Source organism: Megascapheus bottae, chromosome Y, assembly GCF_031878675.1.
Source record: "Megascapheus bottae isolate mThoBot1 chromosome Y, mThoBot2.hap1, whole genome shotgun sequence".
NCBI lineage: Eukaryota > Metazoa > Chordata > Mammalia > Rodentia > Geomyidae > Megascapheus > Megascapheus bottae.
In genome coordinates this window covers 9,924,599-9,996,293 of record NC_143548.1, presented here as the reverse complement: position 1 = coordinate 9,996,293, position 71,695 = coordinate 9,924,599, and the positions used below count along the sequence as shown (strand labels likewise).

The 71,695-nt window shown below is 42.9% G+C and overlaps 1 protein-coding gene and 3 pseudogenes across 1 annotated transcript; all 4 read right to left on the bottom strand.

Annotated features, from left to right (window-relative positions):
* Positions 1 to 15,865: 15,865 nt before the first annotated feature.
* LOC150040325 (zinc finger Y-chromosomal protein-like) lies at positions 15,866 to 22,719 on the bottom strand (annotated as a pseudogene).
* A 17,265-nt stretch (positions 22,720 to 39,984) lies between these two features.
* Positions 39,985 to 40,991, bottom strand: LOC150040324 (microtubule-associated protein RP/EB family member 1 pseudogene; annotated as a pseudogene).
* A 217-nt stretch (positions 40,992 to 41,208) lies between these two features.
* Positions 41,209 to 41,863, bottom strand: LOC150040323 (ubiquitin-conjugating enzyme E2 T pseudogene; annotated as a pseudogene).
* A 19,848-nt stretch (positions 41,864 to 61,711) lies between these two features.
* On the bottom strand, positions 61,712 to 68,565 carry LOC150040322 (zinc finger Y-chromosomal protein-like). The gene is made up of 6 exons (XM_090327324.1): positions 68,505 to 68,565; positions 68,092 to 68,241; positions 67,789 to 67,932; positions 66,539 to 66,694; positions 65,957 to 66,097; positions 61,712 to 64,516 (listed from the first exon to the last, which is right to left on the bottom strand). Exons 1-6 carry the CDS (start codon positions 68,563 to 68,565, stop codon positions 63,945 to 63,947), a joined length of 1,224 nt encoding a protein of 407 aa, XP_090183450.1. The 3' UTR covers positions 61,712 to 63,944.
* Positions 68,566 to 71,695: the final 3,130 nt, after the last annotated feature.

The window sequence follows — 71,695 nt, the reverse complement described above, 5'->3', positions numbered from 1 at the left end:
TATCTATGGCTCTTTTTTTGAAAATAAGTTGGTGATAGGTATGTGGTTTCATTTCTGGATCTTCTATTCTGTTCCAGTGATCTTCTGGTCTATTTTTTTTTGCCAGTCCTGGGCTTGAGCTCAGGGCCTGAGCACTATTCTTGGACTTTCTCAAGGCTAGCGCTCTACCACTTGAACCTTAGCACCACTTCTGGCTTTTTTTCTATATGTGGTACTGAGGAATCGAACCTGGGTCTTCATGCATGCTAGGCAAGCACTTTAACCACTAGGCCAAACTCCCGGCCCCTGGTCTATTTTTTTTTTAATGTGTGTGTGTGCCAATACCATGTTCGTTCTTTATTTATGGCTCTATAATAGAGTTTGAGTCTGGTATTGTATTACCACCTGCATTGCTCTTTTTGCCTAGAATTGATTTTGGCTATCCTAGGCCTCTTGTTGTTCCACATGAACCTTTGGACGACACCTGCTATTTCAGTAAAGAATGTCTTTGGGATTTTGATGGGAATTGCATGGAATTTGTAGATCAATTTTGGCAGTATGCCCATTTTCACTATATTGGTTCTCCCTTCCCATGAGCATGGGATGTCTTGGTACCCACTTTAATTACTTTCCTTAGGCTTTTTTTAGTTTTCATTAAATTATTCCTTTACATGTTTGGTTACGTTAATTCCTAAACATTTTACTCCTTGAGGACTATTGCAAATGGGATCATCTCCTTCTGGTTGTGTATTGTTGGCATACAGAAAAGGCTACTGACTTTTGCAGGTTGATTTTGTATCCTGCCACTTTGCTAAAGTGATTGATTAGATCTAGGACTTTGGGAGTGGAGTTTTAGAGTCGCTCAGGTATAGGATCGTGTCATGTGCAAATAGGGATAGTTTGATTTCTTTCTTTCCCTATGTTGATCCCTTTGATGTACTTCTCTTGCTTTATTGCTCTGGCTAAGGATTCCAGCACTATATTGAAGAGAAGTAGACAGAGAGGGCATCCCTGACTAACTCCTGACTTTAAGGTAAATGGTTCTAATCTTTTTCCATGTATTTAGTATGATGCTGGCTATAGGATTTTGTTGCATATGGCTTTAATTATTTTAAGGGATGCACCTCCTATGCCTACTTTTTCCATTGCTTGGAACATGAATGGACATTGTGTTATGTCAAATGCTTTCTAAGCATCCTGAGAAATTATCCTACAGTTCTTAACCTCACCTCTCTTGATATGATGTATTACATTAATTGATTTGCTACTGCTAGGCCAGCCTTGCATCTGTGGGATAAAGCCTACTTGATCATAGTGTATAATTTTTAAAATTTGTTTCTGGATCCTGTTGGCTAGTATGTTATTGAGGAGCTTTGCATCTGTGTTCATTAGAGAGATTGATCTGTAGTTCTCTCTTTTGTTGTTGTTGTGTCTTTCCCTGGTTTGGGGATAAGTGTGAAATTAGCTTCATAAAATGATCTTGGTATGGCTCTTTCTGCTTCTGTTTCTCAGAAGAGTTTCAGGAGTGTAGGTATTAATTCTTCCTGAAAAGTCTTGTAGAATTCCGTAGCAAAACCTTGCTTCCGCTATCTCATTGTATGAAACTGGTCTGTTCAGTCGGCTTATCTCTTCTTGGTTCGATGTGGGTAGACTAGATTTGGTTTAGAAACTATCCATTTCTGCTAAATTTTTCTGTTTCTTTGAATATAGGCCCTGGAAGTACTTACTCAGAATGGACTGAATTTCTTGAGTGTCAGTCGTGATTGTTCCCTTAGGGTCTCTAATCCTGTTTATTTGAGTCTCTGCTCTCCTTTTCTTGATTAATCTTGCCAGAGGTCTGTCAATTTTGTTGTCTCTTTCAAAGAAACAACTTTTTGATTTATTAATTTTATGTATAGGAGACTTCATTTCAATTTCTGATATTTCCGATATTTCTGTCCTCTAGTTGTTTCAGAATTAACTCTTTCTTGCTCCTCTTGGCGCGCCAATTTCTCCTTTAGGGTTGTTTACATGAGCTTCTTCTGTCTTTTTGATGTGGGCTCCTACTGCGTTTCGGGGCCTGCCTGCTTGCTTGCTTGCTTTCTGTTTTTTTTGTTGTTCTTTTCTTTTTGCCAGTCAGACCTGAGCACTGGCCCTGGACTTTCTCAAGGCTAGAGCTCTACCACTTGATCCTTAGCACCACCTCTGACTTTTTTTTCCCCATGTATGTTGTACCGAGAAACCGAACCTGCGTCTTTGTGCATGCTGGACACTGTACCAGTAGGCCAGACTCCCAGCTGGGCCTTGTTTCTTATGCCAATCTGATGTTCTGTGTCTTTTTTTTTTCAGTTTGATATAGAGATTTTATTTTCTTTGAATCCAAACCCAAGTGGTATAGCAGGATCATAGTTCTATTTTTACATTGTCATTTTTTTAAAATTAAAGAATTTATTAACATTGATTTTTACAGCTTATTACAAATGACATGTTTAACAAACAGGTATCGAAGATGGGAATCTCTATGATACAATCACTGGCACTTAGATTTTAGAACATAATCAAAATTAGTCTAAGGGTTTATATATCAGAGATACATATTAATTTATGTCATAAAACATTATGTCTATGGACTCATAGGTTTTTATGTCTAGGTAGTTGTGTTTATATTTCCAATACCATGGCCATAGCATTGGGTATGCAAATATTGAGTCCTCACTCTTGTACTCTTTGGATCTAATAGCCACATATTAAGGATACCATGCGCCTTTTGTTCCTTTGGTTTTGACTTGTCTCACTCAACATGATTCGCTCTAGATTCATCCACTTCCCTGCAAATGCCATTATTTTATCTTGTCAGTTGGCTATGTAGAATTCCATTGTGTACATATCTATATCTATATCTATATCTATATCTACTACATTTTCTGTATCCATTCATCTGCAGTAGGGCATCTGGATGTTTCCATCGCCTGGCTATTGTGAATAGTGCAGAGATGAACATAGCTGAGCAGGTGTCCTTATCATATCTTGGGTTATGATGTTCAGGGTAGACACCCAGAAGTGGTATGGCGGGATCATAGGGAAGATCAATTTTCAGTTCTTCAGGAAACCTCTACACTGCTTTCCAGAGTAGCTGAACTAGTTTACATTCCCACCAGCAGTGCAGTAGGGTTCCTTTTTCTCCACAACCCGCCAGCAACTGTCATTGTCTGACTTCAAAATCTTGCCATTCTTGTTGGGGTAAGGTGGTATCCTAGGCTTGTTTTCATTTGCATTTCCTTTATGACCATGGTGATGAACATTTTCTCATATGTTTTTCTGCCGTTTCAATCTCTTCTTCTGATAAGTCTCTCTTTAGTTCCCTTGCCCATTTAGTGAATGGTTTGTTGGGTTTGTGGGGGGGGGGATTAGTTTCTTGAGTTCCCTGTAGATACTGGATATTAAGCATTTGTCAGATGTATTATTGGTGAATATCTTTTCCCAGTTGGTTGCCTGTCTCTCTACTTTTGTGACTATGCTTTTATCTGTGCAGAAACTTTTTATTTTCAGGTGGTCCCATTTATCGAGTCTCTCTCCAATCTGCTGTGACCCTGGGATTCTGTTCAGGAATCTGTTGCCTGTGCCTACGAGTTCCAGTGTCTCTCCTACGCTATCATGTAACAATTTCACGGTTTCCAGTCTGAAGTTGAGGTCTTTGATTCACTTTGAGTTAATGCTTGTGCATGGCGAAAGGCTAGGGTCATATTTTAGTTTTCTGCATGTGGCTGCCCAGTTTTGCCAGCACCAATAATTGGTATATCTTTGGCTCCTTTGTCAAATACAAGTTGACTATAGGTATGTGGTTCTGTTTCTAGACCTTCTATTCTGTTCCACTGATCTGGTCTGTTTTTTGCAAATACCATAGCTCTATAGTAGAGTTTGAAGTCTGGCATTGTAATACCACCAGCATTGCTCTTTTTGCCTAGAATTGTTTTGGCTATTGTAGGTCTTTTCTTGTTCCATATGAATCTTTGGATTATATCTTCTATTTCAGTAAAGAATGTCTTTGGGATTTTGATGGGGAATGCATTGAATTTGTATATCAATTTTGGCAGTATGGCCATTATCACTATGTTGGTTCTCCCTAGCCATGAGCATGGGATGTCTTTCCATTTCCTAGTGTCCTCTTTAATTTCTTTCATTAGGCTTTTATAGTTTTCATTAAATAATTCCTTTACATCCTTGGTTAAGTTTATTCCTAAGTATTTTATTCTTTTGGGGGCTACTGAGAGTGAGATCATTTTCTTGATTTGGCCTTCTGTTTGTGTATTGTTGGTGTACAAGAAGGCTACTGAGTTCTGAAGGTTAATTTTGTATCCTGCCACTTTGATAAAGTAGTTTACAAATTCTAGGAGCTTGGGAGTGGAGTTTGTTGCGTCACTCGAGTAGAGGATCATCATGTCATCTGCGAATAGGGATAGTTTAATTTCTTCTTTCCCTATGTGGATCCCTTTGGTGTCCTTTTCTTGCCTTATTGCTCTGGCTAAGGGTTCCAGCACTATCTTGAAGAGAAGTGGAGAGAGTGCGCATCCCTGTCTACTTCCTGATTTTAAGGTAAATGGTTCCAGTCTTTCACCATTTAGTATAATACTGGCTGTAGGTTTGTCACCCATGGCTTTAATTATTTTAAGGAATGTACCTCTTATTCCTATTTTTTTCTAGTGCTTTCAACATGAATGGATGTTGTATTTTGTCAAATGCCTTCTCCGCGTCCAGAGAAATTATCATATGATTCTTATCTTTAGCTTTATTGATGTGATGTATTACATTCATTGCTTTGTGAATGTTAAACCAGCCTTGCATCTGTGGGATGAAGCCTACTTGATCATTGAGCATACTTTTTAAAATTTGTTTCTCAATTTCTTAAAAATAATTTTATTGCGATTAATAGAAGGATCACATTATATTCATCAGATAGAAGATGCATAACTTTCCAAACATTGATACCCTTTTTCATGACATGGTCCCCATTTCCCTCCCACCCTCCCCCCACTTATCTTGAACTCTCCCCTTCTCTATCCAATTTCAAATAACCAATTAGGCATATATGAAATATATCAGATTTGTTTCTGGATTCTATTGGCTAGTATTTTATTAAGGAATTTTGCGTCTGCGTTCATTAGAGAGATAGGTCTGTAGTTTTCTTTTTCTTTTTTTTCATTGTGTCTTTCCTTGGTTTGGGGATGAGTGTAATATTAGCTTCATAAAATGAGTTTGGTATTGCTCTTTCTGCTTCTATTTCCCGGAAGAGTTTCAAGGGTATAGGTGTTAGTTTGGTATTGCTCTTTCTGCTTCTATTTCCCGGAAGAGTTTCAAGGGTATAGGTGTTAGTTTGGTATTGCTCTTTCTGCTTCTATTTCCCGGAAGAGTTTCAAGGGTGTAGGTGTTACTTCATCTTTAAACATCTTGTAGAATTCCGCAGTGAAAATATCTGGACCTGGACTCTTTTTCGTTGGCATTTCTCTGATTGCTTCCACAATTTCATTGTAAGAGATTGGTTGGTTCAATTTGTTTAACCTCTTCATTGTTCAATGTGGGTAGCCTATATTTATTTAAGAAAGCATCCATTTCTACTAGATTTTCTTGTTTCCTTGAATATAGGCCCGGTAGTATTTATTCATAATGGACTGAATTTCTTGGATATCAGTTGTAATTGTTCCCGTGAGGTCTGTCATCTTGTTTATTTGAGTCTCCCCTCTCCTTTTTTTTGATTCATCTTGTCAGGGGTCTGTCTATTTTGTGACTCTTTTGAAGAACCAACTTTTTGATTTATTAATTTTGCATATAGTAGATCTTATTTCAATCTCTGATATTTCTGATTTTATTTTTGCTATTTCTGTCCTGCCAGTTGCTTTAGAATTAACCTTTTCTTGCTCCTCTAGGTGTTTCAGTTTCTTTTTTAGGTTATTTACATGTTCTTCTTCTGTCTTTTTAATGTGTGCTCCTAGTGCGATAAATTTGCCTCTTAGAACTGCCTTCGCTATGTCGCATAAGTTCCTTTGTGATGTCTCTTGATTGTCATTACATTCAAGGCAGTTTTTAATTTCTTCTCTGATCTGATCTGTAACCCAGGAGTTATTCAGAAGTACATTGTACACCTTCCAAGTGTTTGAATGTTTTTTTGACTTTGACTGCATTGTTCAGAACTAGTCTGACTCCACAGTGGTCAGATAGAATGCATGGGATTCTATCAGTCCTCTTGTATCTGCTTAAGTTTTCTGTATGAACTATTATATGATCTATTTTGGAGTGTGTTCCAGGTGCTTCTGAGAATGGTGTAAAAAGTTTTGCTCTTGGGTGGAAGACTCTGTGTATATCTGTTAAGCCCAGCTGGGCTATGGTGTCATTTAAGTCGAGGGTGTCTTTGCTTAACTTTTGTTGAGTTGACCTGTTGTTCGTTGAGAGTGGTGTACTGGGGTCTCCCACTATGCTTGCGTTTGAGTCTATCATGTTCTGTAATTTTAAGAGAGTTTGTTTGACGTATTTGGGTGCTCCTGTGTTGGGGGAGTAAATGTTTATAACTGTAATATTGTGGGTATGGATTGTATCCTTTACTAATATGTAGTGGCAGTCTACATCTTTATGTACTAATTTTACTGAGAAGTTAATTTTGTTGGAGATTAAGATTGCTACTCCTGCTTTTTTGCATGGTAAATTGGAGTGGAAAATTCGTTTCCATCCTTTCACTTGGAATTTGTTTCTGTCTTTGGCAGTGAGGTGGGTCTCTTGGAGGCAACATATGGATGGGTGGTGTTTCTCAATCCAGTCTGCTGCTCTGTGTCTTTTGATTGGATTGTTCAGCCCGTTCACATTTAGGGGAATTATGGAGAAGTGGTCAGTGTCCATTGTCATCAATCATTTTTACTTCTAAGTTTCTTTCTCTCTCTTTTTTCCCCTTTTGCATTTAATGATTTATAGGTAATTGCTTCTTGATGGGGGTTCATGATGTTCTGCAATTTGTTCTCGATTAATTAATATTTTTTTGTAATGCTGGTTTAGTGTGCACGTATTCATACAGCTTCTCTTTGTAGTGAAATATTCTTGATTCTCCCTCAAATGTAAATGCTAGTGTTGCTGGGTATATCACTCTGGGTTGGCCGTTGTTGGTCTTCAGGACATGAATGATGTTTTTCCAAGCTTTTCTTGTGTTTAGGGTTTGCGTGGAGAGGTCTTCAGTTATTCTATTTGTTTCCCATTGTAGTATAGCTCTTTCTTTGTTTTTGCAGCATTTAAGATCAGCTTCTTGCTATTCGGGTCCAGTGTCTTTACTACGATGTGTCTAGATGAATTCCTTCTAGGATCTTGCCTGTTTGGAGTCCTGAAACCTTCAATAATCAGAGTATTTTCCCTTTTAAGGTTGGGGAAGTTCTCTGCTAGGATTTTGGTGAATAAGGGTTGCATTCCTTTGCCCTGGTAATCGGTCCCCTCATCATTCCTCTCATCATCATTTCTTAGCTGCGTCTGCCAGGTCCTGGAGTTCTCTTTGGTGGATTCTGACTGCTTTTTCCAGACTGATGATTTGCTGTTCCTGCTCTTGCGTTCTATCTCCCATTCCTGATGTCCTATTCTCCATCTTAATGCATCCATTTTTGCTTGAATTGTGGACACTGAGATGCTCTAGTCTGCTGAGAGGGTATTAATCTTTGCTTCCATTTCTCTTTTGAATTCGAGGAACTCCTTGATAATTTCCTGCTTATGTTCCTGGAATGGTTTTTGTACCTCTGCTTTAATCTCTTTAGTCATGTCCACAATCATCTCCTTGAATAGAGTCATACTCCCTGTCTCTCCAGGAGTCATTTCTTGGGATGGTGACATCTCTCTCATTCCTTCACTCTTGTTTCCTTTTGGGCTTTGTGTGGGATTATGTATATATGTCATAATACTTGTTGTGCTTTCTGAGGCATCGATGACTGTTGTTGTAGGTTCGCTCAGTGGTCGGTAGGTGGCGGTCTTTACTTGGTTTGGGACTGGTGGTTCTGGGAATCTGTGTATACTTGTGGTTCTCAGCCAAATTGGTTCCACCGCTGACTAGGTCAGAGTGTGTAGCTTTTACAGGTGTTCAGCCTGTTCCCAGAGGCTGTGTGCCGCTGCACAGCTAGCTCTCAGCCCAACCAGTGGCCCCACAGTGGGCCGTAGGATGGAGATGTGCACTTCAGTCTCAGCTAGCCCGGTAAGTGCCTAGTTTTCCTGCCCTGTTCCCAGGGGTGGGGCCCAGCTGAGGACTTGGGTTTGGGAGTTCCCGGGAGCTCTCAGCTAAACCCATCTGATTGGTTTCCACCCTGTTCCCAGGAGTGGCACCCAGCCGAGGAGGTGGGCTCCGAGGGTGGAGCTGGGCCTTTCTGGCTCTCAGAGGGCGAGTTCAGCCCCTGCTGGACTGTCCTTCAGTTCACTGCTATGTTTCAGCTGCTTTGGCAAAGAATCTTTCTGTGATTGGGGGGGGGGAACCCCTTGGTGATGTCTTGCTGGAGACTCCCAGCAGGCAGGTGCCCCGCTTAGGTTTGGGTCAGTCAGATGCTGGCTCCCAGACTCCCGCTGTTAGAAGGCAGAGTCTCAGTGCCCCTCAGTCTCCAGTTTCAGTGGCCTGGAAGAGGAGGCTGTTGGGCAGGTGGGAGCAGGGACACCTCTGCCCCCTTTGGTGGGGTACTGGGTCTTAGTGCCCACCTGCCTGTCAGTCTCCAGTTAATGGTCTGGTGGGGGGGGGCAGGGAGCTGTTGGGGGGAAGGGACAGGATTCTGAATTCCTTGCCCCCCCTGCACTAGCCAGTTTTTCATGGGCAGGTTGGGAGGGATCTGGGTTAAGTTCTGTAGCTCACCACCAGCTCTGCTTTCCCGAGGGGTGTGGGGGAACCCACTGGACTACTTACTGATGGCATTAGATGTGAGCTTCTCCACAGTGTTGGAGGGTCATTTGCGTCCCCTCTGGTCTTCGCCACTGTCTGTGCTGTCCGCGCCCAGTCTCTGTGGGTTCCTACATCTGGATTCTGCCGCTTGCTGGTGTAGCTTGTTCTGTGTCTTTTGACTGGACTGTTCAGTCCATTTACAGCTCTTTTCTTGCATTAAGGGTTTGCGTGGAGAGGTCTGAAGTGATTCTAATGTTTTTTTATATGGTAGCACAACTCTTTTTTTTGTGTGTGTGGCATTTAAGATCCACTCCTTACTATTCAGGTCTAATGTTTTTACTATGACGTGTCTGGAGGAGTTAGTTCCCTCTGGGATGTGGTTTGTTGGGTGTTCTGAAGGCCTCCATGATGGGCATGAGATTTTCCTTTTGAGGTTAGGGAAATTCTCGGCTACCATCTTGGCGAATAAGTGTTGCATTCCCTTTGTTTGAAACTCCTCCCCCTCATCAATTCCAATTATACAAGGAGTAGGCTCCTTGGCTGTGCCTGCCAATTCTTGGACTTCTCTTTGGTGAATTCTGACTGATTTCTCCAGACTGATGACTCTGTTCCAGCTCTTGTGTTTTATCTTCTGTTCTTGATGTCAGTCAATCTGTTGCTCAGCTCTTCCATTTTCGTTTGCATTGTGGACATTGAGCCCATCATGTCTGCTCTGAGGGTATTCGTCTTTCCATCTAGGGAAGTATAAGCTTTGTCTATTTTTGTTCTCCACTTCTCTTTTGAAATCCAGGAACTCCTTGGTGAATTCCTGCTTATATTTCCAAAATTGTTTTTGGAGTTCTGCTTTAATCTCTTCAGTCATGTCCGCAACCACCTCCTTGAACAGTGTCATGTCTTGGGTTTCTTCAGGTGATGTTTCTTTGGACGGTGACTTCTCTCTCAGCCCTTCACTCTTGTTTCCTTTGGGATTTGTGTGGGACTTGGATTATTTATATATTTCATGATTTGTCTCTGTGGTTTCAGCATTGGAAGTTCAGGGCTTGCTCACTATAGTGTTGTAGGTTTGCTCTGTGGTCAGTAGGTGGCAGTCTTTACTTGGTTTGGAGCTGGTGCTTCTGGGTATCTGTGTATATGTGTGGTTCTGGGTCCAATTAATTCCAATGCTGACTGCATCTGAGCATGCAGTTTTTGCTGATGTGTCCACAAGATCCCAAAGGCTGTGTGCAGCTGCACACCTAGGTCTCAGCGAACCCAACGGCTTGATGCTGTCCCTGTTCCCAGGGGCCGGGCCCATCTGAGGGCATGCGCTCTGGTAGTTCCCCACAGTAGGGAGGAGCAGTGCTTTTCTGGTTCTCAGAGTGCAAGCTGGGGCCTGGCTGTTCTGCCCTCCAGCTTCCTGCTGTGTTTTGGGGTTGCTATCCCTGCTCTTTCTATTTTTGCGTACTAGGGAAGAGCACAGCCCTGATTTCTGCCAGAAGTACAGGACCGTTGTTGGCTGCGAGTCTTTCTGTGAATGTGTTGGGAGGCCACCCTCATGCTGGCTTGCCAGAGACTCCAGCACTAGGTTTTGGGTCACTCAGATGCATGCATGCACACACACAGTCCCACTCGCTGTTTGCAGGGTCCTAACGCCCCTCAGTCCCCAGTTTCAGGGGGCTGGGGGAGCAGGGACACCTCCACAATTGTTGCTGGGGTGCGGGTCCTAGCACCTGCCTGTCAGTCTCCAGCCAATGGCCTGGGAGAGGGGACTGTTGGGGGAAGTGGAAAGATTCTGAATTCCTTGTCCCCCACCCCCCAATTCTTGCCAGCCTTTCTTGGGTGGGATTGATAGGGGTCGGGGTTAAGTTCTGTAGCTCGCCACCAGCTCTGCTTTCCCAGAGGGTTTGGGGGTTTAGCTGTGAGTTGCTCCGTGGTATTGGAGTGTTGTTTGCTTCCCCTCTGGTGTCAGCCGCTGTCTGTGCTGTCTGTGCTGTGCTGAGTAGGATGCCTGCATCTGGATTCTATAGCTTATCAGAGTTCAGGGCTTCCTAGATCTGGCTATTGGGGCTCGTGGCTCCACAACGAGGGGCGGGGAAGGGATCCTCATGTTTCTGATTCCTTGAGAGCACAGTTGAATAAAAGCTTTATCGGTGTTTCTTTTCCAGCTTATTATATACTCCTCCATTGCTTCTTAAATTTGTAGTTGCTGATTTCTTAAGAGACTAGGCTCCTGGGATTCCCTGATTCTCTCTTTTTGTGGGAGAGACCTGGCCTGACTCCCTATTATATTGGTGCAATCTTTGAGTGTCTTTGATTCTTTTTTCTTCTTTTGTTGCCTGTACTGGGCCTTGAACTCAGGGCCTGAACATTGTCCTTGGGCTTTCTCATGGCTAGACCTCTACCACTTGAGCCACAGCACCATTTCTGGCTTTTGTCTAGGTATGTGGTACCAGGAATCAAACCAGGATCCTCATGCATGCTAGGCAAGCACTCTACCACTAGGCTAAACTCTGCTCCCACCCTCCCCCTCTTTTTTTGCTAGTCCTGGGCTTATGTTCAGGGCCTGAGTACTGCCCTTGGTCTTTCTCAAGGCTAGAGCTCTACCACTTGAGCCTCAGTTTCACTCCTGGCTTTTTTCTTTTCTTTTTTTTAATTGTAATTAGTATCACTCCTGACTTTTTTCTATATATGTGGTACCAAGGAATCAAATCCAGGCCTCCGTGCATGCTAGGCAAGCACTCTACCACTAGGCCACATTCCAAGCCCAACCCTACCCCCCTTTTTAAAAGATTTTATTTGTATTGATTTTTACATCATATTTCAAATGTCATATTTAACAAACAAGTACTCAAGAAGGGATTCTCTGTGTACAATCACTGGCACATAGCTTTTAGAACATATTTAAAATTTAGCTGAGGTTTGTATGTCATAGATACACGTCAATCTATAGAATTCTTTTACTATTGTATTTTAATTTTTTTGTGTTGGTACCAGGGCTTGAGCTCAGGGCATGAGCTCTACCCCTAAGCTTTTTATCTCTTTCACATATTTTTATTGTAATTAATGGAAAGGTTACATTATATTTACAAGATAGAAGGTGCATTACTTCACTAACATTGATACCCTTTCTCATGTCCTGATCCGCACTTCCCTCCCCAGCCCTGCCACTCGTCCTGTCTTACCCCCTTCCCTATCCTCTTTCAAATAACCAAATAAACACATATATAGTTAGTTATACAATATATCAGATAACAAGGTAAAATATTGTAACAATATGAGATAATCAAGGGACAGAAAAAGAGATGACATTTCTTTTTAAAACCCTTTCCCCAATTTAATGCATTTTAGGGGGCAGTTTAAGAAATACTAATCACATCACCCACATTTTGCCATCAGATTTCCAGTGTCAGTCTGCAAGGAAAAGAGACAGGATGAAGATGGCTCACTCAGGTTTATATTCTTTCACCATGTGTAGAATCCCCTCAGGCCCTGTCCCACCATGGAAACCCAGAGCTGCCCCTTCGCTAATTCACCTATCATCCTCATACATAGTCACACAGGCCTGTACTAAATTTTCTCTGTCCTTTCTCTTGGCATTTGATTACCTAAACAGTATTAAAAGACAGACAGGCAGAGTTTCTGACACTGATAAACAAATTTTACATTTAGATTTCTAATACTTATCCCCAAATTTTAACTCAGGGAAATAAATCCTAAATTTCCTGATGCCTTTTGCTGAACAGGATACAATGCTTACAATATAAACAGCTGTATGCATTACAATACCAGAATTTTTTCATATTTTTTTTCTTGTAATTAATAGAAGGGTTACATTATATTTTCCATATGGAAGGTGCATTGCTTCACAAGCATTGCTAGCCTTCATGTTTTTGTCCTCATTTCTTTTCTTCTCTGTAGAACCTGCCTCTGAGCTCAGTCCACCAGGGGCAGGTGAGCAGCAAAGCAAGGCCAAAGCTCAGGAGGGGAGAAATGTAGTGGAAACAAAACCCAGTTTTGAGCAACACCAAGTGATGTTTCCTTTCTACCTCCATGATCCACTTTTCCGGGTCAGGGGAAGGCAGGCCTTGAGCACAAAGTGGGGCAATGGGAAGGGAGGAGGGAGAAGCACCCTTAGCCTTTGGCCTGTCACAAAGCAGGGCAGGATGTCCTCTCTGGAACCCAGGATGGAACATCTCTGTGTGCCTTGGTCCATTTCCTCCAACCAGGGTTAGGAAGGAAGGAAAAAGTGCAGTAGCAGCCACAGCAGGACATCTAGGAAAAAGAGTAGGTGGTTTTCCATATAAAACACACTGAAGGAAAGGGCAGAGAGAGAGAGAGAGAGAGAGAGAGAGAGAGAGAGAGAGAGAGAGAGAGAGAGAGAGAGAGAGAGAGAGGGAGAGAGAGGGAGGGAGAGGGAGGGAGAGAGGGGGGAGGGGGGGGGAGGGAGAGGGGGAGGGGGGGAGGGAGGGGGAGGGAGAGGGGGAGGGAGAGGGGGAGGGGGAGGGAGGGAGGGAGAGAGACAGAGAGAGACAGAGAGAGGAAGCAAAAGCAGAAGCAGGAGGAGGAGGAGGAGGAGGAGGAAGAGAGAAAGCAGAGAAGAGACAAGATCCTCTGAGAGAGGGGCCTTTGAATGGCCTGGTATCCAGGCATAGCCATTGTCCAGAGAGCTTGGGGTAGGGAATCTGTGCCTGCAGCACATTGTGCTGTGGCAGCAGACTTGTGGCTGGGGAAATCAGGCTGAAGAATAGTGCTCCAGAGTCAATGGGCTGGAGACAGAGGCTGCTCAGACACCACAGCAGACTAGCTAACAGGTCCAGGTGGGAAGAGGAGGAGCAGCTACGGTCACCAAATGAGAGGACAGCAGTGGGCAGAGCAGAGGTTTCCTGACTGTCCCCAACCCCTTGAGGAAAGGGGTTTGTGAGGGTATCCCACAGAGGACTCTCAGCACCAACAGGCTTTTGAAGAGTTTGCTGGGCCCTCAGGTTTGTCCTCCTAATCCTCCAGCTCTGCCAATGACAGGAGTCATTCTGGCAGGATTTATGTATAAATGTCAACAGTATGGAACTATCACAGCAGGGCAAAGATATTAAGAGAACAAAACTTACTGGGCTGTATTCCAAGCATCCCTAAAATTCTCCTGTTGAAGAAAGCCTGTTTCCCATATAGTAGATCTAATAAACAGAATGATGATGGAAACAAAATAGATGTCTTTGTGAATGGATCGATCAAATCCTCAATTTGTACTTTCCTATGGTATTTCAGTGAAATTAATTCATCGTGTGTGTGTGTGTGTGTGTGTGTGTGTGTGTGTGCGCGTGTGTTTAGTTTCACCAGTCGTGGCACTCTAAGTCTGGGCCAGGCTACTGACTGAAGTTTCGTGCTCAAATGTAGCATGGCAGATCATATTATCCATTGCACCACTTCCTACTTTTTCAGATGAACTGGGCTTACAGGTCTCACTTTCTTTTCTCCCTGGGCTGGCTTTGAATATGGGACCTGAGATCTCAAACTCCTGAGTATCTAGGAGAAGATTTGGGCCACCCATGCCCAGCTGAAGATGTGCCTTTCAAGGTCCTCTACTTCCATTCTCTTTCCATCCTAGTGTGTGCAGAGCTGCAATGAGGTGGGCAGTGCCCTCACCTCATCACCTGAGATATATGCTTTTCCATGACATTCTTCTTAACCAGTTCCTAATAAGGAATCTAAGTGGCAGTGTACTGAAACCCCAGACACGATGAGCCAAATTGAAGTTACCATCTTTTAAAATTTCATTTTTCAGGTAATGCAACCCTGGCAAACTAATATTCCTCATTAATAGTAGGATGCCAGGTCCTAAAGAAACACAATCTGGTCTCATCTGGAAATCCAGGCACTGGTGTTCACCAAGATCAACATTCATGTGAAATGTGTAAGTGACTAAAGTAGCATACATAAACCAGATAAAAATGTTAACTGATAAGTGATTAGAAAACACACAGGGGTTCAGTATTTAGTGCTTGATTGCAGCCGAATAGTAGTGTAGTCTAGCATAAATTTAAGGTCAGGTCTCAAACAGAAGGAACGAAAAAGAGGGTTGTGTGTGGCTCAATTGGTGGATCCTCAATTATGAAGCCCTAGTCCCTCACAAATACACTAAACATTTAGATTAGAACATCATTCTCACTTTTATTTTTGAATGAAATCCTCAAGGATTTATTTCCAACAATGTAAACACCCTCATTTCTCACTTGACAATTTTATTGTTGTTAGAACAACTCTGCAAAATGAAATTCCAGTTTATTGTAGAACATTGTTTCACACATACATGAAGCAGGCCAAAAAATAAAAATAAATCACAGCAACTTCATAGACAACAAAAGGGGGGGAAAAAAGAAACCTTTTTATCATTGGCCTTTGTAACCATCTCATGCAAACGTATACAAAAAGAGGTTGCTGGACTGCTTGGAATAAGGTGGTTTCTTTGTTGTTATTCTTTTTGCTTTTTCTACAGGGTTTTGTTCTTTTCTCCTTTGAGATTATAATGAACATGGTCACACCACAAGTAGTGTGAAGTAGGACAGAAGGCTAGTTTGGTCATCTGAGATCATTTAAAATGGCTGACCGCTAACAATATGTACAAAAATATAAAACGTAAATAAAAATCACAAACAAACAATCTTCTTCAAAGTACCTTTAAGAAAAAAAAGGCCAGGTCTTAGAAGCTTTGCTATTTTCCTCCCCCACTGCAAATTCTTGTGGTGCTGCTGGTGGAGTGGGGGAGAGCTTGTTGATGCTGACCCCCTCAGAGGGCAGTGGGCCTCTCTACTCGAAGGTGACCAGGTTTTGATTCTGGGATGGGAGGTGGAGGGTGCATCGGTCACGGTGGCCTTTGTAGTTACCTTTTCCTCTATCGCTCTCTAGTCATCCTCATCACTCTTCTGCTTCTTGGTATCAGCATGGTCATCCTCAACATCTTCAATGGCCCGCTTCCCTGGAACTGCCTCTGCCTCCTGATCTTCATCTCAATCCTCCTCCTCACCATCACTTACTTCACCCTTTCCTCTTTTCCTCCTCCTCCTCCTTCTCCTCCTCCTCCTCATCTTCATCCTCTTCTTCAACTTGTTCCTCATTATCAGCCTCCTGCTCCCCATTTTCCTCATTAACATTCCCATTGGCATGGGCATGTCTTCCATTTTCTGCCTACTCCATAACTCCCTTCTTCTCCTTCAAGTCCTTAGTGGTGATCTCAGGTTTTGGTGTCCACAGCTGCGTCTGACATGGTGGGGGCCCGTGGGTAATCTGGTGCAGTGAGAGCAAAAGAAAGCAAGTCCTTCCCCAGAGGACTTGGGGAAGCTGTCAGAGTCCCAGGTGGCTGAGGAGGCATGAGGCTGTGGAGGTTGTGGTGAGCTGGATCCAGGAACAACACAAAGATGGCTTTTCAGAGCAGCCAATGGGATTACTTTACATTTCTTACCAGGTGCACAAATGAACCATAAATATCCAACAGAGAATTTCAGTGAAATAATAACTTGCCCTGCTAAGACACTGCACCTCTTTGAGAATTTTAACTGAAACCAAATTCCTTTGGCTAAGCCAACCCATTTTAGGACCCCAAGTACAGGCTCTACTCCCAACATTTTAGTAATAAAGAATAGTTTCGTTGTTTTTCTCTGGAGTGAGATTTGTATCACTCACTTGACTAAAGTCTTATTATCTTTTCAGTTTCCAATATTGCAAGTACAAAGAAAATCACCCATGACTTCAGATGTATGGGAAACATGAAATATGTAAAGTGTCACCATATTACACATTTAGTACTTTTAGATATCTAAATTTTCATCTGACACTTCCTTTTCCTGTAAAACAAAATTCAAAGAAGACTTGGCAAATTAGAAAAAAAATGGGTGTGGAGAATGAAGGGGTGGAGGTGAGACTGAAAAATAGAAGCCTAGTAGCCAGAGCTGATGTAAGTTATCACAAAACATAAGGCGTCTTCTCAGGTAAGAATTTCTTCTCTTTAATCTGCTCTACTACTTTCCAAATTTGGTTGTGTCCTTAGTACTGCAAGGGACATAAAGAATTTCCTTGTTTCTCAAACGCAAATGACTCAATACTAATGAAGTAAGTTTATTTCATATTTAGTTTGTATTCAAGTTAATGACTTAAATTCCTACTACTAACTTAAATTCAAGTTAGGGACTTACATGCCGACCAACAAACATCCTAAGTGTGCCAACTCCAATAATTCTCATTCGTTGATTAAATGGCGTTATTTTTACTCCTAACGGACCTTTCATTGCAAAAAGAAAAAGAAAAAAAAGGCACTATCCTCCCTGGATTCTCACACCTGAAGAACCAGGTTCTGGTTGGCTTTCCAGAACATTTTAAGGTATGAAAGCAACAGTACGTGGAAGATGTTTCAGGTGGTTCTCTTGTGTTCCCTCTAGTCTTCAGCTGAACTCTAGTCTCTACATAACAAGTTTACATATCAAGAAAGAACTGAGACATTTCTAGGCCTTCAAGCTCTATACAGAAAACATTTTTCATCACAGACTTAAGATTTTGGGAGTGTAAGTGTGAACCGGCAAAGTGGCTAAAAAATGCTATCGTCCACCAAGCTCTTCTGAAAGTGTTTATACAGCCAGGCTATAAGAGGTCTCACTTGTAAAACACAGTCTGAACACACAGAGTCGTATGTAAAATTACTTACTTAAAATGTTGCTAGGCTGGGAAACATATAGCTACGACAAAGGAAATCATACTCTGAGTAGCAATCTTTTCCCAGTGAACACATCGAAAACGTGGGACAAATCTGGTGGATGTATCTTCTGCACTGCTACCAAATTCACACAGTTACGTACAGGAAGCTGAGAAAACTTAGACCAGGAAGTGAAGCCTTGTACAGTTTAGTTGACGTTGGACAATATGTATGTCACCAGCTTATCCCATCTCCATGTAGTTTGAAACTGGTTACGATGGTGACTTTTTAGAGTTACTCAACTTGTTCAGAGGAGGAAGGTAAGTAAGGATGTGTTAAAGCTTCTACACTGCACATCCACTTCACATCAATCTCGGACCAACTATGTACCCTGATAGTTTTCTCCTTCCTCTTTGCTTCTTTGTGAAGGAAAGGGAGTAACATTGGGAACACTGTACTGAATAAAGTGTATGGAAAAGCCAACTGAATTTGTACCAGGAATAAAAGAAACATCAAGTATTGGGTGTGAACAAGGATGACTGTCCTTAAAATAAATCTCTTGCTTCCCAGCACACATGTTTATAAAAATCGGTGGACACCGATTTGTTAGGGCAAGCTACCATCTTTGTGATGTCGCATGATGTGCTGGTTCATTTCCGAGGGTCTTCGAAATCCCTTCTTGCAGTACTCGCAGCGGTGAGGGTAGTCTTTTGTGTGAATGGAGATAACGTGCCGTTTGAAGCCCGAGGCATCTGTAGTGCTATATTCACAGTGCTCACACTGATAGACTTTGCGACTACTGTGTTTGTTCATGTGCCTCTCAAGCTCCTCCTGTTGTTGAAATCCCTTTCTACACCTCTGACATCTAAAGGGAGGATCCTTTGCGTGAACTGACAGAATGTGGTTGCTTAGCAGAAATGGATCTGAAATCTTAAAGTCACAGTGTCTACACCGATGCATTTTTTCACCTGTGTGGACGGCGGTATGTTTCTTGAGTTCAGAAGGCCTGTGAAAGCCTTTGCCACACCTGTCACACTTATGGGGGTACTCCTTTGTGTGGACTGAAATGGTATGTCGCTTCAAATCACTTGAGGTTGAGCTTCTGTACTCACAACAGTTACACTGGTGTGTTTTGCGTCCTTGGGTGATAAAGCCATGCTGCTGGGCTTCTCCAGTATCTGAGAGAGTCAGAAGACAAAGGACACACTTAATGACATGTCTTGGCTAGGCCTCGCTTTGGTATGTGTTTCCATCTTAGAAGAGTGAGCAGACCCACTCTCCCACTGATAGAGCTCCCTCCACCACCATCCCCACACCCAGCTACAAGCCCACCCATGGATTCTTCGTGTGGATTCTGAGCTCTGATGGGTGCTGAACACCTCTTCTGTGCTCTAGACAATCATGGGGAGAGTTCTTGCTTTGGGAGGCTAAAAGATGATGATTCAACAGCTCTTGCTCAACAGCTGTCTCCTACTCACAGAATTATACCTGTAGGCTCCATTGTTTCATATATCATTTATGAGAAAACACAGTTGGAGAATGAGAAAAATGCTTGCTTGGCTCAGGCACAGGAGCTACAGCCTCACTATTCCTACTTTGTGGGTAGTTTGCTGGGAAAAGTGGTCTCCTGGCCTTTCCTGCCCATGCTGGTTCATCTTAACAATAATGAGCTAACGCAGTGGCTCGTGCTAGTCATCCCAGTTAATCAGGAGCTTGAGATCGGAGGGTTGAGCTTCCGATCCAGGCAGTGCAGAAACTCTAACTAACTCTAACCTTCTCCAACTACAGCCATGATCCCGAAGGCAAGGAAGTGGCTAGACTTCAGGGGAGAAAAATGAAGAAACAAACAAGGAAGCAGAGCAAAGGCTAGCCCTGAAACTTCACTCAGTATTTGGTGACCTGGAATTTTAAAACCCACCTCATAGAGCCCCAACAAATACCAACAAGAAACTTAACACTGAGACAGGAGTTTGGTCTAGTGGTAGAGTGCTTGCCTAACGAGCACGAAAGTCCTGGGTTTGATTCCTTGGTACACAGAAAAAGCTGGAAGTGATACTCTGGGTCAAGGCTCTAGCCTTGAGAAATTCCAAGGATAGTGCTCAAACCCTGACTGGCAAGAGAAAGGGGGAGAGAGGGAGAGGGGAGGGAGGAAAAGAGAGAGATGCGGGGCAGAAGCGCAGGCACCCAACGGACAGACAGACAGAAAGCCAGAAACAGTGAGAGACACAGAGAGAGAAACGCCCAATGGAGAGACAGACAGAAAGCCAGAAACAGTGAGAGACACAGAGAGAGAAACGCCCAATGGAGAGACAGACAGAGAGCCAGAAACAGTGAGAGACAGAGAGAGAAACGCCCAATGGACAGACAGACAGAAAGCCAGAAACAGTGAGAGACACAGAGAGAAACAACATTGTTTAGCAAAGTTGTTTCAATTTCTCTAAACTCATCTCCTACTTTAATTGCTTTCCTTCACTCTTACCCACAGTCTCATATTTTTCCCCAGAAAATAGGGTCCTGGACACTATTGACAAATTAAACAAAAACAAGCTACCTGTGTTCTAGTGACTCCTTCCAAGAGCTAAACTGCACATGTAGTGAAAATTCAAGTTCTCACTCACCTGTTTGCTGTTGCCCGGTTTCAGTTTTTCCCCTTCTTCCTTGTGTTTGGTTATCCAGTCCGCTAAGGCCAGCAGACTCATCTATAGGGAAGGGGATACTTGCAACCCCAGTCTGGCTTTCAGTTCCAGCAGAGTCATCCCCTATTGAGCGTTAAAAACATCACAGAGTGTTATGAGGAATAAAACAGCAGGAATTCTAAATCACAAGGATGAAGAGAAAGTGCTGATACTCGTGAATAACAGAACTGTCTTGTTTTGGAAATGTCTTATGGGCACACTGAGAACAAGACCAGGAAACAGCTTGCTTCCAGACCCAGCAATGTCCTAAAAGTCCAAAGTCATGAGCCACATACAACCAAAAGATTTTACACAATCACACTGCAAGTGTCTCGGTTTCTAATGTACCAGTAGCCACCAAGGAAACTCAGGGTAAAATTAATAGGAAGAACCCAAACCTAACCTGACAGTTCTCACCAATCCCTCTCTCATCACAAGGTTACTTTACGGTTCCAAACTGCACATACACAGATGTCAGTTTCCAATCACTGAATGTTAGAATTCTTCAAGTGCTACATGACTTACCATAAAATGTTGCCCACGCGACAGGCATTAAGGCTTTCATCTCACCGTCACCCACTTGCTCTTTGTGCACAGCAGAAGATGCTGATGCTACATCAACGGCATCTTCCTCTCCTACAGACACATATGTATGACCCTCATCGGCGATCTGTGCAAAACCTAAGTACAAATTTAAGTAAATATGCAAAACTACCAATGAGATGAATTATTAATTTCTGATATTTCTGTCTACTTCGTATGTGCCCTTCTCGTACGGGATCTTGCTAACCCAGGCTGGCTAATATCCTCCTGTCTCAGCCTCCCAGAGTGCCAGGAATGCAGGTGTGTATCACTGACTCCCAGTCAGGATAGTCTGAAAGCACCAATGTAGCTGGGCACCCACCACTGGGCCCAAATTGCAGTAACCCAAATTGCTCTAGAGGCTGAGATGTGAAGATCTGAGGTTCAAAGAAAAGTTGTGAGACGCCTGTCTCCAATTAGGCCCCAAAACATACTGGCTGGAAGTGAATGTGTCGCTCAAGTGATGAGAATGCCAGTCCTGAAAATAAAAAATGCAATCACTGTGTGCACTTCCCCTCAGAGAAAAAAGGAACGCCAGAAAGAGAGGAGGGAAAAAAGGCAGGGTAGAAAGAAGGAAGGGAGGAAAGGAAAAGGCTTGGAAGCAAAGAATACAGGCAACAACAGGGCGAAAAAGAAAGCTTACATGAAAAAAGGCCAGAAGGAAAGAATCAACAATCTCAGGATTTAAAAGTCAAGGATGCCCTGCCTTCAATTCAACTAAGCATACTAATGACTGAAAGAGTGTCCCTTACTTCCTTCAAATACTGCTTGCATTAATTAGTATTTGTAGGCTGGGCAGAGTACCCTATGCATATAATCCAAGCCACTGAAGAACAGGAGACCAGCCTGGGAAAAGCAACCGAGACACCGCCTCAAGCTACAACCTGGGGGTGGGGGTGTTCCGGTTACTCAGTAGACCATATTTAGGAGTAGTACAGTCTGCCACAACAGCAACCTGGATGGGTGGTTCCAGGTATGCAGTAGGCTATAGTTAGGAGTAACACAATCTGAGGCTAGCCTTGGACAAAAAATGTTAATTCTGCCTGAAAGATCATCATTAAAAGGGGCTATGGAAACGTTCAGTGATAGGGTGCATTCATAGTAAACTTACTGCCCTGAATGTAGAGAGTCCCGAGTACCACTCTAGTCCCCAGACTGTCAGAGATGATTCCCAACAAATGCCAGGTGCTTACTTAAGACTTCCTCTTCTTGTCTGTTGTCACTGACAGTCAGGCATGTCACCTTTTCCCTGGGAACACCAACTCTTTTGCTCTGATCCACTAGTTCCACCCCAAGATTACTCTCAGGTGCATTCTCCATGATTTCTACATGTCCACCTATTAGGGAGCAAGACAAGAATTCATTTGAGCCTTCCTTTCAACATGGTTTTCTATAATACACGGTCTTTTTTTTTTTAATAATACATTGCAAATACGCCTCTCAAAAGGCTCTTCATTAAAGAGGTCAACTGTTCTGGTCTAAAGAATCTTCTTTACCAAAGTCATCCCTTCCATTGTCAGATTTTAAAGTGGACACCTTCATGACTTCAGGACAAGTGTCATCTGCTTTACCAGCACTGACTTCTGGTTCCATAGCCATGTTTGGTCTAATGGAACCATCATGATCCAGTTTGCCAGCATCATCCACTAGGGAGGGGAAAAATAACATTTGAATCAACACTTCCTGAAAGACTTTTTCACAAATATAATCTCTAACCTGATTCACAGAATTCCCAGTAATTGAAAGAAGCCCTTTGAAACCGTGGGACAGAAAAGTCCCCACATACCACATAAGTCAAGATTCTGGTATCCCTGAATCGAGCAGCAGAGATCAATGGATATTTCTTCTCTCAGTAACCAACTCTTAGGGACACATATTTGAAGTAGGAGAAGGTAAGACACGGTTGTACCTATTGCATCAGAATAGGAGCTTGGTTCTCCTGGCTGCAACTCAATTGGGTCTTCATCCATGGCCTTTAATGGTTAATAGTCACAGCACCTACTCCAAGAAATAAACAGTGATTTTAATAAAAATTTTAAAGTATCATGATATTGGAATTTTGGCGAGAGGTCCTTCTACCTTAAATCGAAGGTACCCTTAATCTTGCCATCACTGATCTCCAAAACAGCCGAAGTTCAAAATGTCCAAGAATGGTGAACACTAGTTGTATTTCTGGATAACCACTGGCCTCTCTCGTTATGACCTTCTGATTACAGAAATATGTAACTACATGTAAATGAGTGTCCGTTCCTTTCAATCATTCTCTGGCATAAAAACAGCTGTCAAAGAAGACAGATTTTTATGAACACAATAACAACCCACATTCATAACTTACTGAAACCCTCAGCAACTATCACTGTCTTTCTCAAATTGTGGTTGAAATTATTAGAGGAAAAGAATGACTTTTTTTTTTTAGCGTTAGATAGTTTAGGTAGATAACTTAAACTTTCAGAAAGATTTCAGATAAAATTATCTGGTCCTTCCAAAGACACACAGGTGACAAATTCAACCTTAATTCATACATACACAATGGACTTCCAACATGTCAGTTCCCTCAGATATCCCTTGTTCCTCTGTAAGAAATGTACCTTATGACCTCCAAATTGCTTCACATAAAAAAGTCCAGAGTATCTGTAGTAAGGTATCATCAACACCAGCAAAATTCAACACCAGCAATCCATAATGCCTGCTTTCAAAAACTATACCTGAGTGCCTAATTTCATAGTCATTCTTTCCCCTAGGGCTGGGGCTTGAAACTCCGGGCCTGGGCACTGTCCTTGGACAGCACACTACCGCTTCAGCTGGAGCACCACTTCTGGCTTTTCCTGTGTTTGTGGGACTGAGGAAATGGAACCCAAGCCTTTGTGCATGCTAGGCGAGCACTCTACAACTAGCCCATGCTCTTGGCCCTATTCCCACCTTAAACATGTAAGGCAGGTTAATGCTGTTGGCTCAAATCTGACTAATCTGTCTAAGTAAAAGGTTGAGATTGTTAAGTGGTACCAGACTTTGAATCTAGTCTGTGTAGAAGTAGTGTTTGCAAAGATGCTTTCTCAATGAAGAGCCATGGTCCTGTTACCCTAGTTAGTAGGAAGCCTACAAGTAGATCTTGCTCAGGCTCAGGTTCAGGGACAATGCCCACGCCCTGAGCTCAGTCTCCAGGATCGGTACCACACCATAACGAAATCCAAAATTAGTTCTCCTTTAACACAACACAAGCAATTGTATTACGAGGATTTTTTCAGTTAACGTACAAATCCCGACCCAATTAATGTAATACAATTCCTAACCCTCATTAGGAAGGAAATTCTAGGCTAGCGTAGGCCACCTAGAAAACTTAAGACCAAAGCAAAACCTATCTACATATGTGAGGGGACCCTCTCTAAAAGCCAGCAGAAACCACACATGCAAACATGGAAACAAATGTTCCACTGACATATCTTTGGCACACAATTCTCTCCCTTTCCTTAAGTGGCATCCTAGTTTTCCTCTTATGTTCCTCAGGGATAGCCTCAGCCTTGCCATTTTCACCTTTCTGGTTTGCTCCCATACTTTTCCATTTCTTTTCTTCACTTTTTTCTTTCTTTCTTTTTTTCTTAAAGGAAGAAAGTGCCCCAAATCCAAAAGCGAAGGGAGGGCCCGAGTAGTTCACACCGCTAGATGCTTTTCTTCATTTCCTGCTGGATCCATTGCCATACTGGTTGCCAAATCCTTATGCACATTTTCCCTTCCTTTTTACTATATTTATCAAGTCACAATTCTGTTTTAACTCATCATTTCTTGATGTCTGCAAATAAAACAGCCTTTTAAGGGGTTTTATTCCTTCAAGACACTACCTCAACTGACTAGAAACCCTATCAACAGAAGCTGATTTGAAGAAGTTAGACATCCTTACTATCCCATTACGTAGAAGGCATTTTGGCCAATTGCTATTCCAACAAAATTACTTTGGTCATCGATAAAAGATGAATGCTCAGAACAATTTTACTATTCCAATTTACTATTTTACTGCTACAAATTTTACTTAACTGCTTTAAATACTAATTTTGCCTCATTACTCAAACGAGTCTTCCATGTTTCCCTTCCTCTCTACTTTGGTACTCAGCTTTCTGAGTTCCAGTTGTACTTTAATCCTTTGTAATCAAGCAATAGAAAAGATGAAACTACTCCAGCATCCAGGAAACCCAATCGGTTTCTTCCTCTTCTTTTTTTTTTTTGAGGTCCAAGAAGTGTTTATTTGAAATCTACTGTGTTTACTCAGAGATGGCATGGAGCCATCCAGTGCAGTTCCACCTGTAGAAGAAATGACCAATCGGTTACTTCTACATTCCTAAGATTATCTGGAAAAGACAGCCATGAGCTCTAAACCCTGAAGTCAGGGTGTGAAAATTCCCACTGAACACAGCCTCTCCTATGCTCTCTCTGCGCATAGGAGAGGTGAACACAAACTCCCATGAGCAATAAATAATATCTTCACACAACAAACACCAGTTCCCTTTCCACTGCCACAAAAAGCAAAATATGACCTCGGGATGTACCATATGAGCCGAGTATATGTTCTCCATACATGGGGGACTGGGAGTCAATTTCCAGCAATTTCTAGAGCAAGTGTAGTGTTGGAGGAGCTGTGACAGCTTTCATTTTGCATTTCAGAAACTTCTGAAACAATTTTTAATAACATTTGGGCGGGAGTGGCTACTACTGCTAATTTTCTCTAATTATTCAATGAAACCATTCTTTCAATTAAACATACCCCACACATACCTGCCAACATCTTCCTTAGAGGAGAAAGAACATGTTGCAAAGACTGTACTGAAATGGCACACAACAGTGCAAGTAGCACATGGTGCTGCTGGTCACACAAAGACAGAGGGTACAGGGAGTCCAAGCCTAACATACAAATTTAGAAAGGGCTGGGAAGAGTGCTTGCCTACCATACACATAGCCCTGGGTATGATTCCTCAGTACCACATACACGGAAAAGGTGGAAATGGTGCTGTGGCTCAAGCAGTGCAGGGTTAGCCTTGAGGAAGATCATGGACAGAGCCCAGCCTCTGAGTACAAACCCCAAGGCTGGCAGAAATCAGTCAGATAATCAATCAATCAATCAATCAATCAATCAATCATTAAATGAAAAAGCCCAATTGACTCGTGCAGGGTGACTCAGGCCTCTAATCCTACCTACTAAAGGAGGCTGAGATCTGAGGATCACAGTTCAAAGCCAGCCTGGTTACTAAGGTCCGACAGACTTTTACCTCCAATTATTCACCAGAAAACAAGAAGCGGCGCTAGGGCTCAAGAGGTCGAGCACTAGCCTTGTGCTACCTTGCCCAGGCCCAGAGTTTGTGTCAAATGACCAACAGGAAGAAAGACAGAAAGAAAGAGAGAAAGACAGAAAGAGAGAAAGAGAGGAAGAGAGGAGGAGAAAGAGAGAGAGAGAGAAAGAAAGAGAAAGGGAGAGAAAAAAAAGAAAGGGCCAGCTGTTTGCACACATCACCAGACGGTTGTCCATAAATTGTTGCCTATCTGTCCCTCTTGTCTGTTTCTCATCTGTCCACCTGACTACCTCACAGTCTTCAGTGTTCCTTAATAGTGACTGAGATGTTGAATTTTAAGACCGCAAACCTCCCATGAAGAGTTTGGTTTGAATGTTTTAACGATGGCAATAAATCAAGGAAATATAGGGGGAAGATGTGTATTTAAGTTAGATATTGAGAAAATGGCTTCAAAGAAAGAAAGAAATACTACGTTTCTCTATGGATGGTACCTTACCAACCTATCTTACATTGCCTGTATGTTCTCTGAGATTCCACAACTTATTTGAAGGCAAACCAAAATCTTAACAACACTTTCAACGTGGAAATAGTTTTTGAAGGGACACTCTGACCAATCAAGAGATGCAGAAAGACGAATTAGACCTTTTCTTGGGCTGCGTACACTTTATTATCTTTCTGTCCTTTTGTTTTATTTCTTTTTTGTAAGCTGATGCATACATCTCTTTTTTAAACTCTGTATCCACTTGCTCATGTTCTTCCACTTACCCTACCGACCCAAAGTTTTAAAGAGTATAGTGTCAAATGAGTATCATTGGTTCACCATTTGTCCTGCTGTTTCTAATGATTCCCTTTTCCTTCCAGAGATCAGAGAAACTTATATACATAGGGTACAGAAAACTAACATGGAAAAAGATTAGAAATAGCTGCAAATAGGACATAATAAGCATACAGGACATAGTAATCTCTTGTTTCCAATTCTTTTTTTTTTTTTTGCCAGTCCTGGGCTGGGACTCAGGGCTTGAGCACTGTCCTTGGGCTTTCTCAAGGCTACAGCTCTACCACTAGAACCTCAGCACCACTTCCGGTTTATGCTATGTATGTGGGGTACCGAGGAATTGAACCCGGGTCTTCGTGCATGCTAGGCAAGCACTCTACCACTAGGCCAAACTCCCGGCCGCTTGTTTCCAATTCTTGAAGTTCATTTGGATATGCTTTATTATATATGGTCCTGAATCACTGTATTTTGTTGCTTATTCTTGTTTTATCAAAGATTTCCATCTATTAACTCTTAAGTTCATTCATCCTGAAGCTTATTCAGTTACGTTCGTCAGGTAGTAGGTGCTGATATGCCTTCTCATGTTTTTTCCCCCCCCCCATTTCCTTCCCCCCATCCCCTTCCAACCATCTTCTTTTCCCTACTTCTCTTCCATATTTCAAATACGCAAATAAACATATATACAATCTGCCAGGTAACAAAGTCAGGTAGTGTATCAACCTGAGACTAACCATAAGGGCAAAGAAAGAGAAGAGAAATAACATAGTACAGTAAGAAGAACAATCTCACAAGATAAACTTCTAGTTTGGGTGCATGAATTTTTTTAAATCACATGCTTCTTGACTCTCAGGCTGCTAATATCTGAGGATCTCAATTCAAAGCTAGCCTGTCTGGGTAGGAAAACCTATCACACACTCTTGGCTCCAAGTAACAACCCAAACCCGGAAGTGAACGGTGGCTAAAGTGGTTTTACCTCGTTAGGCTCACATCCACACCTGGTCATTAAAACATCTACACATGCGGTGGCCCCTGTTACTGTTAGGTAACTGGGAGACTGTCTGGGGAATGCTTCACAAGAGCTCACAGTGTAACCAGAGACAAGAGGGCACACCGGGACATGCCTGTAAAGCCAAGGCACCCGTAGGAGGACTGGGGTCTGAGTCTGGAACAGTCAAACAGGGAAGGCTCTGTTTCCAAAATGACTACAGGAGCCAAAGGCTGGTATCTCAAGTCTGTAATCCTAGCAATTGAGGACGCTTGAAGCTAGCCTGGGCAGAGGAGCCTGTGAGACCCTTAACCCCAACAAAACAGCACCAAGTCACAGACGCACAATTTCTTGGCTCAACTATCAATTCAAGTAACCACCTGCACTTCCTGGTTTCCTCTTCATCTGGCAAACCAACGAATGTACTGAAATACCTTTTGCTGCTGTACTGTGCGCCATACAATCCTATCTTCTCCGTCGGACTTCACCTCTCCTAACACAAATCGGCTGCTTCCAGAGAAATCAAATGCAGTGTACCATGTATTATAGACAACTGTACAAGACTTTAAGCAATGTATGCACAACTGGCTGCCTCTGGTTAATTTACTTTATTTATTTTGGCCATGCTCCTTTCTAAAACCTCTACCTGTTAGAGTAAACATGAACAACTACTGAAAACATCATTGTGGGGATCTGTTGCCCTACAGATGGAACGCCCCCCGCCCTCTCTTTTTTTAACACCTTAAGGCTACAGGAAACACAGCCTCCAGGTGCTCATGAATTTACTCTACTAGAATCCCATGTCCCAAGTGATGCTTTAAAGTTTCAGTAAGGGAAGAGAATTGAAAGGGTTTATGTTCACCTGATTAGGGTTTTCACAAGGACCGTGCAGCCTCTGGAAGTTGCTTTCTAAACACTTAAGTCTCCATAATTTAACCTGAGGACTTCCTAAGTCTTCTTTGTAGTCAGCCACTAGAACACTCTTGCTCTTCAGTGCATTAGGCTTCTTGGTATGATAGGAAAAGTAAAAGTAAGCAATCAGGAGAGACAGACCATTTTGGAAGCCACATTTCTTGGTAACTTTTAGTAGTGAAAACACACATTGGATTACTCACTACACTTTTCAATTTTGAAACTTCTGGAGCAAACAAGAGCTGTTAGGTAGTTGAATGGCACATGCACACACACACACACACACACACACACACACACACACACACACACATACACAGAGCTCTTACATGTTTCCCACAACTTGACCCCCATCCACTTCCAGGTCTAAGTAGGTGTTCATGCCTTGACTAGGGCCAAAGTGTAAACAGCTGCCAATCCCCAAGTTTTCAGCCCAGAGATGGCTTTTGCCTTCTTCTGTGTCTAGCTGTCCCTGCGTGTTCTACCTATCCCCCAGTAACCTGCGGCAAATGCCCTCACCCTGCTTGAGTGAAGTGCTGTTCTTAATGCTGTGCGCTTAAGCTAGAAGCAACAAACCTTCGGAGCCATATATTGCAGCCACAAAGAACCTAGTCAGCTCTTCTTAGACCTTCCATCCTGCACAGAAAACAGGTCTTTCATTGCTCAGCAACCATGAAGACCAACGAATTACTCTGAGGGTAGCAAGTTTTTATTTTGACAGCCAGCAGATAAAAAGGAAAAAGTCGAAGCTCATCACGTGAAATACACAGGCATCACAGTTCAAAAATAAGAAAATCTTCAGACTAACACTCCAAACTGTTAAGTTAGGAATCTCTCTCCGTCTGTCTGTGTCTGTGTCTATGTCTGTCTCTCTCCCTGTCTATTTTTTTTTAAGTGGAGAAGGGAAGGCAGACAGAAATACACAAGGACATAGTGAAAGGAAAGCAGCTAGAAGGGAGGAAAGGAAAGAGACAAAGAAGAAGGTCGTCGTTTATTGGAGGTCTTGAAAAGGTTTTGCAAGGAAATGACAATGAATCCTCCAAAGGTTCTGCACATGTCTCCCCGGGGACACATCTGCAAGAACTGTTTTTCAGCACTGAGTTTGAGCTTTACTTTTCAGACAGTGGAGGTAACAGCTGGCTGCTATCCGCACAGGTGCAACCTGAGGACTCCCTTTGAGTCTACTGAAGCAAAACTCGCATTTCCCGGGTCTCAGTGTTGCCTCCCAGAGGTGAAGCCATGTGAAAACCTTGGCGCCATCAGCCAAGCTGAAGTGCAGAGGATACCAGGGAAGGAAGCAAGGAGGGCAACACAAAGCAAAGAGGGCCCCCCAAGGTCAGTGAGAGCCCAGGCCTGCTCACAGCGCGCAGCTTCCCCCACCCCGCCCCGCCACTTTCCTGGTCAGTCCATCCTGCTCACCGCCCAGAGAGAAACCTTTCTCTCCAGTGGCCACTTCAGGATGGTGCTGTCCCTCTCCCGGCAACCCCTGGTCGGTTTCCTGGAGTGCAGGCATACCGGCACGCCAGCATTTTATCCCACGCCGCCGCTAGTTACCCCACCAGGGCCGAGATTTACACAATGCAAACGTGAGCGGCCCGGCTGCGGCCTTCGCACCAGGCCCAGGCCACACTCTGGGGCTCTTGCCGACGCTCTTGCAGGTGCACTCTCCGCCCTTCGGCCGCCTCCCACACCGCTGGGCCACCCAGCCACCATCTCCAGTCGCTTACTCCCCAAAGCGCGCCTTGGCCGCCGGTCTTGGCAGCAGACTCCCATTGCGGCCTACCGTGGCCTTCCTGGGCCTGTTCGGCGTCGCAAGGCGCGTCTCCCAGTCCATCACAGAAGGACCAAGTGGGATGCCACCCAGGCTGTCGCCCGTGCAGTGGTGCCCACGGCCACAGAGACATCCAGGACTCACCAGACTACGCCGGTGAAGCAAGGGCCGGGGGTGGGGTGGATGGCACGGAAAGGCCTTCCCCTCGGGGCCACCAAGCCGGGCTACGGCATGCGGGAGGTGGGCGTGAGGAGGAGGAACGAAGGGGGGGAGCTTCCTGGCACGGGGCAGCCGTTAGCACGCTACGTCACTTACGTCAGCGCCAGACGGAGACACCCAGGAACATACGGAAGAGTACATAGGCCCCTCCTGCCCTTGGAGGACCCCTCGGTGGACCTCTTGGTGGTTGGCAACAGGGGGAACCACTGGTCCGTGCGCTCGGGGCTCCTGAGGGCGGGTCACAGGGTTCTCGCCCTCCTCGGCAGCCACCACCGCCCCTCACCCTGGCGGGCCGCCCTGCCCCAAAGCTGCAGCATGGTCGTGATTCAAACAGCCCTTGGAAAAGTTAGCAGTCCAGGCCTTGGCTGCCCCGGGAGCGCGTCCCGGCCCACTCCTTGCTGGCAGGCCTACAGACCACCTCACCAAACCTATGTTCTCTCTTCCTGGACTTCCGGCCATTAAGCAATGCCACAATCCAGTCTTGCATTGCAACAATTAATAAAGTAAAGTCAATCTTTGCAAATAAAAAGGAACCGTTTCACCACAACCTTCAGACAGTCGACATTCTGTCAGTCTCACCTCAAATGAGGGAAAAGATTGCATTTTTAACGACACTGCCTTCACACGTTCCATACTTGTCAGTACAGCAAAGGAACAGAATTCCAGCATGCAATACGAGTTCGGGATGACTGCAAACCACTTAAACACAGTCATACCTATATACTTGGTTAAACAGCGCCGATCAACTCCAAAACCACGCAGTTCTCGTTCTCGTTGCATTACCTTTATTGATGTACTTAGGCATTTACTATTATTTACTTATTTACGTCTTTATTCACTTTAACGACCATAATCTCCCTAGGAAGCTCTGGCTATTCTCAAACTTGGGAGCCTCCTCTCTGGGTCTTCCCAGGGATGGGCTCTGGGGCTTGGGCCTCTGCCTTGATCACTTTCGAATTTCTCTGTGAGTGTGTGTGAGTGTGTGTGTGTGAGTGTGTGTGTGTGTGTCTCTGTGTGTGTGATTCCTAACTGTGCTCTGCACGTGGAACGCCTGTGGCAATGCTTGGCCAACAGCAAGAGACTGGGCATCCACCAACCCAAGTTCAGGCGCCAGTCCTGTCACACACATGGAACCTAAAATAAAACTAGTAAATAGGTATGACGTCTTTAAATAGGGCAGGCTGTGTTTTGCTTCTTAAACTTTCTATCAAATCTCACTAGAATACCTCCTGGACTCCATGTTGCCAAACCACAATCCTTCATGGAAAACTAACTATGTTTTTCAGGTAAAATGGAAAAAATAAAAGCATCTGGCTGAATAACCTAGATATACATATATTATCCATCTTACCTGCTACATGACATGGATACACATTGTTTCTATAAGTACTGCTTAAGTACTTTCCCCAGACCTGTTTAATGCTGCACTATAGACCAGCTTCCCCGTTTAAGTGATTACCAGGAAGCAAGGCATGGCAGTATTCTTCTGTAATTCTAGGAGCCCAGAAACATTTGGGGAGATAGTGACCTGGGAGGCACCATGAATAATTTCATGAGAATGCACTACTAAGAGAAAATGGAAAAAGAAAAAATAAGGAAACAATGAATTACAGTATCATTCTGATAGGTATCCAGAAAGCAAGTTGGTCCTGGAGGGCTTGGCTGGCTGGGACAGTAAAGCACTACTCGAGAGCAGGTGTGCCTCCTCCACCTGGAGGAGCCAGTTGAGAGACTTGAGGCCTTGAGGTCAAGCTCCAGGACTACCAAAAATCAATCAACCAAACAAACAAAAGAAAAACTCACCAAGAACATCACAGCCACAACCAGGGAGCAAAGGTATAAAAGAAAACAGAAAAGACACTTTAAAAAACTTTCTGGACATAAAGCTCAGGTTGATGAAAGGATTTTACTCCGATTTAAACACAGCACAAAATATCACTTGGTACACAGTTAACATGAACACATCTTATGCTCCCAGTATTAATTAAACTTCATATAGCCATTAAAATATATTCCAGATGATCTATAGGTCACATACCTGTAATCCTTAGCTGCTCAGGAGATGCAGATTGAGAGTACATACCTTCTCAATGAGTTGAGACTTCATCTGAACCAAAAAGCTGAGCAGGCAGGGTGTGTGTGTGTGTGTGTGTGTGTGTGTGTGTGTGTGTGTCTTTGTGTGCGTGCGCATGGGCGCGCGTGTTTAGTCCCCAGGGACTCCAGAGGCTATAAGCAGGAAAAGTGAAGGTAGAGATCCAGTCCACACTAAAAGACCAAAGGTGTGGACCCAAGCGTGATGTGTCTGGCTAACCCAGACTATTGGCCTCATGAGCCTCTGCCACCTGGCTTAGCTCTACTCTTTCATGGCACTAACAAGGTAGCTACTTGGCAATTGCCTCTCAATATACAACATTCCTGTGAGAGGGAAAAACAAAGGATACTGGGGATGAGAGGTTGATGTTGATGAAGATGGAAATAAAAGTGCAGAAATCCTATATTAGGACTAAACCGAAGATGGGAACCGAAATGGAGATAATGCTCGCGATGTGCTGTTTTCAAGGTCTTATTTTGATGGGCCTACTATGTTCGAAATTGTATTTGTATTGCTCACTGCTTTGCAATACACATACCTGCCTACCAACAGCCTTCCGAGAACTTCATACAGAGAATTAAATGGTAGGTTGCAAGTGTAGCTTAGGTGGCAGAGTGACTGTCCACCAAGAACTGGGCCCTGAGTTCCTCTATCTGTATAATTTACAACAAAAATAAATGTCCACAAGTGCTTAGCTGGGCTCTGGTGGCTTAGACCTATAAGCTGCCATCTAAGAAGCCAGTTTCCCTGGTAGCCTAGGCAAGCAAATTAATCAGCAACAGACAGCACGTTAAGGTCAAGCTCCAGCATGAGCAACAATTAGAACCACATGCAAGAAACCAAAGAGAGAGAAAAAAATCCACCCAAAACAACACAAGTGAAAAAGAGTCTAGAGGACTTTCACTGTAGTTTTCAAATGAGCACAAAGGACAAGTTTTACATTGGTGGAGTCAAGAACATTGGGAAGAATAGGCTGTGAATGGAAAACAAGGATTGGGAAGGAGGCAGGGATTTGTTTCTTGAGTTTTTTTGTCTTTTCATGTTTAGTAGTCCAAAAATAAAATCCAGAAGTTTTTACTGTTTACATTTTGTCTTTGTACTTTGTCAAAACCTGGCTCTATTGACATATGACAAAACATAAGAATAAACAGCTCCCAAAGCTCTTTTTTGTTGTATCAAAAATATCATCATTCCTAAAACTTCTAAAATACAAAGGAGAAAAACATGTCTCTCAAAAGAATGTCCACACAGCCATGTGGATACTTGTCAGTATCCACTTGTGTGTGTGTGTGTGTGTGTGTGTGTGTGTGTGCGCGCGCGCGCGCGTGTGTGTGTGTTTGTATGTGTCTATCTGTATCTGTGTGTCCTTATATACGTGTGTGTGTGTGTGTGTGTGTGTGTGTGTGTGTGTACCATTTCTGGCCATGCTTTCCAAATACCCCTCAGATGGTACACTTCTTCAGTCTTTTTAAATTTTTTTTTATTGTAATTAGTAATAGGGTTACATGATATTTGCCAGATAGAAGGTGCATTAATTCACATACATTGATACCCTTTCACATGTCTTGGTACGCATTTCCCTCCCCCCCCACACCCCCCACCCGTCTTGGCTTTCCCCCCTTCCCTATCAAATTTCAAATAACCAAATACAAATAAATTCAATATATCAGATAACAAAGTGAGATACTATACCAATATGAGATAACCAAGGGACAGCAAAGGAGATGAGAGACAACATAGTACATTAAGGAAAACAATCATTCATTATATGGCTTTTGTTTCAATATCCTGGAGGTCCTTTCAATTAGCTTCATACTATATGGCCTTATGAATCAAGATTTTGCTCTATTGCAGATCTCTGCTAGTAGAGCCCAAGGTTTCTACTGATTATGACGAATGAGGGAAACCATTGAGCGTAAGTTCCTTTGAGTCTGGCTTACTTCACTTAATATGATTTTTTCTAAGTCTTTCCATTTCCTAACAAATGGGGCGATGTCATTCTTTCTGACAGCAACATAGAATTCCATTGTGTACAAATACCACAACTTGTTGATCCACTCATCAACTGAGGGACATCTAGGTTGGTTCCATATCTTTGCTATGGTGAATAGTGCTGCAATGAACATTGTTGTGCTAGCGGATTGAGTATGCCCTTGTTTCTGGATGGTTGGGTAAATGCCAAGTAGTGGAATTGCTGGGTCATAGGGGAGTTCTATGTTTAGCCTTTTGAGGCACTGCCACACTGCTTTCCATAGTGGTTGAACGAGTTTGCACTCCCACCAACAGTGTAGTAGTGATCCCTCCTGGCCACATCCCCTCCAGCATCTGTTGTCATTCGTTTTCCTGATCCTGGCCATTCTAACTGGAGTGGGGTGGAATCTTAGACTTGTTTTGATTTGCATTTCTTTTATGACCAGAGATGTTGTGCATTTCTTCATGTGTCTATAGGCCATTTTTGTTTCTTCTTCAGAGAAGACTCTCTTTAAGTCTTTGGTCTTTGAGGCTATTGTGAAAGGAGTTTCTTTCCTGATTATTGCCTGGTTCCTCTCACTGTTGGTGTAAAGGAAGGCAGTTGATTTTTGAGGGTTGATTTTATAGCCTGCTACTCTTCCAAAGTTTTGAATCAGCTCAAGGAGCTTGGGAGTAGAGTCTGTAGGATTCTTTAACTACAGAATCATGTCATCTGCAAAGAGGGATAGTTTGATTTCCCCTTTCCCTACTTGGATCCCCTTTATGCTTGCTTCTTGCCTTATTGCACTAGCTAGGAATTCTAGTACTATGTTAAAGAGTAGTGGAGAGAGTGGGCATCCTTGTCTCGTTCCTGATTTTAGAGGGAATGGCTTTAGATTTTCACCATTAAGTGTAATACTAGCAGTAGGTTTCTCATCCACAGCCTTTATTACATTGAGGAATGTTCCATGGATTCCTAGTTTCTCCAGAGCTTTTAACGTAAAGGGGTGTTGGATCTTGTCAAATGCCTTTTCGGCATCTATTGAGACAATCATGTGATTTTTGTCCTTGCTCCTGTTGATGTGTTGAATTATCTTAATTGATTTGCGTATGTTGAATCAGCTTTGCCTCCCTGTGATGAATCCAGTTTGATCATAGTGTATAATTTTTTGATGAGTTGTTGTAGACAGTTGGCCAGTATTTTGTTGAGAAGTTTTGCATCGATGTTCATCAAAGAAATAGGTCTATAGTTCTCTTTCTTTGATGAATCTCTGTCTGGTTTGGGGATGAGGGTTATACTGGCTTCATAGAATGAGTTTGATAAGGAACCTTCATTTTCAATTTCGTTGAAGAGCTTGAGGAGTAGTGGTGTGAGCTCTGCTTTGAAGACCTTATAGAATTCAGCTGTGAATCCATCTGGCCCTGGGCTTATCTTAGGTGGAAGTTCTCAGAGCTTGAAATAGGCCTGTTGAGTTGGCTTAGTTCTTCTTGGTTCAGTGTGGGTATGTTAATATTGGCTAGGAATTCATCCATACCATCTAGATTCTCAAATTTGTTGGCGTAAATGTTTGAGAAGTATTCCCTCATGATATTCTGGATCTTGGTAATTTCTGTCGTGATATTACCATTTTCGTCTGCGATTTTGTTTATTTCGATATGCTCTCTTCTTTTTTTTGGTAAGATTTGCTAAGGGCTTGTCAGTTTTGTTAATTCTTTCAAAGAACCAACTCCTTGTTTTGTTGATTCTTTCTATAGTTTTTTTGGATTCCAATTCATTTAATTCTGCTTTGATTTTAATAATTTGCTTTCTTCTACTGGGATTAGGGTTGGTTTGTTGCTCTTTTTCCAGGAGCTTAAGGTGAGACATTAACTTGTTGGTTTGCAATTTTTCCAACTTGTTGTTGAAGGCACTCAGCACTATAAATTTCCTCTGAGTACTGCCTTTGCTGTGTCCCAAAGGAGTTGGTATTTTGTGTGCTCCTTACTGTTAAATTTCATAAACTGTTGGATTTCTATTCTGATCTCTTCGATGATTCTTCAGTCTTTTGCTTTAAATTTAATTTTGTGTCAGGGTGATGTACGGAGGGGTTACATTTACATATGTAGAATTCTTGTTGGACGTTGTGACTCCCTCCCCTGTTTTTCTCCTGCTTTCTCTTACTCAAACCCCTCCAAACTGTTCAGTATTTATTTATCAGAAATAGATTTCAGGGTTAGAACTCTGGACCTTGAGCCTGCTCTGCTTTTTTGCTTGCTTGATTGGCTTGGTCCTTAGGACATGCAACATGCCTTCACAGAGGCTTTCTGTGGGTTATTCTGGAAAAGGGGTGTAACAGACTTTTATGCCAGGGTGACTGAAAACTGTCTCCCCAGGGTCCTTAGGGATTGGAAATTATTGTCCTCTTGGGCTTTTCAATGCAATTGGTGTGAGTCATGGGTAGCTGGCTAGACTGAGAGATTTTTCAAGAATCAGAGGATTTGCCTGTTGCAAAGAGCTCCTGATTGTCACATACCCATCCCATCTGTAACTTAAAAGCATTTGATTGGCCTTTAAAACAAGGAAAATAGCATGTATGCAAGCCTTTCTTCATTATATGGGCAAGCATGCTACCCATCACTGAGACATGTTGGTGGCATTCTGTTTTCCAAAGAAAATGAAATAAAAGAACAGTGGCTTTGGATTTTTCCTCATGCTGCTTCCATTTACATAAAATAAAGAGTAATCTGAACATGTGGAGACATTTCAATACTACAAAAAGTCATGACCTTGTATATGGGGAATTTGCACACATCTAACACCCAAAGCAAGGTTTGATGGAGGTTTACCGAATTAAGCGCATTAATTTACAAAGGTAGCCATGAGATGTCCTGGTGCAGTGGGTGCAGTCTCAGAAATTTGAAAGTGCTTGATTCCTTGTAGGGGCCTCACTGCCATTTGGACAAAGCAACGTTCTCACCCTAACTCTTCACGTGGTCTTCCCTATGAATGATTCTGCATCCTGTCCACTCATATAGTGTTGGTTCTGTAAGTCTAGGGCCCATACTCATTCCTTTTCTTCTTTCTTTTGTTCTCTTTCTTTTTCTTTTCTTTCCTTTTTCTCTTTTTTACTGATTCTTACACAATGATTGCTGTAATTATCCTACCACTTATGTAGGTACTCAAGAGATCTGGGCTCCTTAGATTATGAGTAAGTCTATTTCAATCAATCCATAGTGTTGGTCTTCTGCTTCATTCAAGTACAAATCCTTCCACACAAGTTAAAGTTGTTTGTTCTTGGACAGTAGTCTCAAAGGTTTGAAATCCTGAGAGATGCATGCATCCAGGAAAACGGCCCATTGTCTCAGTGCAAAGCTGCACACAGGTCCCCTTTCCCCTTCTTTTCCATGCAGAGCCACAGGTGTCCTTCCCTAGAAGTCTCCACCCAACACTTGGGTAGCCCAGACGCTCCTCTTGGTAATGGGATTAGTGGGAGATGCCCCAGCCTCTTCAGTAACCTCCTTTCCTCTGGGATCACATCCCGGATTTCCCCACCATGCTTCATTTGGAGCTGGGGATTGCTGAGGTCTGAGGACACAACCCCATGCAACATGGCCAGTCCTCCTCCCTGCCCTGCTGTGCATGTGTGTAGACTCTACAGAGCTATACCACATGTGGGTTAGCACTTCGGGTACTTCTAATAAACAGTTTTCTGCCAGAATGTTCTCCTAGCAGCTGCCTGTGGGTCTAACCTCACAGCTTGAGGCCTATAGCCCAGAGAGGTTCCTTGGCTGGGATCGCTAGCTTCCCTTCTGTTCTCTTTCTGAGGATGAATTTATATCCTGATCTCTGCTGCCAGGACCCTAACTGCTGAAGGGTCTCCCTACTTCATTTTTCTGATTTCCCACTCTTGACCCTGCATCCAACCACACTGCTCTCCCCGGACCCCTAGATGTATGGAGAGAAACAGCCCTGTAGGCCCTCTGACTCTTCTGTTTCTCTTTTGATGCCAAAAGTCTCCCTATACTTCCTTGGATGACCACTTCCCATTTGGAGCATGCCATTGCAGATTTTACCCTCTGCAGCTAAGTCAGGCCCACAGAGGGATAAATAGCTCAATGTGTATGGACAAATATAACTCCCGTTCTTAACAAGTTCTTCCAGCTAAGACCTGCATAAACCCTATTTCTATTACACATTAATCTCCTAGTTGCTTCAACTGGAAGTAAAAGGGGCAAAGGCTCATTTGAGCCAGGGCTCTGTTTCAAAGGGAGCCCCAGCAGAAGTGGCCCTCTGAGACTCTTATCCAGTTAACCAGGAGGATGCTGGAAGTCAAACTGTGGTTCAAGTCATACAGCACTCACCTTGAGCTAAAGAGTGCAAGGACAATGCCCAGACCCTGGGTTAAAACTCCACACCCTCGACAAGCCATCCCTGCAATGTGCACCTCGGAGCCTGGAGACAAAACTAGTTCCCGCATAGAGGAATCACCGAGAAGAGTAAGAGGGCATGGTGTCACATCCTAAATCAAGTCACTGTAGCCTGCTCTTTCTTAACTAACCTCAGCTCGGAAATCTAACATACACACAGAAAGGAAGAAAGAAAGAAAGAAAGAAAGAAAGAAAGAAAGAAAGAAAGAAAGAAAGAAAGGAAGAAAGAGAGAGAGAAAGAAAGAAAGAAAGAAAAAAAGAAAGAAAGAGAGAAAGAAAGAAAGAGAGAGAAAGAAAGAAAGAGAGAGAGAAGGGGGGAGAGAGAAAGAGAGAAAGAAGGGGGGGAGAGAGAAAGAAACAAAAAATACCAAAGCCTGCCTGTCCTATGCTCAGGTCAGACCTGTCTTTCTTCCTATGGGACAGGAACTTAATGTGAGCCTTAGACTCATGACAGTTTGCCTTCGCACTGTTCTGGGTGTCCTACCCAGACATCTTCACTTTGTGGCAGAAGGTGAGGTCCTGTGAGGATTTAAGCAGCCATGTAAGGTCTGAGACAGCAGGCTCCAAATGTCTCAGTTCCAGACACAAGTCAGACACTGTATCTCCCATCATGTTACACTTTCTCTTTTGAAAGATGGAAGCTCATTTTAAATACTCCTAAGGCATTTACTTACTAAAAAGTTCTTGTCCAAGATTCCACACTAGCTTAAAATTCAGTTCAGTCTTCACATGTCTCCATTGAGGGCGCCACCTCAGTTTTAACCCCAAACACCTTCTTCAGCAATCGTGGTGACCAGTATCCACACGCTGAGTCCCATGATCAGCCGCTCTGTTCCCAGGTGAGCCGACTAGATGTGAATACTGCTTCTGCTATGCCAAACTTCTAACAAAACCAGTGAAATTTGGCCAAGAGCATCTTCAAGAAGAGATATTTTTTCCTTCTGAAAAGAACCCAGTAGTCCTCTAGGAATCACAGAAGAGAGCATTCCACAGTTAAGCACATGATTTTGGAGTGAAGAATTCCACGATAATCTGCTGGTCCAGGCTGTTAGTGAGTCTTCCTGTGCTCCCTGTGGGCCCCCTTCATCAGGTATTGCAAAGCCATCATCCATGGCATAGGGAATGTCTGCAATCCTCTGCAACTCAGGGTCATTTCCCCTCTCACTCTCCTGGCAAATCAACTCCGTGTTGCTTAGCTTTCCGAGGCAGAAATCTCTCCCTTTCTCCTAATCTTCAACGGTCAGTCTCAATCCTTTGACCCGTTGCATCCATCTGGCTGCTTCATCATCCCTGTTCTCCACACCAGGATTCATTCACACTACTGTTGGGCCAGACTTAGCTGAAGCAGCAGCTCCGTGTGTCAAACTGGGGCTCAGGGGAGATGGTCTGCAAGAGCCAAGAGGTTTCTTGGGTTTGTTCAGGGCTGAAGCAACAAGGGTAGGAGCCAGTGCAGTTTCCCCAGCGTGTCCAGCAGCTACAGGATCATGGTCTTCTCCATCATGGTTTGCATGAAAAAATTTTTTGAACCACTTGACAAATTCAAAATTGGCCTGCAGCTTTCCTTTTACTCACTAATCCACAGGAATTGTTTTGTCAACACCCATTCTCTTAAAACCTGCTTGGAGTATTTTGAATTTATGGTTATATTCATGTTCTATCATAGCTTGGAATTTCACTTTCTTCGAGGCAATAGAGCCAGGGAATAGCGTGTCCATAAACAGAGAGTAGATGACACCTGGCACAACTGTTCAGTCTTTGCCAGGTTCATTTGTAGAAACTCATTGATCCAGGCCAGCGTAACCTGTTGACTTGGGTCATCACTGCTTATGGAAGTTGAGTACACATTCACTGCCATCTTCACCTCTCGGTGGAACCGCGTTCACACCCTGGGCCCCAGGTCATCCAAGTTTTTTGTGTTTTTTTTTTGTTTGTTTGAGTGATAATTTTTCAGGTTAAAAAGTGTTCACAAGATAAATAAAACAAACTCAAGAGAATCATTGTAGATCAGAATACGTATAGTAATTTTGATAAAATACAAAAATTATACTGTTACCAAATACAAAGAAAAACAGTCAAGAGAAGCAGGTGAATGAGACCTTGTCCAAGGAATGTATTAACCAAGATGGATCAAGAAAAACTTCCTGATCATGAGAGTGAAATTTCTTTTCTATGCCTCCTAGTTGCCCGGCCTTCCTTTTTTTGTAGTGAGTTATATACTTCAGAGCCATTAGTCTTTCGTAAATCATCAAGCACCTCTTTTCCATGGCTGCTCTGTTTCTGCCTTGCATGTTTCTCTGTCCACTGCCTGGCATTCTTGAGGAAAACCGGCTTGTTATATTTAAATTCTGAGGAAATATCAGCCATGAGTGGGTCATCAGGGTTAGGTTCTGATATGAGCAGCTGGATAGAGGTCAATACAACAGCAATATTGAGGGATGGTCTCAAGCACTGTTGGGTGGCAATTTGAGAACATCTAGACAGATCCTTCCAGCAGAGTCAATGTTTGGATGATAGATAGGAGTCAGAAATCAAATTTGTGGAGGTTCAAATGGGTACCTCTCAGGAATAGTAACTTCCAGGTTGAAAATACCTTTCTCATAAGGTGTATTGGTTTCTACATGCTTGAAGATCACCCATTTGGTCCTTTTCCTGCTAGCATGTGATGCCTGGGGGAGGATCTGTGGCTAGTATCTGAAGTTCTCTTTTCATCCAGGAGGCTCTCTGCATGATTCCCAAGTAAAATGAGCCACATACTTTACACCAATAGATGCTTGAGATGGACTGTGCAAGCTCACCGTACCCCAGCAGCGGGTGACCCTGGCTGGAGACCAGCTCCCCAGTTTTAATTCTCTGCCCTGAACCACTTTTTGTGTGACTATGTATTCTTACTGCTAAGCTCCTGCCTTGTAAGATTTCTTGCAGAGTTCATCCAAAGTATGGTTTCCTGTTCATCACCATGGAAGGGCCAGTGCTGCCTTCTTATAGAGTAGGTGACATGTATCTGCCTTCAACCCTTAAATGACCGCATGGGGATGCCCCTTGGCAGCAGGAAGTATCCAGGGAGACTCAGCACCCGTCTGTAACTCTCAACAGGCTAGAAGGTTAGATCAGCCCAGGAACATGGCCCCTTCCCTGCATGCAGAGCTACACATAGGACCCCCCACTTGGTGGGGTTTCCCTAGAAAGGAAGTCTCTGCCCACCACCTGCAAAACCCAGAGGACTGGCATAACTGAAAGCAGGCAGTGAGAGGTACCCCAGTCTCAGAAGTCACCTCCCTTCCTGTGGATCACCTCCTGAAATGCCCTGATCTAGCCTCCTTTGGTCTCTGCTAGGTTCCCAGGCTCTCATGCATCAGTCTCCACACATCTTCACCGTGACCTGGGGGCTGGTGAAAGCAAATAAGGTCCTTCTCTTCAGCCCACAATGGAGGGGAGGCATAGAACAGAGGTGTCTGATCCAACATAGAGGGGTTGTAAGGTGGAAAGTGGAACATGCATTACTGCAGAGTTGTAGTGTAGGAAATGTAGTGTTGTAATGGAATTGTGGGAATAAGGAGCTGTGGCTTACATCCCTTCCCACTGCCTCTGTTTTCCCAGACCTACCCTTCCCCCTGCCCTCTGTTTAACCAGATGAAGTCTATATCTTGAGACAACTATCACTCATGTACATGACCATGACCCGATGCATCCTGCTACGTGTGAAATGCACCTATTACCCTATAGATATAGAAACATGGAATCTATAGCTGTAACCCCCCTACCCCCCAGGATGGTTGCTGACCTTACACAATATCTTTAAAAGAAAAGAGCTTGGGCCTGAAGGCTTTAAAATCTGCCTGCTTTCACACATGGGGGTTGCACTCTGAGATCCCGTACTTAGGATGTATTCTCTATGCATTGGTTCCTTCGTTGCTCAATATACTTTTAAAACCAGATTCTGTTGTGAGTGGTCTCACAGCCCTCCAATTCCTGGACCCTACTTCCAAGTCAGAAAGAGAGTGAGATCACAGATCCTTAAGCAAGCCCAAGTTGATCTAGCAGATGACTAGTAAGTAACTCAATGTCCTGCCCTCCAGGCTCTTTTTAGGAGAGCTGCTTTCTACCCCACCTCATTTTCACTGTCAGGACATAGTATGGTTTTGTGTAATGATCGACATACCCATTGGCATATAAAATAAGTTGCAAAAAGCACAAGGTACCTTCGTGGATCTGGCAGCCTGCAATTCTTTAGTTATGCCTAATAAAATGAGAGAAGATAGATAAAGCCAAGTGGAAACTCAAGTGCATATGAACATTCTGCTGCCCTGGCCTAGCACTTTGGTTTTCCTTACAGACTCCACAGTGCCCTTCAAGTATTTCCATAAATGCCACAAACGTTTGGCGTTCTCTAAGCCAGTACTTCGATACTTGTTTTTCCCAAGTAACTGGTTGTCTCTTTACGCGATGGGAAAGAGTTCAAATTAAACAGAGTAAGAAACCCCCCAGTACATTTCATCTTTAGGAGGGTGATTTTGCGCAGGGATTGATGGCCCCAAACTCTCATCCTAGTTACTTAGTAGGCTGATGTCAGAAGACAAGAGATTCCGTGCCAGCCTTGGAAGAAAATTTTTGTGATCCTCTCCAATCTGCCAGTGTCAGTGCCTCAGGCCTGTGATCCAGGCTACCCAGGAGGCTGACATCTGAGGCTTATGCTTCCAAGCTAGCCTGGTAGGGAAAGTCTATGAGACTTATCTCGGTGAACCAACAAGCTATCCAGAAGTAATGCTGTGGATCTTACGGTACAAAGCAAGCCTTGAGCACAAAGAGCTCTGGAACAGCTCAGTGCCGCAAGACTTTGAAATTCAGGATGGAAAAAACAACAACAAGAAGGAAACCTGCAACATATTAAGAGTGAACCTCAGGTCTAAAGATCCTGAGCCAGGGCAGTAACCTCCTGAGTGACCTGCTAAGGTCAATTCAGTGTCCTGGGAACAACAACAACAACAAAAACCACAGACATTTAAACCATTAAACAATCCATGGTCATGCCAAGCAAAAGTTAAAACACCTAAGGTCTTAAATCTTGATCCACTCCCATGTTTTGCTTTTATTTCTGTGAAGTAAACAAACCCAAGTGGCTTGTTCCTGAAACCCTTACATCTCCAGAGGTGAGAGCTGAAAACTCTCTGGGTAAGAGCAGAAAATCCCTGCTGAGTCTCCCATCTCCCATTAACCACTCATAAACTGTCAGTGGAGCTGTGGCTCAAAGTGTTAGAATACCAGGCTTGAGTTAAAAGACTCTTGAGGAACAGCTGCCAGGTCCCAGTTTGAACTCTCAACCGCCCACAATACATAAATAAATATAAGTAAGTTAAAAGGTAAATATTCTCTGACTTTACTTCAAGCAATTCCTTTGCACCATAATGAGTTTATTGTGGGCATTCCTTTTTTAAAAAAAATTTTTATGTTCTTTTTTTTAAAAAGATACTATTAACCTTGATTTTTACATCGTCTTTCAAATGTCATGCTTAACAAACAAGTATTCTATATACAATCCCTGGCACATAGAATTTAGAACATATTTCAAATTAAGCTGAGGGTTTGTATGTCACAGATACATATTAATCTATATAATATAACATTATGGCTATAGACATATATTTTTATGACTGTGTAGTTATATCTCCAAGACCATGGCCATAACCTTGGGTACCTAAATACTGAGTATCACTCTTGTACTGTTTGGATCTAATATCCACATATTAAGGATACCATGTGCCCTTTATTCCTTATCTCACTCAACATGATTTGCTCTAATTTTATCCACTTCCCAGCGAATGGCACTATTTTATCTCATCTGTTGGCTATGTAGAATTCCATTGTATACATCTACCACAAGTTTTGTATCCATTCATCTGCAATAGAGCACCTGGGTTGTTTCCAATGCTTGGCTATTGTGGACAGTGCAGTGATGAACATGGCTGAGCATCATATCCCAGGTTATGATGCTCAGGGTAGATGCCCAGGAGTGGTATGGCGGGATCGTAGGGAAGGTCTAGTTTCAGTTTTTAAAGAAACCTCCACCCCTAACTGCCATCCAGAGTGGGTGAACGAGTTTACGTTCCCACCAGCACTGTAGTAGGGTCTCTCTTTCTCATTGGGGTAAGGTGATATCTTAGGGTTGGTTTTACTTGCATTTCCTCTATGACCATGGATGATGAGCATATTTTTCTCATATGTTTTTCTGCCATTTTAACCTCTTCTTTGGATAAGTCTCTCTTTAGTCCCCTTCCCCATTTAGTGATTCATTTGTTGGGCTTGGTGGGGGGGGCGGTTCCCAGTAGATTCTGGATGTTAAGCATTTGTCTTATGTATTATTGGTAAATATTTTTTTCCCATTTGGTTGGCTGTCTCTCTTCTTTAGTAGCTATGCTTTTATCTGTGCAGAAACTTTTTATTTTTAGGTAGTCCCGTTTGTGGAATCTCTGTCCAATCTGATTTGATCCTAGGACTCTCTGTTCAGGAAGTTTTTTTGCCTGTATCTATGAGTTCCAGTGTCTCTCCTACTCTATCGTGTAGCAGTTTCAGGGTTTCAGGTCTGATATTGGGGTCTTTGATCCATTTTGAGTTAGTGCTTGTGCATGGCGAAAGGCTAGGATCAGTTGTTAGTTTTCTGTCCAATTTTCCCAGCACCACAAATTGAACAAGCTGTGTTTGTTCCACTGTATATCTATGGCTCTTTTTTTGAAAATAAGTTGGTGATAGGTATGTGGTTTCATTTCTGGATCTTCTATTCTGTTCCAGTGATCTTCTGGTCTATTTTTTTTTGCCAGTCCTGGGCTTGAGCTCAGGGCCTGAGCACTATTCTTGGACTTTCTCAAGGCTAGCGCTCTACCACTTGAACCTTAGCACCACTTCTGGCTTTTTTTCTATATGTGGTACTGAGGAATCGAACCTGGGTCTTCATGCATGCTAGGCAAGCACTTTAACCACTAGGCCAAACTCCCGGCCCCTGGTCTATTTTTTTTTTAATGTGTGTGTGTGCCAATACCATGTTCGTTCTTTATTTATGGCTCTATAATAGAGTTTGAGTCTGGTATTGTATTACCACCTGCATTGCTCTTTTTGCCTAGAATTGATTTTGGCTATCCTAGGCCTCTTGTTGTTCCACATGAACCTTTGGACGACACCTGCTATTTCAGTAAAGAATGTCTTTGGGATTTTGATGGGAATTGCATGGAATTTGTAGATCAATTTTGGCAGTATGCCCATTTTCACTATATTGGTTCTCCCTTCCCATGAGCATGGGATGTCTTGGTACCCACTTTAATTACTTTCCTTAGGCTTTTTTTAGTTTTCATTAAATTATTCCTTTACATGTTTGGTTACGTTAATTCCTAAACATTTTACTCCTTGAGGACTATTGCAAATGGGATCATCTCCTTCTGGTTGTGTATTGTTGGCATACAGAAAAGGCTACTGACTTTTGCAGGTTGATTTTGTATCCTGCCACTTTGCTAAAGTGATTGATTAGATCTAGGACTTTGGGAGTGGAGTTTTAGAGTCGCTCAGGTATAGGATCGTGTCATGTGCAAATAGGGATAGTTTGATTTCTTTCTTTCCCTATGTTGATCCCTTTGATGTACTTCTCTTGCTTTATTGCTCTGGCTAAGGATTCCAGCACTATATTGAAGAGAAGTAGACAGAGAGGGCATCCCTGACTAACTCCTGACTTTAAGGTAAATGGTTCTAATCTTTTTCCATGTATTTAGTATGATGCTGGCTATAGGATTTTGTTGCATATGGCTTTAATTATTTTAAGGGATGCACCTCCTATGCCTACTTTTTCCATTGCTTGGAACATGAATGGACATTGTGTTATGTCAAATGCTTTCTAAGCATCCTGAGAAATTATCCTACAGTTCTTAACCTCACCTCTCTTGATATGATGTATTACATTAATTGATTTGCTACTGCTAGGCCAGCCTTGCATCTGTGGGATAAAGCCTACTTGATCATAGTGTATAATTTTTAAAATTTGTTTCTGGATCCTGTTGGCTAGTATGTTATTGAGGAGCTTTGCATCTGTGTTCATTAGAGAGATTGATCTGTAGTTCTCTCTTTTGTTGTTGTTGTGTCTTTCCCTGGTTTGGGGATAAGTGTGAAATTAGCTTCATAAAATGATCTTGGTATGGCTCTTTCTGCTTCTGTTTCTCAGAAGAGTTTCAGGAGTGTAGGTATTAATTCTTCCTGAAAAGTCTTGTAGAATTCCGTAGCAAAACCTTGCTTCCGCTATCTCATTGTATGAAACTGGTCTGTTCAGTCGGCTTATCTCTTCTTGGTTCGATGTGGGTAGACTAGATTTGGTTTAGAAACTATCCATTTCTGCTAAATTTTTCTGTTTCTTTGAATATAGGCCCTGGAAGTACTTACTCAGAATGGACTGAATTTCTTGAGTGTCAGTCGTGATTGTTCCCTTAGGGTCTCTAATCCTGTTTATTTGAGTCTCTGCTCTCCTTTTCTTGATTAATCTTGCCAGAGGTCTGTCAATTTTGTTGTCTCTTTCAAAGAAACAACTTTTTGATTTATTAATTTTATGTATAGGAGACTTCATTTCAATTTCTGATATTTCCGATATTTCTGTCCTCTAGTTGTTTCAGAATTAACTCTTTCTTGCTCCTCTTGGCGCGCCAATTTCTCCTTTAGGGTTGTTTACATGAGCTTCTTCTGTCTTTTTGATGTGGGCTCCTACTGCGTTTCGGGGCCTGCCTGCTTGCTTGCTTGCTTTCTGTTTTTTTTGTTGTTCTTTTCTTTTTGCCAGTCAGACCTGAGCACTGGCCCTGGACTTTCTCAAGGCTAGAGCTCTACCACTTGATCCTTAGCACCACCTCTGACTTTTTTTTCCCCATGTATGTTGTACCGAGAAACCGAACCTGCGTCTTTGTGCATGCTGGACACTGTACCAGTAGGCCAGACTCCCAGCTGGGCCTTGTTTCTTATGCCAATCTGATGTTCTGTGTCTTTTTTTTTCAGTTTGATATAGAGATTTTATTTTCTTTGAATCCAAACCCAAGTGGTATAGCAGGATCATAGTTCTATTTTTACATTGTCATTTTTTTAAAATTAAAGAATTTATTAACATTGATTTTTACAGCTTATTACAAATGACATGTTTAACAAACAGGTATCGAAGATGGGAATCTCTATGATACAATCACTGGCACTTAGATTTTAGAACATAATCAAAATTAGTCTAAGGGTTTATATATCAGAGATACATATTAATTTATGTCATAAAACATTATGTCTATGGACTCATAGGTTTTTATGTCTAGGTAGTTGTGTTTATATTTCCAATACCATGGCCATAGCATTGGGTATGCAAATATTGAGTCCTCACTCTTGTACTCTTTGGATCTAATAGCCACATATTAAGGATACCATGCGCCTTTTGTTCCTTTGGTTTTGACTTGTCTCACTCAACATGATTCGCTCTAGATTCATCCACTTCCCTGCAAATGCCATTATTTTATCTTGTCAGTTGGCTATGTAGAATTCCATTGTGTACATATCTATATCTATATCTATATCTATATCTATATCTACTACATTTTCTGTATCCATTCATCTGCAGTAGGGCATCTGGATGTTTCCATCGCCTGGCTATTGTGAATAGTGCAGAGATGAACATAGCTGAGCAGGTGTCCTTATCATATCTTGGGTTATGATGTTCAGGGTAGACACCCAGAAGTGGTATGGCGGGATCATAGGGAAGATCAATTTTCAGTTCTTCAGGAAACCTCTACACTGCTTTCCAGAGTAGCTGAACTAGTTTACATTCCCACCAGCAGTGCAGTAGGGTTCCTTTTTCTCCACAACCCGCCAGCAACTGTCATTGTCTGACTTCAAAATCTTGCCATTCTTGTTGGGGTAAGGTGGTATCCTAGGCTTGTTTTCATTTGCATTTCCTTTATGACCATGGTGATGAACATTTTCTCATATGTTTTTCTGCCGTTTCAATCTCTTCTTCTGATAAGTCTCTCTTTAGTTCCCTTGCCCATTTAGTGAATGGTTTGTTGGGTTTGTGGGGGGGGGGGGATTAGTTTCTTGAGTTCCCTGTAGATACTGGATATTAAGCATTTGTCAGATGTATTATTGGTGAATATCTTTTCCCAGTTGGTTGCCTGTCTCTCTACTTTTGTGACTATGCTTTTATCTGTGCAGAAACTTTTTATTTTCAGGTGGTCCCATTTATCGAGTCTCTCTCCAATCTGCTGTGACCCTGGGATTCTGTTCAGGAATCTGTTGCCTGTGCCTACGAGTTCCAGTGTCTCTCCTACGCTATCATGTAACAATTTCACGGTTTCCAGTCTGAAGTTGAGGTCTTTGATTCACTTTGAGTTAATGCTTGTGCATGGCGAAAGGCTAGGGTCATATTTTAGTTTTCTGCATGTGGCTGCCCAGTTTTGCCAGCACCAATAATTGGTATATCTTTGGCTCCTTTGTCAAATACAAGTTGACTATAGGTATGTGGTTCTGTTTCTAGACCTTCTATTCTGTTCCACTGATCTGGTCTGTTTTTTGCAAATACCATAGCTCTATAGTAGAGTTTGAAGTCTGGCATTGTAATACCACCAGCATTGCTCTTTTTGCCTAGAATTGTTTTGGCTATTGTAGGTCTTTTCTTGTTCCATATGAATCTTTGGATTATATCTTCTATTTCAGTAAAGAATGTCTTTGGGATTTTGATGGGGAATGCATTGAATTTGTATATCAATTTTGGCAGTATGGCCATTATCACTATGTTGGTTCTCCCTAGCCATGAGCATGGGATGTCTTTCCATTTCCTAGTGTCCTCTTTAATTTCTTTCATTAGGCTTTTATAGTTTTCATTAAATAATTCCTTTACATCCTTGGTTAAGTTTATTCCTAAGTATTTTATTCTTTTGGGGGCTACTGAGAGTGAGATCATTTTCTTGATTTGGCCTTCTGTTTGTGTATTGTTGGTGTACAAGAAGGCTACTGAGTTCTGAAGGTTAATTTTGTATCCTGCCACTTTGATAAAGTAGTTTACAAATTCTAGGAGCTTGGGAGTGGAGTTTGTTGCGTCACTCGAGTAGAGGATCATCATGTCATCTGCGAATAGGGATAGTTTAATTTCTTCTTTCCCTATGTGGATCCCTTTGGTGTCCTTTTCTTGCCTTATTGCTCTGGCTAAGGGTTCCAGCACTATCTTGAAGAGAAGTGGAGAGAGTGCGCATCCCTGTCTACTTCCTGATTTTAAGGTAAATGGTTCCAGTCTTTCACCATTTAGTATAATACTGGCTGTAGGTTTGTCACCCATGGCTTTAATTATTTTAAGGAATGTACCTCTTATTCCTATTTTTTTCTAGTGCTTTCAACATGAATGGATGTTGTATTTTGTCAAATGCCTTCTCCGCGTCCAGAGAAATTATCATATGATTCTTATCTTTAGCTTTATTGATGTGATGTATTACATTCATTGCTTTGTGAATGTTAAACCAGCCTTGCATCTGTGGGATGAAGCCTACTTGATCATTGAGCATACTTTTTAAAATTTGTTTCTCAATTTCTTAAAAATAATTTTATTGCGATTAATAGAAGGATCACATTATATTCATCAGATAGAAGATGCATAACTTTCCAAACATTGATACCCTTTTTCATGACATGGTCCCCATTTCCCTCCCACCCTCCCCCCACTTATCTTGAACTCTCCCCTTCTCTATCCAATTTCAAATAACCAATTAGGCATATATGAAATATATCAGATTTGTTTCTGGATTCTATTGGCTAGTATTTTATTAAGGAATTTTGCGTCTGCGTTCATTAGAGAGATAGGTCTGTAGTTTTCTTTTTCTTTTTTTTCATTGTGTCTTTCCTTGGTTTGGGGATGAGTGTAATATTAGCTTCATAAAATGAGTTTGGTATTGCTCTTTCTGCTTCTATTTCCCGGAAGAGTTTCAAGGGTATAGGTGTTAGTTTGGTATTGCTCTTTCTGCTTCTATTTCCCGGAAGAGTTTCAAGGGTATAGGTGTTAGTTTGGTATTGCTCTTTCTGCTTCTATTTCCCGGAAGAGTTTCAAGGGTGTAGGTGTTACTTCATCTTTAAACGTCTTGTAGAATTCCGCAGTGAAAATATCTGGACCTGGACTCTTTTTCGTTGGCATTTCTCTGATTGCTTCCACAATTTCATTGTAAGAGATTGGTTGGTTCAATTTGTTTAACCTCTTCATTGTTCAATGTGGGTAGCCTATATTTATTTAAGAAAGCATCCATTTCTACTAGATTTTCTTGTTTCCTTGAATATAGGCCCGGTAGTATTTATTCATAATGGACTGAATTTCTTGGATATCAGTTGTAATTGTTCCCGTGAGGTCTGTCATCTTGTTTATTTGAGTCTCCCCTCTCCTTTTTTTTTGATTCATCTTGTCAGGGGTCTGTCTATTTTGTGACTCTTTTGAAGAACCAACTTTTTGATTTATTAATTTTGCATATAGTAGATCTTATTTCAATCTCTGATATTTCTGATTTTATTTTTGCTATTTCTGTCCTGCCAGTTGCTTTAGAATTAACCTTTTCTTGCTCCTCTAGGTGTTTCAGTTTCTTTTTTAGGTTATTTACATGTTCTTCTTCTGTCTTTTTAATGTGTGCTCCTAGTGCGATAAATTTGCCTCTTAGAACTGCCTTCGCTATGTCGCATAAGTTCCTTTGTGATGTCTCTTGATTGTCATTACATTCAAGGCAGTTTTTAATTTCTTCTCTGATCTGATCTGTAACCCAGGAGTTATTCAGAAGTACATTGTACACCTTCCAAGTGTTTGAATGTTTTTTTGACTTTGACTGCATTGTTCAGAACTAGTCTGACTCCACAGTGGTCAGATAGAATGCATGGGATTCTATCAGTCCTCTTGTATCTGCTTAAGTTTTCTGTATGAACTATTATATGATCTATTTTGGAGTGTGTTCCAGGTGCTTCTGAGAATGGTGTAAAAAGTTTTGCTCTTGGGTGGAAGACTCTGTGTATATCTGTTAAGCCCAGCTGGGCTATGGTGTCATTTAAGTCGAGGGTGTCTTTGCTTAACTTTTGTTGAGTTGACCTGTTGTTCGTTGAGAGTGGTGTACTGGGGTCTCCCACTATGCTTGCGTTTGAGTCTATCATGTTCTGTAATTTTAAGAGAGTTTGTTTGACGTATTTGGGTGCTCCTGTGTTGGGGGAGTAAATGTTTATAACTGTAATATTGTGGGTATGGATTGTATCCTTTACTAATATGTAGTGGCAGTCTACATCTTTATGTACTAATTTTACTGAGAAGTTAATTTTGTTGGAGATTAAGATTGCTACTCCTGCTTTTTTGCATGGTAAATTGGAGTGGAAAATTCGTTTCCATCCTTTCACTTGGAATTTGTTTCTGTCTTTGGCAGTGAGGTGGGTCTCTTGGAGGCAACATATGGATGGGTGGTGTTTCTCAATCCAGTCTGCTGCTCTGTGTCTTTTGATTGGATTGTTCAGCCCATTCACATTTAGGGGAATTATGGAGAAGTGGTCAGTGTCCATTGTCATCAATCATTTTTACTTCTAAGTTTCTTTCTCTCTCTTTTTTCCCCTTTTGCATTTAATGATTTATAGGTAATTGCTTCTTGATGGGGGTTCATGATGTTCTGCAATTTGTTCTCGATTAATTAATATTTTTTTGTAATGCTGGTTTAGTGTGCACGTATTCATACAGCTTCTCTTTGTAGTGAAATATTCTTGATTCTCCCTCAAATGTAAATGCTAGTGTTGCTGGGTATATCACTCTGGGTTGGCCGTTGTTGGTCTTCAGGACATGAATGATGTTTTTCCAAGCTTTTCTTGTGTTTAGGGTTTGCGTGGAGAGGTCTTCAGTTATTCTATTTGTTTCCCATTGTAGTATAGCTCTTTCTTTGTTTTTGCAGCATTTAAGATCAGCTTCTTGCTATTCGGGTCCAGTGTCTTTACTACGATGTGTCTAGATGAATTCCTTCTAGGATCTTGCCTGTTTGGAGTCCTGAAACCTTCAATAATCAGAGTATTTTCCCTTTTAAGGTTGGGGAAGTTCTCTGCTAGGATTTTGGTGAATAAGGGTTGCATTCCTTTGCCCTGGTAATCGGTCCCCTCATCATTCCTCTCATCATCATTTCTTAGCTGCGTCTGCCAGGTCCTGGAGTTCTCTTTGGTGGATTCTGACTGCTTTTTCCAGACTGATGATTTGCTGTTCCTGCTCTTGCGTTCTATCTCCCATTCCTGATGTCCTATTCTCCATCTTAATGCATCCATTTTTGCTTGAATTGTGGACACTGAGATGCTCTAGTCTGCTGAGAGGGTATTAATCTTTGCTTCCATTTCTCTTTTGAATTCGAGGAACTCCTTGATAATTTCCTGCTTATGTTCCTGGAATGGTTTTTGTACCTCTGCTTTAATCTCTTTAGTCATGTCCACAATCATCTCCTTGAATAGAGTCATACTCCCTGTCTCTCCAGGAGTCATTTCTTGGGATGGTGACATCTCTCTCATTCCTTCACTCTTGTTTCCTTTTGGGCTTTGTGTGGGATTATGTATATATGTCATAATACTTGTTGTGCTTTCTGAGGCATCGATGACTGTTGTTGTAGGTTCGCTCAGTGGTCGGTAGGTGGCGGTCTTTACTTGGTTTGGGACTGGTGGTTCTGGGAATCTGTGTATACTTGTGGTTCTCAGCCAAATTGGTTCCACCGCTGACTAGGTCAGAGTGTGTAGCTTTTACAGGTGTTCAGCCTGTTCCCAGAGGCTGTGTGCCGCTGCACAGCTAGCTCTCAGCCCAACCAGTGGCCCCACAGTGGGCCGTAGGATGGAGATGTGCACTTCAGTCTCAGCTAGCCCGGTAAGTGCCTAGTTTTCCTGCCCTGTTCCCAGGGGTGGGGCCCAGCTGAGGACTTGGGTTTGGGAGTTCCCGGGAGCTCTCAGCTAAACCCATCTGATTGGTTTCCACCCTGTTCCCAGGAGTGGCACCCAGCCGAGGAGGTGGGCTCCGAGGGTGGAGCTGGGCCTTTCTGGCTCTCAGAGGGCGAGTTCAGCCCCTGCTGGACTGTCCTTCAGTTCACTGCTATGTTTCAGCTGCTTTGGCAAAGAATCTTTCTGTGATTGGGGGGGGGGAACCCCTTGGTGATGTCTTGCTGGAGACTCCCAGCAGGCAGGTGCCCCGCTTAGGTTTGGGTCAGTCAGATGCTGGCTCCCAGACTCCCGCTGTTGGAAGGCAGAGTCTCAGTGCCCCTCAGTCTCCAGTTTCAGTGGCCTGGAAGAGGAGGCTGTTGGGCAGGTGGGAGCAGGGACACCTCTGCCCCCTTTGGTGGGGTACTGGGTCTTAGTGCCCACCTGCCTGTCAGTCTCCAGTTAATGGTCTGGTGGGGGGGGGCAGGGAGCTGTTGGGGGGAAGGGACAGGATTCTGAATTCCTTGCCCCCCCTGCACTAGCCAGTTTTTCATGGGCAGGTTGGGAGGGATCTGGGTTAAGTTCTGTAGCTCACCACCAGCTCTGCTTTCCCGAGGGGTGTGGGGGAACCCACTGGACTACTTACTGATGGCATTAGATGTGAGCTTCTCCACAGTGTTGGAGGGTCATTTGCGTCCCCTCTGGTCTTCGCCACTGTCTGTGCTGTCCGCGCCCAGTCTCTGTGGGTTCCTACATCTGGATTCTGCCGCTTGCTGGTGTAGCTTGTTCTGTGTCTTTTGACTGGACTGTTCAGTCCATTTACAGCTCTTTTCTTGCATTAAGGGTTTGCGTGGAGAGGTCTGAAGTGATTCTAATGTTTTTTTATATGGTAGCACAACTCTTTTTTTTGTGTGTGTGGCATTTAAGATCCACTCCTTACTATTCAGGTCTAATGTTTTTACTATGACGTGTCTGGAGGAGTTAGTTCCCTCTGGGATGTGGTTTGTTGGGTGTTCTGAAGGCCTCCATGATGGGCATGAGATTTTCCTTTTGAGGTTAGGGAAATTCTCGGCTACCATCTTGGCGAATAAGTGTTGCATTCCCTTTGTTTGAAACTCCTCCCCCTCATCAATTCCAATTATACAAGGAGTAGGCTCCTTGGCTGTGCCTGCCAATTCTTGGACTTCTCTTTGGTGAATTCTGACTGATTTCTCCAGACTGATGACTCTGTTCCAGCTCTTGTGTTTTATCTTCTGTTCTTGATGTCAGTCAATCTGTTGCTCAGCTCTTCCATTTTCGTTTGCATTGTGGACATTGAGCCCATCATGTCTGCTCTGAGGGTATTCGTCTTTCCATCTAGGGAAGTATAAGCTTTGTCTATTTTTGTTCTCCACTTCTCTTTTGAAATCCAGGAACTCCTTGGTGAATTCCTGCTTATATTTCCAAAATTGTTTTTGGAGTTCTGCTTTAATCTCTTCAGTCATGTCCGCAACCACCTCCTTGAACAGTGTCATGTCTTGGGTTTCTTCAGGTGATGTTTCTTTGGACGGTGACTTCTCTCTCAGCCCTTCACTCTTGTTTCCTTTGGGATTTGTGTGGGACTTGGATTATTTATATATTTCATGATTTGTCTCTGTGGTTTCAGCATTGGAAGTTCAGGGCTTGCTCACTATAGTGTTGTAGGTTTGCTCTGTGGTCAGTAGGTGGCAGTCTTTACTTGGTTTGGAGCTGGTGCTTCTGGGTATCTGTGTATATGTGTGGTTCTGGGTCCAATTAATTCCAATGCTGACTGCATCTGAGCATGCAGTTTTTGCTGATGTGTCCACAAGATCCCAAAGGCTGTGTGCAGCTGCACACCTAGGTCTCAGCGAACCCAACGGCTTGATGCTGTCCCTGTTCCCAGGGGCCGGGCCCATCTGAGGGCATGCGCTCTGGTAGTTCCCCACAGTAGGGAGGAGCAGTGCTTTTCTGGTTCTCAGAGTGCAAGCTGGGGCCTGGCTGTTCTGCCCTCCAGCTTCCTGCTGTGTTTTGGGGTTGCTATCCCTGCTCTTTCTATTTTTGCGTACTAGGGAAGAGCACAGCCCTGATTTCTGCCAGAAGTACAGGACCGTTGTTGGCTGCGAGTCTTTCTGTGAATGTGTTGGGAGGCCACCCTCATGCTGGCTTGCCAGAGACTCCAGCACTAGGTTTTGGGTCACTCAGATGCATGCATGCACACACACAGTCCCACTCGCTGTTTGCAGGGTCCTAACGCCCCTCAGTCCCCAGTTTCAGGGGGCTGGGGGAGCAGGGACACCTCCACAATTGTTGCTGGGGTGCGGGTCCTAGCACCTGCCTGTCAGTCTCCAGCCAATGGCCTGGGAGAGGGGACTGTTGGGGGAAGTGGAAAGATTCTGAATTCCTTGTCCCCCACCCCCCAATTCTTGCCAGCCTTTCTTGGGTGGGATTGATAGGGGTCGGGGTTAAGTTCTGTAGCTCGCCACCAGCTCTGCTTTCCCAGAGGGTTTGGGGGTTTAGCTGTGAGTTGCTCCATGGTATTGGAGTGTTGTTTGCTTCCCCTCTGGTGTCAGCCGCTGTCTGTGCTGTCTGTGCTGTGCTGAGTAGGATGCCTGCATCTGGATTCTATAGCTTATCAGAGTTCAGGGCTTCCTAGATCTGGCTATTGGGGCTCGTGGCTCCACAACGAGGGGCGGGGAAGGGATCCTCATGTTTCTGATTCCTTGAGAGCACAGTTGAATAAAAGCTTTATCGGTGTTTCTTTTCCAGCTTATTATATACTCCTCCATTGCTTCTTAAATTTGTAGTTGCTGATTTCTTAAGAGACTAGGCTCCTGGGATTCCCTGATTCTCTCTTTTTGTGGGAGAGACCTGGCCTGACTCCCTATTATATTGGTGCAATCTTTGAGTGTCTTTGATTCTTTTTTCTTCTTTTGTTGCCTGTACTGGGCCTTGAACTCAGGGCCTGAACATTGTCCTTGGGCTTTCTCATGGCTAGACCTCTACCACTTGAGCCACAGCACCATTTCTGGCTTTTGTCTAGGTATGTGGTACCAGGAATCAAACCAGGATCCTCATGCATGCTAGGCAAGCACTCTACCACTAGGCTAAACTCTGCTCCCACCCTCCCCCTCTTTTTTTGCTAGTCCTGGGCTTATGTTCAGGGCCTGAGTACTGCCCTTGGTCTTTCTCAAGGCTAGAGCTCTACCACTTGAGCCTCAGTTTCACTCCTGGCTTTTTTCTTTTCTTTTTTTTAATTGTAATTAGTATCACTCCTGACTTTTTTCTATATATGTGGTACCAAGGAATCAAATCCAGGCCTCCGTGCATGCTAGGCAAGCACTCTACCACTAGGCCACATTCCAAGCCCAACCCTACCCCCCTTTTTAAAAGATTTTATTTGTATTGATTTTTACATCATATTTCAAATGTCATATTTAACAAACAAGTACTCAAGAAGGGATTCTCTGTGTACAATCACTGGCACATAGCTTTTAGAACATATTTAAAATTTAGCTGAGGTTTGTATGTCATAGATACACGTCAATCTATAGAATTCTTTTACTATTGTATTTTAATTTTTTTGTGTTGGTACCAGGGCTTGAGCTCAGGGCATGAGCTCTACCCCTAAGCTTTTTATCTCTTTCACATATTTTTATTGTAATTAATGGAAAGGTTACATTATATTTACAAGATAGAAGGTGCATTACTTCACTAACATTGATACCCTTTCTCATGTCCTGATCCGCACTTCCCTCCCCAGCCCTGCCACTCGTCCTGTCTTACCCCCTTCCCTATCCTCTTTCAAATAACCAAATAAACACATATATAGTTAGTTATACAATATATCAGATAACAAGGTAAAATATTGTAACAATATGAGATAATCAAGGGACAGAAAAAGAGATGACATTTCTTTTTAAAACCCTTTCCCCAATTTAATGCATTTTAGGGGGCAGTTTAAGAAATACTAATCACATCACCCACATTTTGCCATCAGATTTCCAGTGTCAGTCTGCAAGGAAAAGAGACAGGATGAAGATGGCTCACTCAGGTTTATATTCTTTCACCATGTGTAGAATCCCCTCAGGCCCTGTCCCACCATGGAAACCCAGAGCTGCCCCTTCGCTAATTCACCTATCATCCTCATACATAGTCACACAGGCCTGTACTAAATTTTCTCTGTCCTTTCTCTTGGCATTTGATTACCTAAACAGTATTAAAAGACAGACAGGCAGAGTTTCTGACACTGATAAACAAATTTTACATTTAGATTTCTAATACTTATCCCCAAATTTTAACTCAGGGAAATAAATCCTAAATTTCCTGATGCCTTTTGCTGAACAGGATACAATGCTTACAATATAAACAGCTGTATGCATTACAATACCAGAATTTTTTCATATTTTTTTTCTTGTAATTAATAGAAGGGTTACATTATATTTTCCATATGGAAGGTGCATTGCTTCACAAGCATTGCTAGCCTTCATGTTTTTGTCCTCATTTCTTTTCTTCTCTGTAGAACCTGCCTCTGAGCTCAGTCCACCAGGGGCAGGTGAGCAGCAAAGCAAGGCCAAAGCTCAGGAGGGGAGAAATGTAGTGGAAACAAAACCCAGTTTTGAGCAACACCAAGTGATGTTTCCTTTCTACCTCCATGATCCACTTTTCCGGGTCAGGGGAAGGCAGGCCTTGAGCACAAAGTGGGGCAATGGGAAGGGAGGAGGGAGAAGCACCCTTAGCCTTTGGCCTGTCACAAAGCAGGGCAGGATGTCCTCTCTGGAACCCAGGATGGAACATCTCTGTGTGCCTTGGTCCATTTCCTCCAACCAGGGTTAGGAAGGAAGGAAAAAGTGCAGTAGCAGCCACAGCAGGACATCTAGGAAAAAGAGTAGGTGGTTTTCCATATAAAACACACTGAAGGAAAGGGCAGAGAGAGAGAGAGAGAGAGAGAGAGAGAGAGAGAGAGAGAGAGAGAGAGAGAGAGAGGGAGAGAGAGGGAGGGAGAGAGGGGGGGGAGGGGGAGGGGGAGGGAGAGGGGGAGGGGGGAGGGAGGGGGGAGGGGGGAGGGAGAGGGGGAGGGAGAGGGGGAGGGGGGAGGGAGGGAGGGAGGGAGGGAGAGAGACAGAGAGAGACAGAGAGAGGAAGCAAAAGCAGAAGCAGGAGGAGGAGGAGGAGGAGGAGGAAGAGAGAAAGCAGAGAAGAGACAAGATCCTCTGAGAGAGGGGCCTTTGAATGGCCTGGTATCCAGGCATAGCCATTGTCCAGAGAGCTTGGGGTAGGGAATCTGTGCCTGCAGCACATTGTGCTGTGGCAGCAGACTTGTGGCTGGGGAAATCAGGCTGAAGAATAGTGCTCCAGAGTCAATGGGCTGGAGACAGAGGCTGCTCAGACACCACAGCAGACTAGCTAACAGGTCCAGGTGGGAAGAGGAGGAGCAGCTACGGTCACCAAATGAGAGGACAGCAGTGGGCAGAGCAGAGGTTTCCTGACTGTCCCCAACCCCTTGAGGAAAGGGGTTTGTGAGGGTATCCCACAGAGGACTCTCAGCACCAACAGGCTTTTGAAGAGTTTGCTGGGCCCTCAGGTTTGTCCTCCTAATCCTCCAGCTCTGCCAATGACAGGAGTCATTCTGGCAGGATTTATGTATAAATGTCAACAGTATGGAACTATCACAGCAGGGCAAAGATATTAAGAGAACAAAACTTACTGGGCTGTATTCCAAGCATCCCTAAAATTCTCCTGTTGAAGAAAGCCTGTTTCCCATATAGTAGATCTAATAAACAGAATGATGATGGAAACAAAATAGATGTCTTTGTGAATGGATCGATCAAATCCTCAATTTGTACTTTCCTATGGTATTTCAGTGAAATTAATTCATCGTGTGTGTGTGTGTGTGTGTGTGTGTGTGTGTGTGCGTGTGTTTAGTTTCACCAGTCGTGGCACTCTAAGTCTGGGCCAGGCTACTGACTGAAGTTTCGTGCTCAAATGTAGCATGGCAGATCATATTATCCATTGCACCACTTCCTACTTTTTCAGATGAACTGGGCTTACAGGTCTCACTTTCTTTTCTCCCTGGGCTGGCTTTGAATATGGGACCTGAGATCTCAAACTCCTGAGTATCTAGGAGAAGATTTGGGCCACCCATGCCCAGCTGAAGATGTGCCTTTCAAGGTCCTCTACTTCCATTCTCTTTCCATCCTAGTGTGTGCAGAGCTGCAATGAGGTGGGCAGTGCCCTCACCTCATCACCTGAGATATATGCTTTTCCATGACATTCTTCTTAACCAGTTCCTAATAAGGAATCTAAGTGGCAGTGTACTGAAACCCCAGACACGATGAGCCAAATTGAAGTTACCATCTTTTAAAATTTCATTTTTCAGGTAATGCAACCCTGGCAAACTAATATTCCTCATTAATAGTAGGATGCCAGGTCCTAAAGAAACACAATCTGGTCTCATCTGGAAATCCAGGCACTGGTGTTCACCAAGATCAACATTCATGTGAAATGTGTAAGTGACTAAAGTAGCATACATAAACCAGATAAAAATGTTAACTGATAAGTGATTAGAAAACACACAGGGGTTCAGTATTTAGTGCTTGATTGCAGCCGAATAGTAGTGTAGTCTAGCATAAATTTAAGGTCAGGTCTCAAACAGAAGGAACGAAAAAGAGGGTTGTGTGTGGCTCAATTGGTGGATCCTCAATTATGAAGCCCTAGTCCCTCACAAATACACTAAACATTTAGATTAGAACATCATTCTCACTTTTATTTTTGAATGAAATCCTCAAGGATTTATTTCCAACAATGTAAACACCCTCATTTCTCACTTGACAATTTTATTGTTGTTAGAACAACTCTGCAAAATGAAATTCCAGTTTATTGTAGAACATTGTTTCACACATACATGAAGCAGGCCAAAAAATAAAAATAAATCACAGCAACTTCATAGACAACAAAAGGGGGGGAAAAAAGAAACCTTTTTATCATTGGCCTTTGTAACCATCTCATGCAAACGTATACAAAAAGAGGTTGCTGGACTGCTTGGAATAAGGTGGTTTCTTTGTTGTTATTCTTTTTGCTTTTTCTACAGGGTTTTGTTCTTTTCTCCTTTGAGATTATAATGAACATGGTCACACCACAAGTAGTGTGAAGTAGGACAGAAGGCTAGTTTGGTCATCTGAGATCATTTAAAATGGCTGACCGCTAACAATATGTACAAAAATATAAAACGTAAATAAAAATCACAAACAAACTATCTTCTTCAAAGTACCTTTAAGAAAAAAAAGGCCAGGTCTTAGAAGCTTTGCTATTTTCCTCCCCCACTGCAAATTCTTGTGGTGCTGCTGGTGGAGTGGGGGAGAGCTTGTTGATGCTGACCCCCTCAGAGGGCAGTGGGCCTCTCTACTCGAAGGTGACCAGGTTTTGATTCTGGGATGGGAGGTGGAGGGTGCATCGGTCACGGTGGCCTTTGTAGTTACCTTTTCCTCTATCGCTCTCTAGTCATCCTCATCACTCTTCTGCTTCTTGGTATCAGCATGGTCATCCTCAACATCTTCAATGGCCCGCTTCCCTGGAACTGCCTCTGCCTCCTGATCTTCATCTCAATCCTCCTCCTCACCATCACTTACTTCACCCTTTCCTCTTTTCCTCCTCCTCCTCCTTCTCCTCCTCCTCCTCATCTTCATCCTCTTCTTCAACTTGTTCCTCATTATCAGCCTCCTGCTCCCCATTTTCCTCATTAACATTCCCATTGGCATGGGCATGTCTTCCATTTTCTGCCTACTCCATAACTCCCTTCTTCTCCTTCAAGTCCTTAGTGGTGATCTCAGGTTTTGGTGTCCACAGCTGCGTCTGACATGGTGGGGGCCCGTGGGTAATCTGGTGCAGTGAGAGCAAAAGAAAGCAAGTCCTTCCCCAGAGGACTTGGGGAAGCTGTCAGAGTCCCAGGTGGCTGAGGAGGCATGAGGCTGTGGAGGTTGTGGTGAGCTGGATCCAGGAACAACACAAAGATGGCTTTTCAGAGCAGCCAATGGGATTACTTTACATTTCTTACCAGGTGCACAAATGAACCATAAATATCCAACAGAGAATTTCAGTGAAATAATAACTTGCCCTGCTAAGACACTGCACCTCTTTGAGAATTTTAACTGAAACCAAATTCCTTTGGCTAAGCCAACCCATTTTAGGACCCCAAGTACAGGCTCTACTCCCAACATTTTAGTAATAAAGAATAGTTTCGTTGTTTTTCTCTGGAGTGAGATTTGTATCACTCACTTGACTAAAGTCTTATTATCTTTTCAGTTTCCAATATTGCAAGTACAAAGAAAATCACCCATGACTTCAGATGTATGGGAAACATGAAATATGTAAAGTGTCACCATATTACACATTTAGTACTTTTAGATATCTAAATTTTCATCTGACACTTCCTTTTCCTGTAAAACAAAATTCAAAGAAGACTTGGCAAATTAGAAAAAAAATGGGTGTGGAGAATGAAGGGGTGGAGGTGAGACTGAAAAATAGAAGCCTAGTAGCCAGAGCTGATGTAAGTTATCACAAAACATAAGGCGTCTTCTCAGGTAAGAATTTCTTCTCTTTAATCTGCTCTACTACTTTCCAAATTTGGTTGTGTCCTTAGTACTGCAAGGGACATAAAGAATTTCCTTGTTTCTCAAACGCAAATGACTCAATACTAATGAAGTAAGTTTATTTCATATTTAGTTTGTATTCAAGTTAATGACTTAAATTCCTACTACTAACTTAAATTCAAGTTAGGGACTTACATGCCGACCAACAAACATCCTAAGTGTGCCAACTCCAATAATTCTCATTCGTTGATTAAATGGCGTTATTTTTACTCCTAACGGACCTTTCATTGCAAAAAGAAAAAGAAAAAAAAGGCACTATCCTCCCTGGATTCTCACACCTGAAGAACCAGGTTCTGGTTGGCTTTCCAGAACATTTTAAGGTATGAAAGCAACAGTACGTGGAAGATGTTTCAGGTGGTTCTCTTGTGTTCCCTCTAGTCTTCAGCTGAACTCTAGTCTCTACATAACAAGTTTACATATCAAGAAAGAACTGAGACATTTCTAGGCCTTCAAGCTCTATACAGAAAACATTTTTCATCACAGACTTAAGATTTTGGGAGTGTAAGTGTGAACCGGCAAAGTGGCTAAAAAATGCTATCGTCCACCAAGCTCTTCTGAAAGTGTTTATACAGCCAGGCTATAAGAGGTCTCACTTGTAAAACACAGTCTGAACACACAGAGTCGTATGTAAAATTACTTACTTAAAATGTTGCTAGGCTGGGAAACATATAGCTACGACAAAGGAAATCATACTCTGAGTAGCAATCTTTTCCCAGTGAACACATCGAAAACGTGGGACAAATCTGGTGGATGTATCTTCTGCACTGCTACCAAATTCACACAGTTACGTACAGGAAGCTGAGAAAACTTAGACCAGGAAGTGAAGCCTTGTACAGTTTAGTTGACGTTGGACAATATGTATGTCACCAGCTTATCCCATCTCCATGTAGTTTGAAACTGGTTACGATGGTGACTTTTTAGAGTTACTCAACTTGTTCAGAGGAGGAAGGTAAGTAAGGATGTGTTAAAGCTTCTACACTGCACATCCACTTCACATCAATCTCGGACCAACTATGTACCCTGATAGTTTTCTCCTTCCTCTTTGCTTCTTTGTGAAGGAAAGGGAGTAACATTGGGAACACTGTACTGAATAAAGTGTATGGAAAAGCCAACTGAATTTGTACCAGGAATAAAAGAAACATCAAGTATTGGGTGTGAACAAGGATGACTGTCCTTAAAATAAATCTCTTGCTTCCCAGCACACATGTTTATAAAAATCGGTGGACACCGATTTGTTAGGGCAAGCTACCATCTTTGTGATGTCGCATGATGTGCTGGTTCATTTCCGAGGGTCTTCGAAATCCCTTCTTGCAGTACTCGCAGCGGTGAGGGTAGTCTTTTGTGTGAATGGAGATAACGTGCCGTTTGAAGCCCGAGGCATCTGTAGTGCTATATTCACAGTGCTCACACTGATAGACTTTGCGACTACTGTGTTTGTTCATGTGCCTCTCAAGCTCCTCCTGTTGTTGAAATCCCTTTCTACACCTCTGACATCTAAAGGGAGGATCCTTTGCGTGAACTGACAGAATGTGGTTGCTTAGCAGAAATGGATCTGAAATCTTAAAGTCACAGTGTCTACACCGATGCATTTTTTCACCTGTGTGGACGGCGGTATGTTTCTTGAGTTCAGAAGGCCTGTGAAAGCCTTTGCCACACCTGTCACACTTATGGGGGTACTCCTTTGTGTGGACTGAAATGGTATGTCGCTTCAAATCACTTGAGGTTGAGCTTCTGTACTCACAACAGTTACACTGGTGTGTTTTGCGTCCTTGGGTGATAAAGCCATGCTGCTGGGCTTCTCCAGTATCTGAGAGAGTCAGAAGACAAAGGACACACTTAATGACATGTCTTGGCTAGGCCTCGCTTTGGTATGTGTTTCCATCTTAGAAGAGTGAGCAGACCCACTCTCCCACTGATAGAGCTCCCTCCACCACCATCCCCACACCCAGCTACAAGCCCACCCATGGATTCTTCGTGTGGATTCTGAGCTCTGATGGGTGCTGAACACCTCTTCTGTGCTCTAGACAATCATGGGGAGAGTTCTTGCTTTGGGAGGCTAAAAGATGATGATTCAACAGCTCTTGCTCAACAGCTGTCTCCTACTCACAGAATTATACCTGTAGGCTCCATTGTTTCATATATCATTTATGAGAAAACACAGTTGGAGAATGAGAAAAATGCTTGCTTGGCTCAGGCACAGGAGCTACAGCCTCACTATTCCTACTTTGTGGGTAGTTTGCTGGGAAAAGTGGTCTCCTGGCCTTTCCTGCCCATGCTGGTTCATCTTAACAATAATGAGCTAACGCAGTGGCTCGTGCTAGTCATCCCAGTTAATCAGGAGCTTGAGATCGGAGGGTTGAGCTTCCGATCCAGGCAGTGCAGAAACTCTAACTAACTCTAACCTTCTCCAACTACAGCCATGATCCCGAAGGCAAGGAAGTGGCTAGACTTCAGGGGAGAAAAATGAAGAAACAAACAAGGAAGCAGAGCAAAGGCTAGCCCTGAAACTTCACTCAGTATTTGGTGACCTGGAATTTTAAAACCCACCTCATAGAGCCCCAACAAATACCAACAAGAAACTTAACACTGAGACAGGAGTTTGGTCTAGTGGTAGAGTGCTTGCCTAACGAGCACGAAAGTCCTGGGTTTGATTCCTTGGTACACAGAAAAAGCTGGAAGTGATACTCTGGGTCAAGGCTCTAGCCTTGAGAAATTCCAAGGATAGTGCTCAAACCCTGACTGGCAAGAGAAAGGGGGAGAGAGGGAGAGGGGAGGGAGGAAAAGAGAGAGATGCGGGGCAGAAGCGCAGGCACCCAACGGACAGACAGACAGAAAGCCAGAAACAGTGAGAGACACAGAGAGAGAAACACCCAATGGAGAGACAGACAGAAAGCCAGAAACAGTGAGAGACACAGAGAGAGAAACGCCCAATGGAGAGACAGACAGAGAGCCAGAAACAGTGAGAGACAGAGAGAGAAACGCCCAATGGACAGACAGACAGAAAGCCAGAAACAGTGAGAGACACAGAGAGAAACAACATTGTTTAGCAAAGTTGTTTCAATTTCTCTAAACTCATCTCCTACTTTAATTGCTTTCCTTCACTCTTACCCACAGTCTCATATTTTTCCCCAGAAAATAGGGTCCTGGACACTATTGACAAATTAAACAAAAACAAGCTACCTGTGTTCTAGTGACTCCTTCCAAGAGCTAAACTGCACATGTAGTGAAAATTCAAGTTCTCACTCACCTGTTTGCTGTTGCCCGGTTTCAGTTTTTCCCCTTCTTCCTTGTGTTTGGTTATCCAGTCCGCTAAGGCCAGCAGACTCATCTATAGGGAAGGGGATACTTGCAACCCCAGTCTGGCTTTCAGTTCCAGCAGAGTCATCCCCTATTGAGCGTTAAAAACATCACAGAGTGTTATGAGGAATAAAACAGCAGGAATTCTAAATCACAAGGATGAAGAGAAAGTGCTGATACTCGTGAATAACAGAACTGTCTTGTTTTGGAAATGTCTTATGGGCACACTGAGAACAAGACCAGGAAACAGCTTGCTTCCAGACCCAGCAATGTCCTAAAAGTCCAAAGTCATGAGCCACATACAACCAAAAGATTTTACACAATCACACTGCAAGTGTCTCGGTTTCTAATGTACCAGTAGCCACCAAGGAAACTCAGGGTAAAATTAATAGGAAGAACCCAAACCTAACCTGACAGTTCTCACCAATCCCTCTCTCATCACAAGGTTACTTTACGGTTCCAAACTGCACATACACAGATGTCAGTTTCCAATCACTGAATGTTAGAATTCTTCAAGTGCTACATGACTTACCATAAAATGTTGCCCACGCGACAGGCATTAAGGCTTTCATCTCACCGTCACCCACTTGCTCTTTGTGCACAGCAGAAGATGCTGATGCTACATCAACGGCATCTTCCTCTCCTACAGACACATATGTATGACCCTCATCGGCGATCTGTGCAAAACCTAAGTACAAATTTAAGTAAATATGCAAAACTACCAATGAGATGAATTATTAATTTCTGATATTTCTGTCTACTTCGTATGTGCCCTTCTCGTACGGGATCTTGCTAACCCAGGCTGGCTAATATCCTCCTGTCTCAGCCTCCCAGAGTGCCAGGAATGCAGGTGTGTATCACTGACTCCCAGTCAGGATAGTCTGAAAGCACCAATGTAGCTGGGCACCCACCACTGGGCCCAAATTGCAGTAACCCAAATTGCTCTAGAGGCTGAGATGTGAAGATCTGAGGTTCAAAGAAAAGTTGTGAGACGCCTGTCTCCAATTAGGCCCCAAAACATACTGGCTGGAAGTGAATGTGTCGCTCAAGTGATGAGAATGCCAGTCCTGAAAATAAAAAATGCAATCACTGTGTGCACTTCCCCTCAGAGAAAAAAGGAACGCCAGAAAGAGAGGAGGGAAAAAAGGCAGGGTAGAAAGAAGGAAGGGAGGAAAGGAAAAGGCTTGGAAGCAAAGAATACAGGCAACAACAGGGCGAAAAAGAAAGCTTACATGAAAAAAGGCCAGAAGGAAAGAATCAACAATCTCAGGATTTAAAAGTCAAGGATGCCCTGCCTTCAATTCAACTAAGCATACTAATGACTGAAAGAGTGTCCCTTACTTCCTTCAAATACTGCTTGCATTAATTAGTATTTGTAGGCTGGGCAGAGTACCCTATGCATATAATCCAAGCCACTGAAGAACAGGAGACCAGCCTGGGAAAAGCAACCGAGACACCGCCTCAAGCTACAACCTGGGGGTGGGGGTGTTCCGGTTACTCAGTAGACCATATTTAGGAGTAGTACAGTCTGCCACAACAGCAACCTGGATGGGTGGTTCCAGGTATGCAGTAGGCTATAGTTAGGAGTAACACAATCTGAGGCTAGCCTTGGACAAAAAATGTTAATTCTGCCTGAAAGATCATCATTAAAAGGGGCTATGGAAACGTTCAGTGATAGGGTGCATTCATAGTAAACTTACTGCCCTGAATGTAGAGAGTCCCGAGTACCACTCTAGTCCCCAGACTGTCAGAGATGATTCCCAACAAATGCCAGGTGCTTACTTAAGACTTCCTCTTCTTGTCTGTTGTCACTGACAGTCAGGCATGTCACCTTTTCCCTGGGAACACCAACTCTTTTGCTCTGATCCACTAGTTCCACCCCAAGATTACTCTCAGGTGCATTCTCCATGATTTCTACATGTCCACCTATTAGGGAGCAAGACAAGAATTCATTTGAGCCTTCCTTTCAACATGGTTTTCTATAATACACGGTCTTTTTTTTTTTAATAATACATTGCAAATACGCCTCTCAAAAGGCTCTTCATTAAAGAGGTCAACTGTTCTGGTCTAAAGAATCTTCTTTACCAAAGTCATCCCTTCCATTGTCAGATTTTAAAGTGGACACCTTCATGACTTCAGGACAAGTGTCATCTGCTTTACCAGCACTGACTTCTGGTTCCATAGCCATGTTTGGTCTAATGGAACCATCATGATCCAGTTTGCCAGCATCATCCACTAGGGAGGGGAAAAATAACATTTGAATCAACACTTCCTGAAAGACTTTTTCACAAATATAATCTCTAACCTGATTCACAGAATTCCCAGTAATTGAAAGAAGCCCTTTGAAACCGTGGGACAGAAAAGTCCCCACATACCACATAAGTCAAGATTCTGGTATCCCTGAATCGAGCAGCAGAGATCAATGGATATTTCTTCTCTCAGTAACCAACTCTTAGGGACACATATTTGAAGTAGGAGAAGGTAAGACACGGTTGTACCTATTGCATCAGAATAGGAGCTTGGTTCTCCTGGCTGCAACTCAATTGGGTCTTCATCCATGGCCTTTAATGGTTAATAGTCACAGCACCTACTCCAAGAAATAAACAGTGATTTTAATAAAAATTTTAAAGTATCATGATATTGGAATTTTGGCGAGAGGTCCTTCTACCTTAAATCGAAGGTACCCTTAATCTTGCCATCACTGATCTCCAAAACAGCCGAAGTTCAAAATGTCCAAGAATGGTGAACACTAGTTGTATTTCTGGATAACCACTGGCCTCTCTCGTTATGACCTTCTGATTACAGAAATATGTAACTACATGTAAATGAGTGTCCGTTCCTTTCAATCATTCTCTGGCATAAAAACAGCTGTCAAAGAAGACAGATTTTTATGAACACAATAACAACCCACATTCATAACTTACTGAAACCCTCAGCAACTATCACTGTCTTTCTCAAATTGTGGTTGAAATTATTAGAGGAAAAGAATGACTTTTTTTTTTTAGCGTTAGATAGTTTAGGTAGATAACTTAAACTTTCAGAAAGATTTCAGATAAAATTATCTGGTCCTTCCAAAGACACACAGGTGACAAATTCAACCTTAATTCATACATACACAATGGACTTCCAACATGTCAGTTCCCTCAGATATCCCTTGTTCCTCTGTAAGAAATGTACCTTATGACCTCCAAATTGCTTCACATAAAAAAGTCCAGAGTATCTGTAGTAAGGTATCATCAACACCAGCAAAATTCAACACCAGCAATCCATAATGCCTGCTTTCAAAAACTATACCTGAGTGCCTAATTTCATAGTCATTCTTTCCCCTAGGGCTGGGGCTTGAAACTCCGGGCCTGGGCACTGTCCTTGGACAGCACACTACCGCTTCAGCTGGAGCACCACTTCTGGCTTTTCCTGTGTTTGTGGGACTGAGGAAATGGAACCCAAGCCTTTGTGCATGCTAGGCGAGCACTCTACAACTAGCCCATGCTCTTGGCCCTATTCCCACCTTAAACATGTAAGGCAGGTTAATGCTGTTGGCTCAAATCTGACTAATCTGTCTAAGTAAAAGGTTGAGATTGTTAAGTGGTACCAGACTTTGAATCTAGTCTGTGTAGAAGTAGTGTTTGCAAAGATGCTTTCTCAATGAAGAGCCATGGTCCTGTTACCCTAGTTAGTAGGAAGCCTACAAGTAGATCTTGCTCAGGCTCAGGTTCAGGGACAATGCCCACGCCCTGAGCTCAGTCTCCAGGATCGGTACCACACCATAACGAAATCCAAAATTAGTTCTCCTTTAACACAACACAAGCAATTGTATTACGAGGATTTTTTCAGTTAACGTACAAATCCCGACCCAATTAATGTAATACAATTCCTAACCCTCATTAGGAAGGAAATTCTAGGCTAGCGTAGGCCACCTAGAAAACTTAAGACCAAAGCAAAACCTATCTACATATGTGAGGGGACCCTCTCTAAAAGCCAGCAGAAACCACACATGCAAACATGGAAACAAATGTTCCACTGACATATCTTTGGCACACAATTCTCTCCCTTTCCTTAAGTGGCATCCTAGTTTTCCTCTTATGTTCCTCAGGGATAGCCTCAGCCTTGCCATTTTCACCTTTCTGGTTTGCTCCCATACTTTTCCATTTCTTTTCTTCACTTTTTTCTTTCTTTCTTTTTTTCTTAAAGGAAGAAAGTGCCCCAAATCCAAAAGCGAAGGGAGGGCCCGAGTAGTTCACACCGCTAGATGCTTTTCTTCATTTCCTGCTGGATCCATTGCCATACTGGTTGCCAAATCCTTATGCACATTTTCCCTTCCTTTTACTATATTTATCAAGTCACAATTCTGTTTTAACTCATCATTTCTTGATGTCTGCAAATAAAACAGCCTTTTAAGGGGTTTTATTCCTTCAAGACACTACCTCAACTGACTAGAAACCCTATCAACAGAAGCTGATTTGAAGAAGTTAGACATCCTTACTATCCCATTACGTAGAAGGCATTTTGGCCAATTGCTATTCCAACAAAATTACTTTGGTCATCGATAAAAGATGAATGCTCAGAACAATTTTACTATTCCAATTTACTATTTTACTGCTACAAATTTTACTTAACTGCTTTAAATACTAATTTTGCCTCATTACTCAAACGAGTCTTCCATGTTTCCCTTCCTCTCTACTTTGGTACTCAGCTTTCTGAGTTCCAGTTGTACTTTAATCCTTTGTAATCAAGCAATAGAAAAGATGAAACTACTCCAGCATCCAGGAAACCCAATCGGTTTCTTCCTCTTCTTTTTTTTTTTTGAGGTCCAAGAAGTGTTTATTTGAAATCTACTGTGTTTACTCAGAGATGGCATGGAGCCATCCAGTGCAGTTCCACCTGTAGAAGAAATGACCAATCGGTTACTTCTACATTCCTAAGATTATCTGGAAAAGACAGCCATGAGCTCTAAACCCTGAAGTCAGGGTGTGAAAATTCCCACTGAACACAGCCTCTCCTATGCTCTCTCTGCGCATAGGAGAGGTGAACACAAACTCCCATGAGCAATAAATAATATCTTCACACAACAAACACCAGTTCCCTTTCCACTGCCACAAAAAGCAAAATATGACCTCGGGATGTACCATATGAGCCGAGTATATGTTCTCCATACATGGGGGACTGGGAGTCAATTTCCAGCAATTTCTAGAGCAAGTGTAGTGTTGGAGGAGCTGTGACAGCTTTCATTTTGCATTTCAGAAACTTCTGAAACAATTTTTAATAACATTTGGGCGGGAGTGGCTACTACTGCTAATTTTCTCTAATTATTCAATGAAACCATTCTTTCAATTAAACATACCCCACACATACCTGCCAACATCTTCCTTAGAGGAGAAAGAACATGTTGCAAAGACTGTACTGAAATGGCACACAACAGTGCAAGTAGCACATGGTGCTGCTGGTCACACAAAGACAGAGGGTACAGGGAGTCCAAGCCTAACATACAAATTTAGAAAGGGCTGGGAAGAGTGCTTGCCTACCATACACATAGCCCTGGGTATGATTCCTCAGTACCACATACACGGAAAAGGTGGAAATGGTGCTGTGGCTCAAGCAGTGCAGGGTTAGCCTTGAGGAAGATCATGGACAGAGCCCAGCCTCTGAGTACAAACCCCAAGGCTGGCAGAAATCAGTCAGATAATCAATC

Coding starts and splice junctions, on each gene's coding strand:
- LOC150040322 (XM_090327324.1), bottom strand. CDS start 68,565: ATGGATGAAGACCCAATTGAGTTGCAGCCAGGAGAACCAAGCTCCTAT. Junction 67,933..68,091: donor CAATGGAAGGGATGACTTTG/GTAAAGAAGATT, acceptor GCTCCCTAATAG/GTGGACATGTAGAAATCATG. Junction 66,098..66,538: donor CGCGTGGGCAACATTTTATG/GTAAGTCATGTA, acceptor AACGCTCAATAG/GGGATGACTCTGCTGGAACT.